Source organism: Brassica napus, chromosome C1 (assembly GCF_020379485.1).
Source record: "Brassica napus cultivar Da-Ae chromosome C1, Da-Ae, whole genome shotgun sequence".
Lineage (NCBI taxonomy): Eukaryota > Viridiplantae > Streptophyta > Magnoliopsida > Brassicales > Brassicaceae > Brassica > Brassica napus.
Genome location: NC_063444.1, coordinates 47,907,765 through 47,959,408, shown reverse-complemented (window position 1 = coordinate 47,959,408; position 51,644 = coordinate 47,907,765). Strand labels below are relative to the sequence as shown.

The window sequence follows — 51,644 nt, the reverse complement described above, 5'->3', positions numbered from 1 at the left end:
CTGTAAGTAATATGAAAGACTAAGTATTTACTTAGTGCAGTCAGTCCATACAGAAATATTATAATTCCTTGTGATCATAATAAAGACCAACTGAGAGAAAAATGTTTAATGGTTCAAAGGTTCAATGATACAAGTTATCGATTGATTAAACAGGCTATGTTTTACATATGGAAAGTCTGTAGAAAAATCATAGCCGTGTGTGTGTGTGTATGATTAAGTCAGCACGCCTAAGTGAGAACCATAAACCAGGATAGTGACCAGAAGGATGTCTGGTCGTGGCTTAATGATTATAAGCATTGCTAAAGCAAGAAAAGATCGATAACCATGTACAAAGGACATGAGTGTATGACTGCGAATTCATTGTGTGATGAGTTTCATTGCAGCAAATAATTATTGATGGTATGACCTTAGACACTCATGATTATGAACGAATATAGACAAGGTCTATAGCTCAACATGGATCGACAAAAGAAAATAAAGAATGATTGGTTACAATGGATAAAGCCATTGGCACATATGAAGAGATATAAGTCCGAATGAACGAAAGATATGAAGTAAAGTTGTTCGTATGTGTTCTGGGTCTATGACTCAATATATATTGAATGTCCACGTTTTGGGAAAGCCATATAACCAAAGAGAATCCTTGGGACATGAAAAGGATCTGCAAGTAAAGTTTTATTGCAGATTATAAAGTCCATCCGAGCACCGTTTGAAGCACCATCAGTTCAACCAAGAATGGAGTGATCAGCAGCAAAGATGTACATCCTAACCACATCTTAATGGAGTTCCAAAAGACATACCAACGTCCAAGACTTACAAGTTCATTCAAGGAAAATCCAGCTGATCATCTTCACCAAGTCATAGGCAACTTCAACGTTCAAGAAGACTCGGATACCAGATGGGAATGCGTTTACTACAGTGATGCATTCATCTGGGGGAGTTCATGTGTTGTACTCTTTTTCCTGTCCTTGGTTTCCCATTTTGCCACATTGGTTTTGGGGTTTTTCAGGAGAGGTTTTAATGAGGCAACATTAAGCATGCAACGAACCTGTACCGGATGTGTCGATCAAGGGGGAGTGTTATAAACCAAATGATGATCGACCATGGACCAGCCCGTACTGCATGCCCAATCCGGGACATGATAAAGACAACCAGAGACTATGTGTTTATCTAGTATATATTCCATGTATATCTGTAACATAGTGTTTATCCTTATCCTTATCTTGTTAGGATAAGCATGACCTTATGACGGTCTAATACCTTGTATATATATGGACCTTCTGGTCCACAATAATAATAACACAAGTTCTTCTCTTCATTCACAACAATAATCCTTTTTTTTTTCCTTTTTCTTTTGCACTTCGCAGAATAATCAAACAAAGGTTTTTGAAAAAGGTTTGGTGATTGCAGCCAGTACACAAGAGCAAACTAACCGGAGAACGGACCAATTGCGTATGAGTCTGTCTATATGCTGCAACCATTTTAAGCAAAAAACATGCATAGAAACAAAATTAAATTAAAATGTCATGTAAATAAAACATTTCTCGGTATACGTCGATGAGTGGAAATATCTTAAGCAGTCTTGGAATATCTTGAAGTATTACGTACCGCTTGTTAGTAGAATCAGTTTATATATAGATGGACTAGGATAAATGATCTAAAGAGATACGCGAAAACGCCAATGCTCTGCCTGTGGGTTTGGTGCAATGGACCATATAACCTTAAACATTTTTATAATATTTCTTGTTGTAAACGGACTAGATGTATTCCTAACCAAATGTTCTACTAGAGCCGGACCAAATGCTCAACTAAATCTAGATATACAACTTTTCGTTTAATATGCTATTACTCGATTTGGGTTTAAACCCTCACATAATTGTTCTCGAGTCAGATACTTCCTAAAAAGTCTCATACCAAGTGAAACTGGACCATATATATTAGACTTTCGTTGGTCTAATATCTGATGTTGGTCTTGTATTGTTTATTTACTCTAACAACTCACCCCTCAAAAAACTTTATACTAAATAGAGTTGAATCAGATATATATTAGTCTTTTTGATGTAATAATAGATGTGAGATTTAAATTGCTTATTTACTCAGAACATTTCTCTTCATCTTTTTTGTTGTTGTTGTCAAGCTTCCGTCAGAACTGTAGCTAAACATACATGAGTTGAATCATCCGAGTATTTCTTTTAGATTCGCCTATAAATAGCATTCAAATGGTTTGAAATTAGATCCGCAATTATCTTCTTTTTGTATAAAACATCATTCTTCTGTGAGTTACTTAAATTTAGTGAAAAAGCTGAAGTAACAACAGGCTATATAAGTAGAAAATGCATGAAAAAGGTTAGAGCCGTCGGTCGCATGATTGATCGCCATTTGGCTTCCTGACAGTACTTAATGTCGATTAGTCAGTCTGATTAGAGAGTCATACACTATCTATTTGTTGTCAGATAGAATCATTGGATGCCATTCATATGAGTGCGGACCATAGTAATCTCAACGTCAGTAAACTCAAAATCACATCATTAAATGGAGTACACATTGGAATTTTTTGTTTGGTGTATTCCTATTTTTATCAAGACGTATAGTAGACGATTGTACCAACAAACAGTATTACTTCTATTATGATGATGATCTATTGTAATAGATTTTTTCAAAAAACTTTTTAATCCACAAAGATAAAATTTATATATTTTTGAAATACTTTGTATACATTTACAAATATTTAAAATTAATTAAACATTTCTAATTGCTAATTATTAAAAAAAATATAGTAAAAATAAATAAGAAATTTAATTTTAAATATTTATTCTATTTTTAATATGCGTGAATACTACTCCATCTGTTCCTGAAAGAAGGATTTTATAGAGTATTCACGCATAATAAGAATATAATAAATGTTTACAGTTAAATTTATTGTTTATTTCACTATACATTTTTCAATAACCATCATCCAATAATATTTAATTAATTCAAATATTTTCAATTAATTTTTCTTAAAAACATACAATTTATCAACATTAACTACTAAAAATACCTTAAAATTCTAGAAAATCTATTATTTTGGAACAAAAAATAATTCCAGAAAATCCTCATTTTAGGAACAGAATGAGTATATAATTTTTTTTATATTTGGACATGTAAGGAGTATTTTGTTAAAAAACTTAATTACAACACAATATTGGCATTATCTATTAGTTTTCAGACTTATTTGTATATACTATTTTTGCCAAAAAAAAAAACTATCCTTGTTCTTTTTAATATAGACATAATTTCATACTATAAAATTAGAAATTCCTCTATAATTTATCCAGGAAAGAAAAACAAATAAATTAAAAAAAAAATAATTATTTTTGCAGTAATGAAAAAAAAAGAGAGAGTGTTTTAATTAATATTTTACTTTTAGTTTGCTTCTGTTCCCACTTGATCTGGTAAGAGCAAAAATCAAGTATCCGATTTGGGACTATATTAATATTAATATACAAATAGATGATTAACAAAATATAAATTAAATTAAATTTTGGGATTTGGTACCAGATCAAGATTGCTTTTGGTACTCTGATCTCTGAATTTTATTAATTTAATAAAAATGTAAGAATATAAAAAATTCATAAATTTAGGAATATAATTTTATTCATAATATTCTTTGGATTGTTTTACGACTGATATAATTTTGTGGTTATTTTGCTTTGAAAAAGGTTTTGAAAATGATGAACTTGTGAAGAAAATAATATTTTGCGATTGATATTTTACTAACCAGTTAACCTTCATAAACATTTTCTAAGCTTTTATAAATGATGAGAAATTATTCCTTATAAATGGTTTTATAAATCTTTATAACATTTTTATAGATCTATATATATATATATATTTGTAAACTTTTATTAATGATATAATAATAATTATTGATGATTTTTTTTTGTCAACAATTATTGATGATTTGACACCTTGAAAATGATTAACAAATATTTATATAATTAGAAACTATTATATATCTTTTATAAACCATTAGAAATGAATCAATATAAATGACTTTAATATTTCTTACAAAATGTATATTAACCATCACAAATGATTTTAAACTAATGCAAATAATTTATAAACTCGTTGTATGATGCATTAATAGTTATTATAATATTTTTTTTCTCAGAATTATATGTTTTATATATGTATATTATGACTTATATAGAAGAATAAAGTTTTTACAACTGTTTATAATAGAAATAAAGCTAGTATATTATTTTTATTTACTACTTTTTAACAACATATTTCATATAATTTATAAATAGACTATTAGTGCAAAAAATAAATGATGAAGTATTAAATAGAATATCCATAATTGCTATTATTAAATATTATAAATGATTATGCATAATAATATATACTAGGTTAAGATCCGCGCCTTGCGCTGAGTAAATATTATATATAAATTAATTCTACGTATTATATGTTCTTTTACATATTATTAAATAATATATATATATATATATATATATTGATAATTAAAAATTCGGTAACCACTACGTATATGATTAAATTTGTGCAAACACATAAATAAATTTTATTAATTCAAACAAAAAAATTTCTATTTTATATGATATAAAATTAAGCTTTAATGATAACATAGATATATAGGACATTTTTAATATTTAAATAATATTTTATACTTATATTGTTTTTTGATAATTTGTATTTTTTATAACAAAAATTTTGAATCAATGATAACAATTTTTTTTGTGGGATGTTTAATAGTTTTAGTCATTTATAATTTTAAAAACATTATGAAAAGTTTTAAAACCAAATATTGAGTTGTCAATATTTGTTCAAAATTTTTATAAAAAAAAAAATCAAAATAAATTTCAAAATTAAAATACATATGTATTTTTATATGCTACATAATTTATTTTAAACAATATTAATATATTAATAAATGAGGCATTTTATTATATAATTTTCTAATCATTTATATCTTGTTATAAAAAAAAAATTAAACCATAGATAAAAAAAATTCAATGTGATATTTTTAACAACTTTAGTCATTTATAGTCTTTTTAAAAAATTCAAAATATAACATATACAAAAAATCTAAAATTTTACTATATAGTTAATGTGGTTGTTTAATTTATTTTAATAGGTTAAAATTTAAAAAATGATAGAGAAAATTATACTAATCTTGATCAAATCTTTATTATTCAAAATCATTAATTACCATATATATAATTTAACCACATTTGGTAATTCCGTTATTTTTATTTAAGGAAACAATGAATAACATTAATAATTAATTTATGATTAATTTAATAAAAAGCTTATTATATATTTTGAAAGAACAACATATTTTTCTAAGGATTCTAAAAATGATTATGGTGATGACACGTGACTATAAAAATATGTTGTAATGATTTTCTTTTAATATATAGGAGATAAATAGTTTGGAAACTAACATTAATTGGTTTTATGATTGTTTTTTGGGCAATTCTCCTAAATAGACCATTTTCAAGCTTTGGTCACAAAAATATATTACAAGTAGGAAAATGACCAAAATATTTTATTTAATAGGTAAAATGACATTAATATCCTAGATACAAAAAAAATAAAAATAAAAATAAAAAAAATAAACTAAATTTTTTGGTCATTTTTTTTTGTGGTGTATTTTTGTGACCAAATCTTTTTTTAGCTCTATCTTAATGTATTTCTCTTGATATATAGTAGGATTTTACTTTAGTTTGCTTCTGTTCTCACTTGATCCGGTAAGAGCATCTCTCTCTCTCTCTCCCCGGAGCTATGAATGATTTATGATTGCTTTTGGTACTCTGATCTCTTTCCATCTTCAACCTCTGGATTGATTGATTCCCCACCGAGATTAACACTTTGTCTCTTCTTGTGATAACAAGTTTTAACGCAGATCTCGTTGTTTGCTGATTATCTTCAGCTCTAGCTAGGGTTCGTGTATATATATATACCTTTCGAATCATGTTTTCTGAATAATAGAATTTGATTTTTGGGAATTGGAGTTTTATATAATCTTAGAGATTGAGAGGGATTAGGTTTTTTCTATTACTGGAATCTACATGAGTCGGTTTCAAGTGTTTAGAAACCAAGTATAGCTCCAAGATTTGATTTTTTAGCTGCAACTTGCTAATTTAGTGTTTGTAAGATGAGTAACTACTCCTAAAGTGATGTGCTTTACTCGTTTTTGGTTTCTATGTATGGTTGATTCTCATTCAAGCCGATATGCATATCTAATGATTCCTCAAAATTGTTTTTTTTTTTTTTATATAGTCTTCTTTCAAATTTTTTGGCCAGAGATCTTTGCTTGATGAATAGATGATACTGAAATAATAAAGGGTCTGTCTTGTTTCTCTATACTGGTTCAGGTTGGAGGCTTGATGTCTAAATGGTTATTCAGGTGAATGGTTCTGCCTTGATTTAAGTAGAGATGAGTTACACGATGGTGACGGATGAGAGTGATGATGCTATGTACTCAAGCATCTACAACGAGTCACCATCTGCTGCTGATAATATTGGCAGTGGCTGCACAAGCAGAGGGAAAGGAAGTGTCCTGAAGAAAGGGCCGTGGACCTCAACCGAAGACGGGATTTTGATTGATTATGTCAAGAGGCACGGCGAGGGTAACTGGAACACTGTGCAGAAACACACGAGCCTTGCACGTTGTGGTAAAAGCTGTCGTCTCAGGTGGGCTAATCATCTGAGGCCGAATTTGAAGAAAGGAGCGTTTAGCAAAGAAGAAGAACAGCTCATCGTTGAAATGCACGCTAGGATGGGGAATAAATGGGCACAGATGGCTGAACATGTAAGACTTGAATAGCATTTCGTTAACTGATCTTATCTGTGAGCCTAAAGGCTGAATCTTTGGTATTGTTTTTCTTTGTCAGTTGCCTGGTCGAACAGATAATGAGATAAAGAATTATTGGAACACGCGTATCAAGAGGCGGCAACGAGCAGGCTTACCACTTTACCCTCCTGGAACCCATGTTGAAGACCTGCACTGGAGTCAAGAGTATCATCCATCAACGAGTAATGTCACCGGAGTAGATAGAAGAAGACATCAAGACATCTTGCAGTTGGCAAACTCCAAAGCTAATGTTCTGTTTGACGATCTAAACTTTGCTAACGTCCTCTTTGAGGATCTAAATTTTGCTACTAGCTTGTTACCTGTAGCTTCTCACATATCAGATATGTTCTCATGCAACATGCTAGGCACTGGTGCAAGTAGTAGCTCTCGGTACGAAAGCTACACGCCACCAATCTTGCCTTCCCCGAAGCAACTCGGAGGATCTGGATCTCTGTTTAACATAAGGCAAGAGTTCCAATCTCCACAAAAGAATCCAAGATCTTGCAGTATCTCTGATCATCCTATGTATGGAAATCATCATCAGTCCGATGTGATGATTCAAGATAGCCATCATACCTTTACGGATGGCATGGTTCCTACTTCTAAGCCCTTGTTTGGGGCAGTGAAGCTGGAGCTCCCTTCATTCCAATATTCAGAAGCTAGTGGATTTGATCAGTGGAAGACGACGACACCGTCACCTCCACAATCAGATCTACTGGACTCTGTTGATACTTATATTCAGTCTCCACCACCGTTGGAGATAGATGAGCCAGATTGTTTCTCTTCATGCGACACCGGCCTACTAGATATGCTACTCCATGAAGCCAAGATCAAAGCTAGTGCGAAGCACAGTTTCAGTTCAACTGCTTGTATAACCGATGGTACTCAGGATGTACCACGTGGAGGTGAAACCCATAATATCACATCAGGTGCAGGTGGAAATTCATCAGGTGAGATCAAAGTTTACTCGTTGATTGGTTGTAAAGGTACTGTGTTTGGTGTATTGTATCTGAGAGTCCCTCTTTGATATTTGAAGCTTTTGCAGTTGTGAAGACGGAAGAGTTGGATCAGGTATGGGAACCAAAGAGAGCTGATGTAGTACGGCCTGATGTTTTACTGGCGTCGAGCTGGCAAGACCAACAAGGCCGTTTTGGGATTGTTAGAGACTCAAGCAGCTTGAGTGACGCCCTTGCGCTTCTTCTTGGTGGGTGAAGAGTCAGTGGAAACAGTTACTTGACTGTTGGATCATCATCAGGTGAAGCACCTGTTTGGTCCTTGTAACAAAATGAACCACATCTATTTTCATGCTACTTTGCTTCCGTTGAAGACTTTTCGGTTTCTTATAGTTGAGACAAACTCTGTTTGATTTCTCTTATAATTGATAAAAACAAATGATTACTCAAACAATACATAGGATTAATGTATTTTATCTTGCAAAGTAACGGTGCACCAAGAGGATTAAAACCCAAAAATCTCATGGAGCTCCGACAAGATTTTCACTTTTAGACTCTGGTTTTATTGCTTCTGATGAGTCAAAGCTTGAACCAAAGCTCTTTCTTGCACAGCCGACCAACCATCTGTGTCTGAACTTCCACTTGCTTCTTCACCATTGTTCTCTGAGGTTTTTTAACTCACTACACTCTCTTTAGAGGCTGGTTCCGCCTTTGGTAGAGATTCTCCGAGCTCCTCTCTTGTGGAGAGAGGGGAGGCGATTGAAACAGTGGCTTTCCTCATCTCCAGGAACGAATCAAATGCTATGGCAGAATCTGGTTTTTGTTTCTTCTGACTGCTCTGAGAAACTCCGTTACTAACCTCTGTGCCGCCGTTTGGTAAACTATCTATTTTTCCTCCAAAAACTATCATATAACACCAAATACAATTCAAACTACATTTCATCTTCGAAATAGAGATTGAAACCTTATATCTTCTTAATTTAAAAGTTGAAGACTTTAGAACAAACATGTGTGTTATATGATACTTCTCGTAGGGGAATTTATATTCTATCAAATGTAGAATTGTAAAACAAAAAACTTTGACATTATATGCAGAAATGTAGCGTTTCTTGATACACAAGCAACCGTCATCATCAAAAGCATTCCATTCATCCTCACAATATCAAAATCAATCAATAAAAAACTCAAAAGTTGGATTAAAAACCATCAATAAATGTAAATCTTTTATTCACCGCCAAGCTTCGAACAGCTCAACTCTGTAATTCCCACGTCCCATAATACTACTCGCATTCGACATTGTCCTCTTCATCTTCCTCTCCTCCTCCCAACCATTCTGTTTCTCTCCAAACCCTCCTTTGTTATACTGACAGCTCTTAATCAGAGAAGACTTCAAGCCAACAAGTTCTTGAAGTTCTGAAGACTCTTCTTTATCTTTCATTTCCACCTCAAAGGTATCTACTACAGCTTCCTCCTCGTTAGCTTTCATGAGATGCAACAACTGCCTGCTGCTCTGATCACCATTATGGTCCCGAGGACCCGGGTTCGATTCCGGAACCAGCCTACCTCGAGATTCTTTACGTTCTTTAAGTGTTTTCACTATTAGTGTCTTCAGAAAGTTCATGACTTTCACAGCATACATCAGAGCCGTCAACGGATCCAGCATCTGAGTCATGTTGGGTGCGAAAACCATAGCGATGTTTCGAGCATTCATCTTGTTTATATGTTCCATTTCCACAACATCTGCCATCAGGTTGATTGACCAATCTAACAGAGAAGCTTCTGTTGGAGGAAGAAGCTTTACAAGCTCCGCACACTCATCTTCAGTTTCAGACTCCATGACTTGCTCTGGGGAGAGTGAGTCCAGCACACCAGTTGGAAGTTCCCTAAACCAAGCCTAAGTGTAAAAAAAAAAAAACAAATCCAAGAAGTTAGAAAGAAACAATAAAGAGAGAGTAAGATCCAAGTATAGGTCATATATATACCTTAATGAGACTTGCCAAGCAATGAACATCAATGTTATCTGGTATAACACCTTTGTTCAACTCTTCTCTTATGTACTCCTCTTGAGCATTCTCACCATTAATTCTGAATATTCCTTCTACCTATATGGCACAAAGGGTTATTATACTAGCAGTGTTCTAAAATCCGGTCTAGGAGCTGCCTAGACCGGATTATCAGGTCGAAACAAAACAATTTTTCCAAAATTAGACGTCCGAAAAATCAGCGTAGATACTGCCTAAGCACTAAACCTCTATAAAATGCTTAACCACTGCCTAGCGATTTCTTGAACATTAGTTTTAAGCAAAAGACATACAATTACACGAACCTGCAAGCCGCCTCTACTGTACAAGTGACTCTGCATCATCAAGAGTATTGTAGGCACAATGTTTCCTCTAGTATCATAAGATAGCTGCATTGACTCAGTTGAGACTCCAAACACCGTTGCACTGCATTCGCATCAACTTCATTAGACATTTCACTCAAAATCAGAGATAAAAACAGCTATGCACACAAGATGTCATCAATCAAATCTATTTACCAACACTCAAGATCCTTAATAAGCCATCTACTTAATAACTATAAACCTCCAATCACTAATCATTTAGAGAAACATCTACTCCATATCCGGAAGAAAAAAGAAAAAAAAAGATTTTCTAAACTATTTATGCATATTAAAAATATAATGAAAATTTACAATTAAATTTATTATGTATTTTACTATACAATTTTCAATAACTTCAACCACTAATATTTAACTATTTCAAATATTTTTGATTCATATTTAAAAAAGATACATATAACTTATTAACTTTAATTAATTAGCAAAAGTACTTCAAAAAATCTAGAAAATCACTCTAAAAAAATATCATTTTTGTAAAAACTAAACGAACCTTGCACTAGGAGCTCGTCTAGGGACTTCAGGTTCAAACTCAACAGGCAAGCCAAGGAAGCCATGGAAACGATCAAAGGTAACATGAGCAACATGTCTAACATCTGAGGGGACACCAATCTCCATTGAACAAAGATCCTCTTCTCCAACACACCCACCAATCACAGACCTTCTGATTGCAGAGACGAGAATCTCCAATGCAGACGAAAGCTCGAATCTTTCTTCCTCTTTCTCGCTTCTCTCTTCTTCCTCTTCCTCTTCCGCGCGAGAAATGTTAAAAAGAGAATGTGGGTCTCTGTTACCATCATTGGCTCCGCATGATGTAGAAGAGGAGGAGCTTGAAGGTGAAGGGAAACGACATGATTGGCTCGAGTTTAGTACTTTCGCCATCTTTAGTCAAGGATAATCCTATAAAAATCAAATCTTGGAGTGATGGGTACTCTCTCAAGGGGAAGAACAGTGATGGATGTCAAAATCAAAGGCTGATAAAGAAACAATCTTTAAAGGGAAATTTTCAGACAAAAACTAAATGGGGATTAGTAATGGGTAATTAATGATGCTGTTGGGAAATAATGGGAAACTCGAAATATTAATAAATACTTTTGGGTACTAAGCGACGCGTAGAGTTGAATTGAAGAAAGGGTTTTTAGTTGGTGGTTTGTAATTATCACTTCAATTTTTGTTTCTTGCTCAAAGAGGAGAGAGAGAGAGATAGAAAGTGGTGACGTTAGGTGAGAGAAGTTGAAGAAGGGCTAACGACTAACGAGGAAGATGAAGGTGGAGCTGTCTTTTTAGGTGTCTCTTTATTAATAGTATATTATGCTGTGACCTTTATCAAATTTACTACGAGCTATCTTCCATTTGAATCAGTTGGGAATGTGAAGTGATTAAAAAAAGGAATCAGTTGGGGGAGAAAGAGTAAAAGATTGTATACAACTAGGACCAGTCACATGTATTTGGTAACCTGTGCAACAACCAATGGTCCTATTATATTCAAATCAACACTAAACTTGATTTTTGTTGTTGTTCATTGGTAAATTTGTAATTAGATTTCGAAGAAGTGAGATAGCATGGTGAAGTTACTTGCAAAAATAAAAGTTACTTGATAATCTATAAACACTATGTTACCGTTATAAGGAGGCCATCTCTAGGACATTTATTTACCTCTTGCCATAACTTAAAGAGAAAAGGAAAAGGAAAAGACTAGTGAAGTTGGTGAAAGTTCTTTTTGGATCAGTTGTAGATCCAAAGTGTGTTTTAAAATGATGTTTTGTTATGTGATGAGTTGGAGATCCCCCAACCAAGGATATGCATCAATTTCTCTTTTGGATTACCTGCTAATAAAACACGTTAACTTGCAAGTGACTTCCACACAAAAAAATTAAGAATTTATAGACAATACACAAATACAACCTACGTTCCACCAGTAAAGCACATTGACTCCTAGAAGACCCTTTTGTAGTAGAACTGTAGAAGATGTGTATAACTTTAAAAAAGCTTTAAAACACCTCCCACATGCCGAACATTCCGTTGTATGTTACGTGTGGTGGTATCATTTTATTCTCATTTGCCTTACAAGTTACAACAAGGCTTCGTGTGGGCACATGCCTTCCTTCCACTTTCACGGTGTGTTATTGGAGATGTATCATTTCATTCTCATTTGTCTTGCAACAAAATGCTTTGTGTCGTGTTCCACATGCCTTTCTTCCACTTTCGCGGCTCCTTATTTCTTTTATGGCCTTTCCTCTTTTTCTTTTTTCAGTTCTTATTCATAAAAACCATCTTTTGATAAAAACAGAGGGGCCAAAGGGCATAATTATTACTATCTCACTACAGAAGAATTAGGAAGAAGAAAATATTTAAGATAGTAATAAAGCAAAATCCAATGACCGTTGGGAGCTCATTTTCCCAAAATTCAAATCCCCACAACAAAAGGCTTTTGCTTTATGTGTGGTCTGGCCCAATCACAATTAGCTTTTTTACTATGACTGCTTTGTTAGTTCTTTGTAGAAAGTTGTAGCAATGCTCAAAAATATCTACTTGTCCGACCTAGAGAGAGCCCTTTAATCTGACACAAGAGGAATAATAATTCATAATATCAAACTTCTTTAAGATCATCAATTCATGCTGATAAGATGGTCTACTAATTAAGTTCCAATACAGAGAGTAAACTCAAGTCAAAATACAGAAACTGGTCGTGCAAAAGTAATAAAAAAGCTAAGATCTTCCAACTGGTTCAAGAGCTTCAACAGTGACAATGCTGTTTCCTCTTATCACCTGGATCCACAAAATATGGAAATACAAAATTATAAAATAACTAAGAGATTATGAGTGGGTTAGGAGAAGAGAGAGATAAAACGTACCACCATGCCAATGTCAGTTTTGTCATCACCATTAACTTCAACGGTGTTATCGACGACAAGATTCATGAACTGGTCAAACCCACGGAGAGTTCCAACTACCGTTCTGTTTGCATTAAGCTTAACTACATTCCGACAAGGGAAAAAAATATGAGACAAGAACTTACTTCTCTTAAATCAAAATCCAGCTAAAATTCTTCTAAATAACAAAAGTCGAAACAACACCATTAAACGTGGGAGAAGAAATCGAACTTACTTTGGAGTTTCTTGTCCATGTACCTGAATCATCACATCAACGACGATTAAAATCAGAAACACGAAGAAGAAGTTGGAAGCTGGATCAAAACCAAAACATACAGTGGTTGGAATCGAAAAATTAAAAGTGGCGAAGAGGACTTACTTCTTGAGATCCGGAGGCTGGCCTGATCGACTCATACTTGCAAAATCGGAGAAGACGGAGACGGAGAGAGATTAGGGTTTCTCACTCAATTCGATTGGGGGGAGACAAAATAGATGGAAAAAAAAATCGGAAGGAGGTATCTACAGCGTCGTTTCAAAGCCCAATGTTATTGATTCCAGGCCCAATAGTCTTTCAGATGATTAAAAATTAAAAAAAATTGGGCGTGTTCCGAGAATCGAACTCGGGACCTCTCGCACCCGAAGGGGGAATTATACCACTAAACCAAACACCCTTTTTGCGGAAAAGGAGGCATTAAGTAATAATTATTTAATTACATTCTCATAAACTTATAGACTTTTACCTTTTTATCAACATCCATCTTTTTTTTTTTGAATTTTTTTGATCAAAATCGGAAGCATAGATTTACACTTCTTACTAATAGAAAGACTATGGTATAAATTATCAAACTTGAACTAGATGAAACGAGAGAATGAGAAAATGCAAAATAGCGATAAAGATAACACAACGTCATTTTTTTCTCATTCCCAAATGCAAAAGTTTACAATGATGAAGAAAAACGCAAAAAGCTTATAAAGTTTTCGAAGCAACTTGAAAGATAAATCGGAGAGAGAGACAAGACTAACTTGTACCCAAGAAACTACTCGAGTCAAGGGCACAACAACTGAACGATGACGAGGCTCATTGAGCAATCAGAGTCTTCTTCCTCTTCGTCCACCCTTTCTACGTGTACTGTCTGTGGGAACCGGAGTCACATCCTCTGCATTATACATTCAATAACACGATTATTCTTAGCCAAACCGCACAATTGTCTGAAATAATCACAAGTAAAGGACTAGAGAGAGATTATTTACCAATACGACCAATCTTCATGCCAGAACGAGCAAGGGCTCTGAGAGCAGACTGAGCACCAGGGCCTGGAGTCTTTGTTTTGTTTCCTCCAGTGGCACGGAGCTTCACGTGCATGGCTGTTATGCCAAGCTCCTGTGTCACGTACAGCATTACAGATTATTAGGATGATCATATTATCCAGAAGCTGAATATCATTAAAAAGAAGCATGAATCGTAAAGAGTTCTCTGACCTTGCATCTTTGAGCAACATCTTGAGCGGCAAGCATAGCAGCATAAGGAGATGACTCATCACGGTCAGCTTTCACCTTCATCCCACCTACGCAAATAAAATAATTATCTTAGGATACAACTCGCTTAATCATACTAATGAAATTTGGTTTTGTGGTTACAATATAGACTTTATTCAAAAACATAAACAGGAACAAGAGAACATACCGGTGATACGGACGAGAGTTTCTCTTCCCGACAGATCAGTAACATGCTGCAATAAAAATTAACATCAACGCCATAAATCAACACGCATAGAATAATTCTACACGACAGGGAAGGCGAAAGCTTACAATGAAAGTGTCATTGAAAGAAGCAAAGATGTGAACAACACCGAACACTTGCTCTCCGTCGCGAACAGCAGGTCCTAGAGTCACCGTTTCCTCCTTGGGCTCTCTGGTCTTTCTCCTCGACTATATACCGAGAGACCAAAACAAAAAAGATAACAAAACCAAACATACTTCACTATGGTTCAGAAAAAACATAGTTAGCACACAACTCGGACGGTGAGAACAATTAGAGCTCTATAAAGATCAGAATCTAGCAGGGAAACAAACCTATCTGAAATCTAAGGAATGAAGAGTTCGATTCCCTAACAGACTAACGAAAACAAACTACTCCGGAACAGATATGAGCTGGAGAGAAAGGAGCTTACCATGTTCACCAATGGATGAGACAAGAGACGAAATGCTAGGGTTTTTGGGTGCGGAAGGAAGGGACACACTCAGAGCTACACTTTATATATTAGGGTTACATTGGAACACTTCTAGCAATTGACGTAATTACCCTCAACGCTTTGACTCGTGAATACGTCGTCGTTCCCAATATGATGGATTAATTGCAATACTTTCTTAGAACTTTTTTTTTTTTTTTGGCATGAACACTTTCTCAAACTTTACAAGTTATAAACGAACAACGTTGATATAAATTTAGTGAGAAGAAATAATTTGTTTTCTACATATAATAATATCATCAAGAATTCCAAATTCAAATATAATAGAAGACCAAAACGATTCTAGTACAAGAATTCATTAATACTTCTCAACAGGAGAAAGCATTTTTACACATCAAAAGATCAGAGAGAGAGATCTAAAACAAATTGGATAGTTTTGCTGTTATTCTTTCAAGACTTCTCCAAGGAGCAAGAGGCAGAAGAAGACAGAAGAGGAGACTTGGCCGGTGATGAAACCAAAGCAACAGCGCATCTTTCAGCTTTCGAATACTTCTTGAACACAGCGCGCAGCTTGCTCTCCCCAACTCTCGAGTGAATGAACGCTAAAAGCTTCGAGCAGTCCCTGAAAGTTACACACACACATACAAACAAATCAACATATGATGATGATGATGGACTAAAGCATGACGGAGAGAAGAAGTAGAACAAGATCACTAACATGAGCTCATGTTCAGAGTAACCAGTGTGGAATGTCAGAGTCTCGGTCCAAGCCGGGGTCTTGCTCAAGAAGCATCTCGCGGTGTAAACTGCCGTAGCAGCCAGCATAGAAGGGCAGAACTTTAAAGCGTCGTAATGCATCAGACCCAACTCAGCTAAGAAGTGAACCATGTTCTCCATCTCCGGGTCAGGAACCGCAGCTTTGATGAACCTCGCGAGGAACACATACTGCGTTGGAACAGTCAAGTACCACTCCAAATTACCCAAAATGGTTTTCTCCATCACTAGAATCTGCTTGCTCTGGTAGGAGTTGTCTGTGACATACACCAAATCATTGACCTGTTCACACCACAAAACCCATGATCAGCTCTAGTTCACAATAATAATCTTGTAAACATTATTGTTAACATACCTGAGGAGGCCAGATCTCTTCGTATTTGGAGGCTATGAGCAAAGCACTAACGCCTACAAGCTGTAGCTCTCTTCTCGGAACAGGTTTCAGAGACAGGAAACGATCAATGATGTTGATGGTGAGGTAAAGCGTCTCAGGGGAGAGATCAAACTTGACATGAACGTCTACAAGCCAGTCTACAAGAATCGATCTCATCTTCTCGTTGATCTCAGTCTGTGTCTGCATATACATCTGAGGCTTGCTCTCGTTCTGCAACAGGAAACAAAACAGAAACATTCACAAAACTTAATCCATAAAGCATATTAAGGCGCTGACCAAACCATACATACCTCAACTTCTTTGTAGAAAGAGTACATGTCCTCAACATACTCCACAGCAGCAAGGTCATTGTCTTTGTCCGCAGAATCAATATCAAGAGTCTTGGAAGCAGCCTAACGATTCAACCCAATAACAATAAGGACACAATCTAAGAAGTTGTAATTTTCAATTATAGAAGTAGTAATAAATAATAACTTACCTTGCTTCGAGCAGTGAGAACGGAAGAGTAAGTAACATTCTTCTTGGAGGCAGCAGCATCGTGTCTCTGATCCTGTTTAGCTTTAGCAACCTCGTTTGTATCGGGACTGATCACAATCACTTCATGAGGCTGCGGCGGCTTAACAACAACAGCTCTTGCTTTCCTTTGAACCGCCCTCACACCTTCTTGGTTCTTGAGTACAGCCTGAGCACACACACACACACACACAACAGAGTCAGATTCAAGAATCATATGTACTCACAAAAACAAGATTTGCAAAAATAAATAAAATAAAATAAAAATTGAACCTTTTTGTTAGCGTTTTCAAGCAACTGGGCGCGGAAGTTACGGGTCAAGGGCCGATTAAGTTTTCCTGCTTCTTCGACTCCACCGGGAAGAGAAGCGATGTTTCCGATGTCGCCGAGAGCGCGACGGTTCTCGACGGGATCGCCTGTTTTATATCAAAAAGATAAATTACCGATTTGAATCAATCAATCTCCGATCTAAATCGTCAATTACTATGATGATGATCCTAGGGTTTAAGGGAAAAGGGGGAATCAGATTGATGAGTGGAACAAACCTCTAACTCGTCTCGCCGCCATGATCGTCGTTAGTTTTTTTTTCAAGTTGTGTTTTTTTCGTTAACCCTAGTTTCTTTCTTTCTTTTTTGTTTGTTTTGATTATTCGATGTAAGAGGAAGGAGAAGGGAGACTGAGAATGCTTCTTATGGGAGATGGGAGGAGAGGAGACGCTCTAAAGTGAAAATTCTCCAACGGTCAAATTTTTGATGGGTATGGATTTTTAGCCGTTAGATGAGGAAACTTCGAATCTGACGGTGGATGAGGGCAAGTGTTAGAGATTCTTAGAATTGTGTTCCTGTGGTTTAATTACGTGGTTCAATTTCGGTATTAAATTATTTTATTCTAATGATGACAATCTATTCTATAATTGGATATATTCTTATAATCTCGGTCAGGAATTTATTTTTTTCCTTGTTTTTAGTAGCATTCTTCAAAATACCATCACAGTAGTAGATGTGGTTAATTGGTAAAGTGTTGGAGATTCTTAGAATGTGTTTCTGTGGTTAAAAATGTAAAGTCTTATAATTACGAGGTTCAAGTCTTAATTCGTATTAAATTATTTTATTCTATGCAAATCTTTTTTTTTGTCAACTATTCTATACAAATCTATTCTATAACTGGATATAATTTCGGTCAGCAAGTTTTTTTCCTTGTTATTTTTAGTAGTATTCTTTATCTATACTATTAAACTAGGATCCTACTGTACTTTTTACCTTAGTCTGCTTTTTTCTTTACTAACATTGCATATTTTATTAATGGCAATCAAGTAATATTAATAGCACATCTATATTGGGTCATTTTTTTCGGATCCAAACCACTGTCCACTTCAAATTTCTCTTGGGCCATTTGGGCCGATTAAAAAATCAGATCCAATTCTCACATTTTTTTTTGCGCCATTGAGTCCAAGTTCAAATAATTTTTTTTCAACCTTTTTTAATTATTATTTTTCCTTTTCTAAATATTATTTAATCATTCATAAAAAAAAATTGAATTTTTTTCATTGAAAAATATAAATCTGTATTAAAAGGATATAATTTTTTTATTAAAAATATTAACCACATAATAAAATTAATTTATGAGAGTTATACCAACTTAATTCATTAAAGAAATAAAGTTTTATTTTTTTAAACATAAATAGTTATTTAAAATAAAATACGATTAAAAAAAATTAAAAATTTAAATATTTTATAAAATAAAACACAAATATATGAAATATGATATTTACTAAATATTTGTCAATCCAAAAAAAAAAAAAGCGAAAGCGCGAGTAGATGTAGTTAATTGGTAAAAGTCTTATCCGCTCTCTCCCTCTCGAAAAATTACTGTGCAGAATATAAAAATGAGAAAATTTCAAGACTTTTACATTTTTTGATGACCATGTCGGAATTTTGTTTTCCGCTAATTACGAGGTTATGTCTTAATTGATATTAAATGAAATTTTATTCTATTTTATTGTTGGGTTTTATAGTTACCGTCGGCATTTTATTTTTCCTGTTTCTTAGTAGCAACAAACAACCCTTAATAATGCTAACTGAATGCTTCAGATTTATGTTACACATCATTATGTCTATTGTTCTTGCTTAATTGTATTCCCTTATAACTTTCTTTCTCTTGTAATTTATTGTGGATAGTTTGTAATTTAGAGCCATTTAGCGTATTGGGCCAAGTTAGTCAACAGATTGTTTTAGGCCTATATTCTCATTCAATTCTATCTCTTATGTTATGGGCCAATTATATATCTCATCGGTAAATGTGTTTTTTTGTACCAAGTCTCTATATTATTCGTTTAAATGTGTTTTATTGATGTGAGGCAAACACATTCTTCTTCATTCATTCAATTATCCAATCAACATTTGGTTATTATTTATATCCACAAAAATTACAGTTGCTTCTACAAAGAAGAAACAAAATCACATTAACCGTACTGCAACTTTAAACAATAGCAAAAACTGACTCTTTTTTTAACAATTACCCTCATAATCAGTCATTTGAAAAAAACAAAACAATAAGACAACCGGATTAAAAGAACAATATTAGGTTTGTGTTCTGGCAAGAAGCTTTGGAGGAACGGCAATGTCAGAAAATTGCCAAATAGAGTTTTTGAGCTCATAATGAAACCATTCACACATCTAATTGAATCATCATTCACAAACCATTCCTCCAGTTTCCAGTAGATTCTAAAATACGAAAATCAAAATAAAGATGACGGCGAAGTCAGATTAATAATTGCCAAATTAAGTTTTTAAGCTCAACATGGAGAAACTCCATTCGCACATCTAATTGAATCATCACCCTCGCCTTATTGAGAATCAAACAGAAAAAAAAAAAAACACCAAACGAATAGGAAAACCATAAATTACATAGATGAAACCTAGATGACGGCTAGACTCTAATTGTGAGCTAATAGAAGAGTTTCACGTGGTCATATATATATATGTAGGGAGAGAGTCCTACTCAAATTATGCTTCTACCCTTATCGAGCTTAATGTTAGGCCCATGGGCCGTTTTTGGATCGAGTAAAAAGTGTTATCGTTCTCAAAAGTAAACAGGCCTTTTTGACTTTGGTTAACTGAACCGGTTTGTCCGGGACATGAGCCATGTCTGGGACTGAAAGGTTCTGATTAACGGAGATAGATAGACTCGCCGGTGCCTGTAAAGTGACGAAGGTGATAGAAAAGATAAGGTGGGTACTGTGAAAGATCATTTTCTTTACCTTCCTAGGAGCTTCAGTATTTTCTCTGATTCTCTATTTTACAATCTTAATTTTATGTGGTTTGCCTTGGTACTATTTAATTGTTAACTCTAATTCACAATGTTCATTGTACAACTTAGGTGTTGTGTACTCCGAAATGATGCAATATGACAGTGCCTTGTGCTGCTACGTGAAAGCTGCACTTGAGACGCCCATGTATACCGAAGCATATTGTAACATGGGTGTCATATATAAGAACAGTACTTGGAGATGGCAATCACTTGTTACGAGCGGTAACATAAATGTTACTTCATTGCTAGATTACGTGTGGACAACACGTTTTGCTATGTTTAAGTTATTTTAACTGTTGATATCATTAGGACCGATTTTGACCCAACTAAAATTGAAGACTCGTGTTCAAAATTCTTAATACTTAATTATATCGCAATAATAAAATATTAGTCAACATTAGCAAACACACATTTTTATTACTTTGTATACATTATCTAAGATATTTAATATAAATTAAAATTAACCAATATTTACAATTTTATTTGAAATATGAATATTATATTATGATATACATATTTAAAAGGTTCTAGAAGTTTATATGCATTGAACACGGTACATAATATTTACAAAGTACAATTTATATTTTTAAAACCATATAAATTTATTCATAAATACATTTTTTTACATTTATAGCAGCATAAATAGACAATGGTAGTTAAATTAAAAGTACAACTTTATAGACAAATCAGCTGTATTAGGTAATTTAAAAATTATTATAAAATAAAACATATTTTTAAAAATAGATATGCACGCAAGAATTAGTAAAAAGTAGAGGATATATCTTTTCTCATATAGATCAGACCCGGACATACGGATATGCTCGTCGAAGAATCGGCTCGTCTGCCACCACTTGATCTAATAATTTTATAACGGTTTTTGTGCATGACACATAAAACCACCTATTAAGGAGCAAAATTCCACTGACGTTCAAATTCTGATGGTTTATCATAAGCCCTTCTAAAATAAATTCCATCTTTCTTGGCAGTCCAATATCTATTTATGATGTTAGGTAAATTTAATATTAGACATTAACTATTTACCACTGCTCAAAGAAATTTTGTGCGAAAAATATTAGTAACCAGTAATAAAATATAATGTTGTGAAACAAGAGAATAAAATCTGTATGTTTCTGTTATTATTCATAAACATAAGGAGCCATTTATGTATATGCAATTACACCGTCATAGAATAATAGAAAAACTAGAGAAAGAAAATACAAATATGGAAACAGTACAAATCATAAGGAAAATGAAACTAGGTTTGGCCGACTCTCTCTCTAGGCGCCGGCTCTCTCTCTCTCCTCTAGGGCGCGGCCGACTCTCTCTCTCTCTAGCATTGGGCCGGTTATGGACCGGACCGGTTATGGACATCCACAATATATAACACTCCCTCTTGGATGCCATAACCATACAGAGTTTGTAATACGCTTTAGATGTTGCCTCATTAAAACCTTACCAGAAAAACCCAGTGGGACAAAACCATGGTGAAGGAAAAAGAGTACAACACGAATTACTCCCCCTGTTCTGAACATCACTAAAGGTCTTTCAGTTAACGCATCCCAATCTGATGCATGAGTTTTCTGAACGTGCAGGTAGGAAGTGATTTGGTGAACAGGTCGACTGAGTTCTCACTGGAACGCACTTGGACGACTTGGACCTCGCCGGCTTTCTGAAGCTCGTGCGTGAAGAAGAACTTAGGCAGTATGTGCTTCGTCCGGTCTCCTTTGATGTAGCCATCCTTAAGCTGAGCAATGCAAGCTGCATTGTCCTCATACATCACGGTTGGTGCGTCCTTGCCTTCGGTCATCCCACAATCAACTCGTATATGGTTGGTCATGGACCGTAACCACACACACTCGCGGCTAGCCTCATGTATTGCCAATATCTCTGAGTGGTTAGATGATGTAGACGCGATCGTCTGCTTCATGGAACGCCATGATATGGCTGTTCCACCATGTGTAAACACATAGTCTGTCTGTGATCGAGCCTTGTGTGGATCCGAATGATAACCTGCATCAGCAAAGTCAACTAAACCATCTTTGTTATGGTTAGTATAAAATAGACCCAAGTCTTTTGTTCCTTGCAGGTAACGAAGAACATGTTTAATCTCGTTCCAGTGCCTTTGGGTCGGACATGAGCTAAATCTTGATAATAGATTCACGGCAAAACATATATCTGGTCGTGTATGACTAGCCAGATACATCAAAGCTCCTATGGCACTGAGATATGACACTTCGGGACCTAGGACATCTTCATCGTCCATCTTAGGACGGAACGGATCAGTGTCCAGGCCGAGAGACCTCACGACCATGGGGCTAGACAATGGGTGAGACTCGGCCATGTTAAATCTCTTGAGTACTTTCTCTGTTTATGCCATTTGATGCACAAGGATTCCATCTTTAATGTACTCAAGTTGTAATCCCAAACAAAACTTTGTTTTTCCTAGATCTTTCACCTCGAATTATTTCTTAAGATATTCAACTGTTTGGGAGATCTCTCCAGAGGTTCCTAGGATATTCAAATCATCAACATACACTGCTATAATCACAAAGCCTTGGCCGAATTTCTTTATAAAAATACAAGGGGTGATCGGATCATTCTTGTATCCTTCTCTCTAGGTACTCACTTAACCTATTGTACCACATTCGACCTGGTTGTTTCAATCCATAAAGTGACTTATTCAACTTTATACAGTGTTGTTAACGAGTACTCGATTTGTTTTTCAACTCTATACCCTCTGGTACTTTCATATATATCTCATTATCCAGTGGTCCATATAAGTATGCAGTTACAACATCCATTAACCGCAAGTCTAAGTTTTCTCTTATAGCCAGACTTATCAGGAATCTAAAAGTAGTAGCATCTACCACAGGGGAGTATGTCTCCTCATAATCTATTCATGGTCTCTGTGAGAATCCTTGTGCAACAAGCCGTGCTTTATATCTAACGACATTACCATGTTCGTTTCTCTTCCTCACAAAGACCCACTTATGGCCGACTGGTTTAACATCATATGGTGTCCGGACTATTGGTCCAAAGACATCTCTCTTCTTTAAAGAGTTTAACTCCACGTTTATAGCTTCTTTCCATTTGATCCAATCTGATCGTTGAGTGCACTCTAAGATAGACGTGGGTTTATGATCCTCATTATCATCCATGATTTCAAGTGCTACATTGCATGCAAATATATCATCAATGTCGACATTCTTTCTATTCCATTGTATCCCAGACAAGACATAATTTATTAAGATCTCATTATTATCAGGACCATCAGTACCTTGAATCTTGGCGTCCCAAGAATCATGTTTAGATACATCAGGGCTGGCCGCATCTAAGCATTCATGATCGGCCGCGATCGCTATTAGGGTTTTGGGATCGGCTGCGGCTAAGTCTCGGGATTTAGAGACTGTCGCGGTCGTGTCTAGGGTTTCAACAACCTTGGTTTCATTATCTGCACCTTTCTTTGTTTTCCGAGGTTCTTGTCTTTGGAACCTATTAGTCTACCACGTTTCAAACGTTGTCTAGACTCTGTAGCAACTTTATTGTGTCCCTCTTGAACATCAATTCTTATTAGTGTATTAGCAGCTGGTATATATGACTTAGTCACTCTTTTCGGGTCAGCAAATTGGCACATAGACGGCACAACAAAATGCCTTAAGATGGGATATGCCTGGCTCATGACCCGTAAGCAATTGTAATTGAGAATATTTATGTTCACTAGACGGTCTTTTCCGAATCAATTCGGCCGCGTGTAAGACCGCGTGTCCCCAAGCTGTAGCCGGAAGCTTAGACCTCATAAGAAATGGTCTAGCTATGATTTGTATGCGTTTTATGAATGATTCGGCCAAGCTGTTCTGTGTATGTACATGTGCCACGAAGTGTTCCACACTTACCCCCATGGACATACAGTAATCATTAAACGCTTGGGACGTGAACTCACCAGCATTATCAAGACAGAGAGTAAAATTCTCGGTGGCCACTTTGTTCAATACGGCATTGGCTTCTATCATACCAACCTTGGCGTAATAAAGGCCAGTAGAGAGCGCATGTATAGACTCTAGGACTTTCTTATGTCCTTGGACGATCTCTATGATCTAAAGGAACTCTTTATTTCCTTCGCCCGTAGTCTCAATATGAAAACCATTCATTCGAATGTCTTTAAAGCTCAATAGGCTTCTCTTAGAGCTGGGTGAATATAATGCATCATATATCTCTAGATGCGTACTCTTAGGCAACATGATGTTAGCTTGGCTGTACCCCTCTATGAGACTGGCTATACCCCCAATGGTATTGATATTGGCGTTTTTCATTGTTAGATTTAAGAAATATCTTTTGTCTCTTAAGATCGTGTGGCTTGACCCACTGTCCACAACGAATACATCCATATCATATTTCATTCTTCAAAACAAACTATGAAATGATACTTTAGAGACTTCTTATAAAAACTTTCATTAATTAATAAAATAAGTTCAAAGCAATCAAAACATAGAAAACACAAAGCAAAGAACACAAAAACATAGATGTCGAATTCAACTTCATTCTTTTAGACAATCTGAAGTTTCATAATCCATAAGATCGTCTTGTTAATGATTGAAATCATTTTCACCATCTTGATAAGTCATGTGAGCTTTAGGATTCTTCCCTTTCAAACTCTCTTGGTAGAGATCAACGAGATGTTTGGGAGTCCTACATGTCTTAGCCCAATGATTGTCCATACCACATCTATGACACACGGATTTGGTCGAGTTTTGTGGCTTGAATTATGTACCACGGCCTCGGCCATGTACACGGCCTCCATAGGAGCCACGACCATATGAGTTACCTCGGCCTCGACCACCACGTCCATGCCATTTTCCATGACCACGGTCGTGTTGGCTATTACCCTGGAAATGGTTCGACTCTTTCTTATCATCTACGGTCGCATGTGCCTCAGGTAATAGATTTGTTCCAGGAGGTCTCAATTCACTGTTTCTCATCAACAGTTCATTGTTCTGCTCAGCGAGCAAGAGACAAGAGATCAGATTAGCATAAGTAGAGAAGCCCTTCTCACGATACTGTTGTTGTAACAACACATTGCTTGTGTGGAAGGTGGAAAAGGTTTTCTCAAGCATATCCTTATCTGTTATATCCTCACCACATAGTTTCAATTTCGAAACTATTTTAAATAGGGCCGAGTTATATTCGTCCACAGACTTAAAGTCATGGATTCTGAGATTCCTCCAATCATATGTAGCCTTTGGTAATAACATTGTTCTCTGGTGATCATATCTCGTTTTCAACTCTGTCCAAAGGTCTAGAGGATTCTCAATAGTCAAATATTGATCTTTGAGACTCTCAATAAGATGATGGCGTATAATCAATATCGCATTGTATCTATCTTTCTCACTTGCATTATTATCTTCGGTGATACATTCACAGAGTCCATTGGATTTCATGATGGTCTTAGTATCAAGTGCCCATTGCAAGTAATTATCTCCAGAGATTTAGGGCAACAAAATCCAAGTTGTTGATTTTCGACATCTGAAATCATATGTTTTATCTTTAAGATTATAGTGTTCAATGTTCTCTATATGATGCAATCAAAACAAGCTTAAACGGATATGCAATGTTTAAACAAGCCGCACGTCCAAACGAGGTGATCAGTTCATTCGGATATGATGCAAGTCGCACGGCCGAGACAAGTATGAACAATCTTATCAAACGGTTTCTATATGATCTTAATGCAATCGGTTATTCATCATAGCAAGAACGATTCTAAGTGATCATGAAACCTCAATAAAACAATCAAGCAATGTATCGAGGGGTTTAGTTACTATCAACCTAACGATCATATTCAATGAGATAATGCAATTAGGGTTTCAATATAAGCAAGTCTGGTTAGGGATTAATCAAGACTATCAAGCGATTCCAAATTCATTCAATCGGTTTTATTAATTCAAACAACTGAATTCAAGAATGAGATTGATCAATCCTAGCAATCGGTTCTATGTGATGATAATCAGACTCAAAACATTCAATCACATAAACAATCAAATCAAATTTCGATTTCAGATTAGGGTTTGCATGGTATGCATGCGGCTAGGCTTTAGGGAATTAGGGTTTCGATTTTAATCAAGCAATAAGATTCAATTTAGGTTATTAGGGATTGGATCTATTGCCCTAGGGTTTGGTTCTTAGGTTTTAGTTTTACCTAAACCTCAATGTCGGGTTGAATGTATCACCGAATAGAGAAGAACGCGAGCTGATCGTTGTTGTCGGGTCGTAAACAGGTTGCTGTCTGTCGCGAACGGATTGAAGCTGAGACGAGTCGCGAACGGGAGCAAGCAGCTATCGGGTCGTGAACGTGCTGGCTGTCGAGCTGCGAACGGTATCGGGTCGCGTCGAGCAGGCTGAGATCGTGTCTCACGAACAGGCTGAAGTCGCGAGCTGAGGAACGGACTGAGGTCGCGTGTTGAGATCGGGAACGCCTTGAGTATGGGGTTTTAGGTTCTCGATCAGATTAGGGTTCGTCGGGTTTAGGGTTTATCGCCGGGATGAGATTAGGGTTTTAGGGTTCGGACTTTAGCTTAGGGTTTAGAGCGTAATCGTGCTGATAACGTGTTGTGAAACAAGAGAATAAAATTTGTATGTTTCTGTTATTATTCATAAACATAAGGAGCCCTTTATATATATGCAATTACACCGTCATAGAATAATAGAAAAACTAGAGAAAAAAAATACAAATATGGAAAGAGTACAAAACATAAGGAAAAGGAAACTAGGTTTGGCCGACTCTCTCTCTACGCGCCGGCTCTCTCTCTCCTTTAGGGTGCGGCCGACTCTCTCTCTCTCTAGCATTAGGCCGGTTATGGACCGGGCGGGTCATGGACATCCAGATTTATAACATATAACAAATTTTGTGGCTAATTAATAATACTTCCAAACCTTTGTAGATGGGCTCTGTCAAATCAAACCAAATTTCGCCCAGTCGCTTAATAACCTTTGGTGTTGTCTACACGTGCAGTCCAGGTTTGATATTAGAACAAGGGTGTCTCAATGATTCCTTAAAAATAATAAATAGAGTCAATAGAATGGTAATATTACAGGGGGAAATGGATGCTGCTGCCAGCATGATCGAGAAACAATCCAGGTAAAATCCACCTAAGCAGAAACTTTTAACAACTTGGGTTTGATTTTTCTCTCTCCTGTTATTTACGAGGTATCCTGACATGAGACCACTGCTCGGGAATTATAGTCCTCAATGAGTTTTAGATTGTTTTTCTACTTTCCTGGTGCTAAGTGCCGTTTATATTCTGTTATAACCACTACCACCATCGGATATATATATCTTCCCAGATTTCTCCACTCATTCAGTATCTTATTTCATTGAAGCGCTTCTCAGGCATCATGATTACACAAAGTACAAAGTCGTGGTTTATTCAGTGGTCGTTAAGGTATTTTTTTCTTTTCTTAATTTTTTTTATATATGTATTATACGTTTTCCGTTAAAGCGATTCATTTCCTCCCTTTTGAGCAACTAATCTCTCATGGTTTTGCAGGCATATGCAAAAACATTTAGGTTTAGGGATAAAGTGTTGAAGAAAGATGGAGTTTGACACATTGTATTACTGAAAAATGCCGACGCTAATATATTGACATTATGAAAATTTTGAGTATGATTTACATTTCATGCAGTTTGGACACATTCCCTTATGATGGAACAACCACTACCTGTGAATCTCCCTATACATGTGAGTTCCATGTGTTATTATGGCTGGTTCAGTACATGCTCATAATGTTGATGTCAGTCTTCTCAGTAAACGTTGGTAAGCTCTCGGTTATGTTTTTGTTTCTTGGCAAAATTGCTTCTTACTCGGGACATCCCGTCTTCTTTTTTATTCAGGTTTAGGACACCTGGTTGCTTAAAATGAGGATGAGTATGTGCAGTTATCTGTTGATCCAGCTTCTGATGTGACCGCTCTTTCAAAACTGAGATAAGTCTTGGTCCGTCCTTTGCTGTTGCTCTTGAATCCGCATACCGGAATATGTGGAAAAAGTACTGCAAAGGTGAAAAGTACCGTCCTTAAAGAAAATTCAATGCCTTTGCAGATTGTGGACTCATATGGGTGAAGATCTGAAAGAGAGTCAGTCCATGAGATCTTCCTCTCTTTTTCACTTCCAAGACTATATAGGAACTAGACTTGTAGATTACTTGTCTAGTAAAAGGAATTTTGTAAAATCACTCTTTTTCTTTCTTTTTCTTTTTGGTTCTCTCATCCAGCTTAATTTAGCTTTATAGTGATTCTTGGTAAGTTTAGGGGGAAGTGGATTTAATTGGAGTTTTTCGTCTCGTTTGAGAGATAAAGTTGTTGCATCAGATAGGGACATAGGGTTTAAGTAATGAGCCATATGATAGTAAATGGAGTATACTTTTATAGCCAAAGCTTTTCAGCGCCTAGGTTATCTGTTAAGTTTGAAAATCATGCGTAGTAGTTGCCACATTGACATAACTGAAGATAATAAATTATTAAACCACCAGTATATATGTATATTTAGTTAAAAAAAGTCTACAGACTGTTGACTTGTATTATTATATATAATTATGCTTTGCTAACTCCATATATACTAATAAGTGCACTAGCAACTACTCTTCATTCCCCACTTCGTCTGCTCCATTGATTCTACCAAAACCATATAAAGTACTATAAAAATCACTAATCTTGTTACTTTTCTTCACCACCAAAGCATCAAACTGTCTACTGATTCTCCTCTTCAAAGTAACTCAAAACATTTAATTAATCTCAAGAAAGATGAAGAACGAATCTACCGTCATTGATGTCCCTGCGGAATCTAGCTCAGCCATGAAAGGATCAGCTCCTTTAATCGGTGTGGCTAGAGACCACACTACTAATGGCTCAGGTGGATACAAGAGAGGTCTCTCAATCTTCGACTTCCTCCTTCGTTTAGCTGCCATTATTGCAGCATCAGTAGCCGCTGGAACGATGTTTACAAGCGACGAGACTCTTCCCTTCTTTACACAGTTCTTACAGTTCGAAGCTGGCTACGACGATCTACCAACTTTCCAGTTACGTGTTTATTACATGTCTGATGTCAATTATACTGTTTTTCTTGTGACGCAAGTCACCTAATGATGTCATGTGTTGTTTTTCAGGTTCTTTGTGATTGCCATGTCCATGATCTCAGGATATCTCCTCCTATCTCTCCCTTTCTCCGTAGTCACCATCGTTCGCCCTCTCGCCACAGCCCCAAGACTCCTCTTGCTCGTTCTAGACACTGTACATACTCCAACCTCTTCAATACTATTATTATGTAACCAATATTGCTAAAACTCTAATGATTTACTGATAGATAAATAATTTATATATGATTAAATCAGGCGGCAATGGCGTTTAACATGGCAGCTGCGTCATCGGCTGCGGCGATAGGGTATCTAGCACACAATGGAAACCAGAACACGAACTGGCTCCCCATTTGCCAACAGTTTGGAGACTTCTGTCAGAAAACCAGTGGAGCTGTGGTCTCCTCCTTTGTCTCGGTCGTCTTCTTCATCATTCTCGTCGTCCTCTCCGGTGTCGCTCTCAAAAGGCACTAATCACTTACAAATATGTGTTCATTAAAAAAAAAAAAAAAAAAAAAAAAAAAAAAAAAAAAAAAAATGTGTTCATTATTGTTAAAACTATTAATTATAGTCCTGTCCTGCCTTGTTTCTGTTGTGTTGATCTTTTTGTAAAAGGAAAATGAAAATGTGATGCTTTTGTGAAAGAAAAACGAAATGATTTTCTCAAGTTGCATCTTCTCTAGTTAAGTATTTTACTCGTTTCCTTACTGTTGATTAAAACAGATAATGAATGTCACGTTTACCACTAAGTGAGTTTCTTATATTTTTTATATTGATATTTTAATAACATTTTGTTATAATTTTGTAAAAAGTAAACCATTAATAAATGGCATGTGTATAACTGAAGCATTTAGCAATTTCACAAATGGAAAAAAGATTTATTTATCTTCAATTATTTATTTATCTTGCTATTTTGCTGAGCATGTACTCACTAGCAACTTATTATCTTTTCATTTTGTTTGGTAATTCATTGCCAATAGCTGCGGATAGAGAATCTCATTCTCATGCAAGCACCAGTGACTACAATCTTGAGGAGCATTTTCAGGAACATCGGGACCACGATGCCTTGAAGGATGACCATCTTTCCTGAACTCAGCCAGATATGTAATGTTCATAAACTTAACCCTACAATATTCATATCTCATTTCTTGCAATACTTTAGAGATATAACTGTTGTGGACAGGATCAGATTCCATCTTCTTCATATCAATCTCTGGCTCTGTCTCTGCATCACACAAACCACCCAAGTTCCATGTCCCATTCAGGGCCGGATCTGAGAATATGGGGGTTTTAAACATTTCTTAAGAACATTTATAAAAAAAAAAAAAAATTGTGATGATTTGGGGGTTTTTACCCATATAAAAATTGTCTAAAATTTTGGGGGGCATAAGACCAATGTTTCAATGGGCTTGCCCATATCCGACCCTGGTCCCATTCCTACAACAACCAAAAGAAAACACTTAATTAATAAAACCAATTTTAAAGACTCTTGTCTGATTCTCCTTCTTAGATTGTTGTGAAAACATACCTATAATGCACAGGAGAAAGGCTTCTGAAGAAGATATAACTATTCTTGGGGTCTAATCTCTCTAAAACCCATGACTTCCATGTCTTTAAAGACTTCTCAAACCCCTCCATTACACTCATTGTCTTGTTTAACTTACCCCCCTCCTGAAAAAAGACACCTCTGAAACAACAACAACAACAAAGACGGTAAGAGTACTTATCGATCACCTTTGTCTTGTTTGAGTTCACATGAAGATTTTTACGCGTTAAAGGTTTTGTCCTCGTTCCACCAATGTCCTGTGTTAAAGATCAAAACATCAGACCCGACCCATCTTTTTGACTGCCAGTTAAACTCATCGACTCTAACCGTCATTCTGACATCTTCCGGTGAGTTCTCAGGTGGCCGACCAATCACGACAAGAAACGAGGTTCTATGATACTCAACGGTTAGGTTATGTTCTGGAAACCGCATCGAAAGGAAACCCTTGTGCTTGGTTATAGGGTTCCCATTAACTTCATATATCTCAGATTCGTTAGAAGCAGCTTGTGAAAGCATACACAAAAGAGACTCCCATTGGTTTCTTCCGATGGAATCTCCGACAGACACTATCCTCCTATTCCGACTCCTCTCCAGAAAATCACTTACGTTGAATCTATAATCGTTTCACACCAAAACAATGTCGTAACCCTAGATGTTTGTCTTAACCTAGACCATTGCCTTGAGTCTCAAGCAACAACAAAAAAAACATAAACCGACACTCTTCTCCGTAAGATCGCAGCAGCCGTGTGGTTGCCATCGCCATTGTCGAAAACCAGACTCTTTTCTACCGTTATTCAGACAACGAAAACCAGAATCCAGAAACCGACACTCTTCTCCGTAATAGGTTTCGTCTAAGAACCCATTTACCGTATGAATAGTCGACTACATACCTCGTTGTTTCTTGGTTCCTTCCTTTTCCCTGAGAGCATGATTATCCTATGATTAGGCCTGGGCGTTCGGGTACCCGTTGGCGTTCGAATCAAGTTTTTCGGGTTTACGCTCCTAAGTTCCTTACTAAAATTTTATTAATACGGGTCGGGTTCGGATAATAACACTTCGGGTTCAGTTCAAAATTGTATTGCGTCACAAAACCCATAAAGTAATCATATATCGTACGGATTCGGGTTATATCGGTTCGGTTCAAAAATAACTGAAGTAAAAAATAAAATTTTTGAAGCAAAACATAAAGAAAAACATCTAAATTAAATAAAAATTAATCTATCACACATAAAATTGATAAAATAACAATAAAATATTAAATCAAGCATGAAAACAAACATCATTTATAAACAATATGTATTGCCTTATAGAGAGTAGAATTTTATTTCAATGAGCAAATTATAAAATATTATTTATAACTAATTGTGTACTTAAATAATTTATTATTATTTTAATATTTATTATTATATATCATATTACCACAAATATTGAATTTAATAATGGGAATACTTATATATATTTTAAAATATTTATATTGACTATTAATTTCGGATTTTTCGGGTTATCCATTCGGGTTCGGTTAATAACACTTCGGATTCAGATATTTTTTGTACCACCCTACAAGACCCGTTCGGGTATTTTTACATTCGGGTCGGATAACGGGTCGGATTTTTCGGTTCGGGTTCGGTTCGGATTTCGGGTTCCGGATTTTATGCCCAGGCCTACCTTTAAGTGGGTTTCTTAATGATTATTTAATACTTTAAATGTATTTAAGTGGGGTTAAGAACTCTAGTTAAGAAACTCCCATTTTAAGCGGTCCAATGAGAGTTTCTTAATTAGGGGTTCTTAAAAAAAAAAAAATTTAGATAAAATTCATTTATTAAATAAAACATATTAAAAGATAACATTTAAAACATTGATATAAAACAAAACATAAAAATAAAGATTAGTACAATAATCGAGAATAATTTGAAAGAAACATTTCGAACTCAGTTGTTGTCTTCATCACGTCCAAACTTACTCCATAAATGTTCAACCAAATCAGCTTTGAGCTGTTGATGCATTTGTCTATCACGAATTCTAGTTCGAACACCCATCATATTGGCGATATTTGAAGGGATATCTGTAGAATACGTGAGATCGACATGTGAAGTTCCGGTGTCTTCTCCTTGTTGGAACTCTAAAACATCAAAATGAGTGTATCCATCTTGTTCGTCTTCTACTATCATATTATGGAGTATGATACATGCTCTCATAATCCTCCCAGTTTTGGCTTTATCCCAAAAAAGTGCTGAATTTTTAACAATGGCAAAGCGAGCTTGCAAGACTCCAAAAACCCGCTCGACATCTTTTCGGACAGCTTCTTGATGTTGAGCAAATAAAACTGCTTTTGGCCCTTATGGTATTGAAATAGATTGGATAAAAGTTGCATATTTTGGGTAAATACCGTCTGTGAGATAGTAAGTCAAATGATACTCTCTTCCATTGACGGAGAAAGTGACTTTTGGAGCTTGACCTTTTATTATGTCATCAAAAACAGGTGAGTGATCAAGAACATTGATATCATTTAAGGAACCTGGAGGTCCAAAAAATGCATGTCATATCCATAGATCATGCGAAGCAACCGCTTCTAAAACGATTGTGGGTTTTGCCGAACCACGTGAATATTGACTTTTCCAAGCGGTGGGACAATTCTTCCACTCCCAATGCATACAATCGATGTTTCATATCATCCCGGGAAATCCACGATGCTCACCAATATCAAGTAAACGTTGAAGATCAGCTGGTGTTGGTCTTCTGAGATACTCATCTCCTAATAAATATATTATTCCTTCCACAAAATATTCCACACATGACCGAGTAGTGGTTTCACCGAGTCGGAGGTATTCATCAACAACATCAGCCGCGGAACCATATGCCAAGACACGAATGACTGCTGTACACTTTTGAAGTGGAGAGAGACTAAGCCTTCCGAGAGCATCTTTCTTTTGTCGAAAAAATTCAATTTCATTGGAGAGTTGATCAACAATAGGCATGAACAATGGCTTGTTCATTCTAAATCGTCGTCGGAATAGATTTTCAGGATATGTTGGAGTTTCACTGAAATAATCATTCCATAAATGTACATCTCCTTCTTCACGATTCCGTTCGATATGAACTCGTTTTTTTCTTTTTTTCCTTCCTTCTTGATCATCATAACTAATGGCTAAATTTTCAAATGTTTGATCAAAATGTTGATCAAAATATTGATCAAAATATTGATCAAAATTTTTATTATCTACTCCCTCAAAAGTGTTATGAAAAGAAGAAGCCATAGAATTGATATTTTTGATTCTTTTGTCGAATAAGAAAAAGGGTGTGTTTATTCTTTTTGACTGGAAAGAGAGAATGAAGATTGTGATCAATCGAAAGAGAGAATGAAGCTTGTGATCAAGAGAGAATAACGCTTGTGATCTTCTGATCAAGAGAGAATAATACTAGTGATCAAGGAGAAAGAAAGAATGAGGCTTTGTGATCAAGGAGAAAGAGAGAAGAACACTAGTGAATCAATTTTTTTTTTTCCTGAGATCTCGGTTTTGTTGAGATCAAGGAGAAAGAGAGAATCAATTTTTCTTTAGAGACGTGAGAAGTAAAGAAGAAGCATTTGTGATTATATAGACAAGCATAGACTTTATAAAATCAATGTTTCACTCGACCACTCTTGTGACACATACATACAACCGAAGTGACATATACATCTTGTGACACATACGGACCACTCAAATGACATACATCTTATGACACATACGGACAACTCTTGTGACTTCCATCTCTTGTGACACATACAGACAACGCTTGTGACTTCCTTCTCGTAACATCCTCTCTGGTCACATACGGCCTCTCGCGACATCCTCTCTGGTCACATACGGCCTCGTGACATCCTCTCTGCAAGTACACACACGCAAACAAGTAAACTCCTTGTGTTTTAATAATACATGAAGCATTGAAATAAAATAAACTGAGCATTTAAATAAAACAAATCGAGCGTTGAACATTTCACATTGAAATAAAACACAGAGCATTTAACATAGAGTTCAAACAACTTAAGACACATAACCGAGCATGGAACAAAATCTGAAACAGAACATGAAACACATAGACTAAAGACACTGAAACAATAACATGACACAAGTACAAACATTTAACCCAACATCTCTGAAATTAGCTTCTCCTTCAGAGCTTCTTCAAACTGAGATCTGGCTCGTTTTTATCAATGAGACTCTGGAGCAGACCCATCTTAAGTCTTTCTTTAGCCGCCAAGTCTTGCTCTTTGATAGACCACATGCGCTGATACTCCGAGACACCCAGTTGATCAACTACGTTTCTCTTACCACCTGCTCCTTTAGCTGCCTTAACACCAACATGACGTTTGGTGGGGTGATCATCATTCGTAGTTGCCTGAGAGATAGCCTCTTCCCCTCCATCCTCACACCTTCTCTTCTTAGCGCTTGATGTTTGTGGTCCATCAAGCTTAGCACTTGCAAGGGCACTCCATTTCTGATCGTTTTTCAGCTCCTCCCAAGCATGGTGAAGATTAAACTTAATCTTATGACCGTTGAAGAATATTTGGTGCTCTGACCACTAGTTTTCTGTCTTGTTGCAGCCTCATAGGAGCCATAGAACTTACAAACAAGATCGTTCATCTTCTGCCACCTTTGCTTACACTGAATGGCCTCTCGTTTTTGACCTCTTTCCACCTTTGGACTAGCTGCATAGTAAGCTGCTATGCGTTTCCAGAAGGTACCGGCTTTCTGCTCATTGCTTACAATAGGGTCTTTGCTTGTGTTTAGCCATGCGCTAATGAGCACAAGATCATCTGTGGGAGTTCATTTCTTCCTTTCTTTGCGCTCTCGAGGTGAGTCTTCACAGAAGCTGGAAGTTTCAGTACATTGAGTACTGAAACCAGGGACTTGTGATGAAAAACTCGCATAATGAAAGGGTTCAGGATGGACAATATCTTGTTGACTGTTCAACAGGTCAACAAAATTCGCTGTCTGAGTAAATAGTTTCGTTGAATCCATTTCCTAATATGCGAGAGAAGATAGGAAGAAGAAGAAAGGTGTTTGAAGAAGAATAAAATGGGAGATCGTGTTAGAAGATGAAAAGAAAAGAGAGAAAGCCCTGGTTTTAATACATGAAAAGAAAAGAAGGTTGTGTTAGTTGGCTTTTAATTGCCTTAACTCTTTGAGTTAAGTTGAGATGAGTAGACTTCTATCTAACATATTTATTACCAAGCTTTTAATTGCCTTTACTCTTTGAGTTAAGCACACAGTCCTAACACGCATTCATCTCTAATACAAGCATTCATCACAACTGAGAGTTATCAGAAGCATTCATCACAACCACAACCACAACCTAACAACCATATTCACTAAGCATAACCTAACTCTAAAAAGCATTTAGTAACCTAACCGAGAGTCGCAAGTAGAGAGATCAAGTTTGCACACTTACCTAACCGACATGGGGTGATTCGCCTCCAAGAAATAAGCTGTCTTTGGCTCCTCAAGTTCTCACTCCCGATGCATTCTGATCTTTGCCTCCTCGCATGATTCATCAATGCAAACCAAATTAGCAATGCACTCAGTGTAATCACGAACCATATAATCAAAAAACAAGTGTCTTCATATTCATAACACCTAATTTAATCAGTGATTTCAATTACCTACAAAACTCTAATTAAAATCTCATTCAACAGAGTGAAAAGAAGGAAAAAGACCCAATCTTGATGATAATGGTATCACATCGGAAGAGCTTGAGCTTCTCCATGGTGGCAGGGTGGAGAGATGCAACGAAGTTATCATCATTGATGGCTTCATCGACGACAAGTCTCTTGGGAGACTTCTTCCTCTCCACAATAGCCGATAGAGAAATCTTTCTTCGATTTCCTGATAACAAGATAAAAAAGAATTCACCTTTGAACATTAGACACTAGATCAATCAAAACCCTCATCGAACAAAATACAAAGAAGGATGAGGTGAGAAAGTTAATTACTTGGGTAGTTGATCTCGAAGTTGAAGAGATCGTGAGAGACATCTGAAAGAGCGATGGAAGAGACCGTGCGGAGACGAGAGAAGATGGAAAAGACGCCATTCGGAGCAAGAGAGTCGTTGATCGTGGTGGGTTTCCATTGTTACGAAGACGGCGAAGATGAGAGAAGACGGAGGAGACACCGTCAGAAGCGAGAGAGTCGTCGAGCGTGGTGGGTTTTCATCGTTCTTCGGACGGCGAAGAGGAGAGAAGACGGAGGAGACGGCGAAGAGGAGAGAAGACGGAGGAAACGGCGACAGCAGCGAGAGAGTCGCCGATCGTTTCTCTTCCCTTCGGAGAAAACGAGAAAACCAAAAGACAAGAAAGAAGAAAGAGAGAAAGGAGAGAAGAAAAAAAAATAAATGATGTCTTTTCTGTTTGACACGTGGAACAAAACCCACGTTATAATCGGTCCCCAAATTACCAAAATAAGGATCGATTATCTCCTTCTAATATCATTTACATTTAATTTAATGAGTTTATTTCTTTAAGAACCCTCTTTAACACCAGCGTTAAAGATGGTCTAAAAATCCAAAAGAGAGATGAGGCTCGAAGCCGACAAGATCAACGACGACGAAGGAGAAGATTAGGAAAGTAATGAGAAGAGAGATTCCGAGTAATGTATCTTTCTTGATCTTGAAGGTTGAGAAGAAATGAGATGAAGATAGAGAGAAGAGTTGCATCAGAGAACTCGATTGTTGATGATCATCTATGTCGGCATAAGAATAAGATTTGATCTCTCTCCCTTCTTGACGTGAAATTTGTGAATATGTGATCTTGTTTACCAAAGTATTAGTAATAAATATATATGTTCCGGGAACGCAATAAATACGTAATTAATAATCAATAGATCCACTATTAATTCACCCATGTGAGAAAACACAAATTTCAATAGATGCATATTACAAAAGCAATTAACTTATAATAAAAAAATGTTTCCTCACATGCTCGCTTCTACATGTGTTATCTAAATGACATTCAGTTTCCCAATATATTTAAAACTATTATGTTTTCATTAAAACTATTTATATATTATTCATCAATTTGATGAGTTTCTTCTGATTTTCAAAGCGGGTAGCTTTACAGTTTCTGCCCTTGTAAAATACGAAAGCATTGTTACATAATGTTGAAGTTATCCATTATCCATACATGATACATGATAGCGCATGCTGCTTTTTGCTTTAAATTCTAAAAAAAATTCATAATAAAAATCAATAGCAAATCACTACTTTTATAGTATTACTAGAAATAAAGAAACAATTTGAGATTGAAGAATCAAGCGATTTATTACCATACTAAAAAGAGAATCGTGCATACAAGGCAAGTCTATGAAGACTTACCTTTACAACATGTGCAAAGGATTTGAGCTTTTGACTAATTTATGGATATATGATTATACATAGGGAAATATCCTTAAAAAAATTTATATCACAAATATAGATTGTAAAGATCAAAATGACCAAAATGTTTCATTAAAAAGGTAAATATACACTTATATCCCTATGGTTAACTAATTCCTTATTGTTTAGAGTTAAGGTGTGAGATTTGGAATTGAGATTTAAAATTTTATAAAATAAAATATAAATATTAAAAATTTGAAAATAAAAATTCTAAAAATAGTTTCAAAAAGTATTTTCAAATTACAAAAAGAAATTTTGAAAAAAAAAAGTAATTAAAAAAATAAAATTTTTTTAAAAAAAATCGAAATTGAAAACATATAATCTAAAACTATAAAAAAAAATTATTATTTTTAATTATTATTTTAATTTTTTTTTTTTTAATTTTTTTTTAATTTTTTTATATATCTAAAGTATTATGATCATTATTAAATGAAACATTTTGGTCATTTTCCTTCTTATGGTCTATTTTTATGATTAAAACTTAAAAATTGTCTATTTAAGAGAATTGCCCTTATACATATGTTTCTTTTTAATTTACTATGTTCCTACGTGTAGTTATATTACTTATATACATAAACAAACATAATAAAAAGATAAATACTATCAAGTAGTTATATATATAATCTTTCTCTTTTTTTAACAACATATAATCTTTTAAATGGCCAAGACTACTAGTTAATTTCCCAAAACTCTAGTATTTGGACCCAGGGCGAAAACTCAAATGGCTTTAAAGCCCAGCCCAGAGAAAGAAAGAGAACAGACTTCTTTGTTATGGTGTGGATGAGAGAACTCTTGAAGAGCAACTTCAGGAACCAAAGAGAGGAGACGAGAATATCTGAATTATAAATACGAACTAGAAAACATAGAATAGCAAAGTCCTTATCGTTTCGTTTGCATTTACATTTGCAATTGCGTTCCATGTTATATTATAATCATAAAAATGGCAAACGTAAACGCAAAGAAACAATTGGGACCGTAACTCGTTTGTTTTGTCAGAATGAATATCTTGTATAAATGATTCAGATATTCCTTCCACACTTTCTCTGCAGTTCAAAAGAAAAAAACAAAGAGAATCAAAAGAAGAGTAATATAGAATAAAATGGTCCTTAGGTTTTGCTTTGGACCAGATAGAGAAGGCGTTGTAAGTTGTAACATAACATACATTTTTACACACATGCTATGCCCTCTTCTTTAATTATGTGTTAGGGCCACAGTTTTTTCTTCATGTAATCTCATCACATGAATCACAACATTTCCCAAATCATCTTTCATCGTCATTGATTCATATACATGCACGTATACATGATACAAGCTCTCAAATGACCTTTTTGCGAGTTTCATTGAAGTTATCTCAGATTCTCAGGCATCAAATAATACACATTTTTAACTCTCTGGCTCAAATGTTGAAAAAGAAAATTCTACTCTTTTTTTATTTTTGTTTTCAAATTGGTTAAATAGTAAATAACTAAGTACATAATAATAAAGTTATACTGATATTAATTGTCCTCCTTTTTGGTGTTTGTCTATGACAACTGGGCCAAGTATGGACTCATAATCTAAAGTCAAAATCTAAAAGATTGTTCATTCGTTTCGGATATCGTCAACCTCGTCTATCTCCTACCTGTTCCATTGCTTCCCCAGCAAATGAGATATTCTGTTCACAAAACCATCACGCAACTATTGTTATTATTATCACTTTATCTTCTGCATAAAAAATCATGCTACGGTACAGAAGAAAAAGAAAATTAAAATCATGTTAGGCTACAAAGTTATCATCAACAAATTGGCCATGTGCTTTACATTCAAGTGCAGTATTAGTCATCCTGATTCCTTCTATACAATATTTATTAAACAAAAGCTCTTTCAGGTCTATTTTAAAAAATTACTACTAAGTTTCTATGTCTCATCTCGAGAAACAGCCACGACATCTGTTTAATACTTAATTATTGGCATAGTAGCATAGACATACTTGACGTAAGCAAATTGAATATGACAGAATGAGAAAAACAAAATATTACCATTGGATGAGGAGTTGAGTAATAGTAAAAGTGTTGGCCATTGTAGCCGTCGGGACACGGTGGTGGCTCGACAACGTCGCCGTGACATTCCAGGTTAACTCCAAATAGCCTCACCGTCCTCGAGCTCCCTGTAACCACCGTCGGTGTCTCAGCGACGGCGCCTACAATTTTCCACCGTCGCGACACGCGCGCGTCTTTTAGTTACATATTTTTTTTTATTAGTTAGAGGAAGAAATAACGAGCACGTTAGTCTAAGTTGATTGGACGGTTCTCCTTAGTTTACAACTTGACGAAGATTATTGAAATTGCACGCGGCTTTATTTTCTTGTCCAGAATAAAAATGACATGACGAAAGAAAAACAAAGAGATATATCTATTACAAAATGTTATTTCAGGTTGTTATTTTACATATATATACACATGCAACTAATCTAATTGTCACATATTTTAGGATAAAATAAAATAACTCCTGGGCGATTTTAATTCCGACAATTTTGTGTAAGAAAATAAAATATCCACCAGCTAAAATGGTTAAGCTCAGTCTAAATTATGTTTAAGGTAATCTAAAACACCAAGCATAAAATAATAACCTATATAATAAAAATGTACGAACGTATATATTTTGGTGAAAAGAAAAGACATGATCTATGACACATATCTTTAAAAACAGAAAGTGTATATATATCTGACACACAGATAAGAGAAAAATAACAAAAAAAAAATTGAGATAAGAGATAAAAAGTTTTACCATAGTGTGAATACTCTTGGTGAATGTTAGGGTAAGAACTAGTTGACGCGTGTACTTGACGGTATGGTGTAGTCAAGCCGTTGCTCCAGTACGCCGTCGTGTTAACTCGAGCATCTTGAGAGACGACGGAGATGGCGGAAGGGGAAGAAACCTCGCCACGTTTTCGCCAACCAATGAAGACTCTATGTAGATCAAAACGGTGGCGCTGAAAGAAAACAACGTCCCCTGCGTGGAGCTGCTTGTCTTTCACGTACCTGCTCCATCCTTTGGTCAACACGTAGCTTTGGCTACTGTTCCAATACGAGTATCTGAATTTCCAACACTTGCTTGACTCGTCCTCGAAGGTCAGAAGCATCCCTTTCTCCGTCGTCTCAGCCGCCGCCACGTCATCGGCGGCATTATTGAGAGGGAAGTGTTTCTCGGCGTGTTGTTTCGGTATGACTAAACGATTTAGCTTTCCGACGTCGCTTGGTGTTAGTGATTTCTCGAACAAATACTCTCCATCAACAACGGCGTCGTTTTGGTGATGGTGCAACGAGGGAGTGTTGTGGTGGATGTCCCTCGAGTAATGGTTGCCTGACATTTTTTTTGCTTGTGAGTGAGAGAGAGTAGAGAGGATATGCAGAGGTTTGGTGGTGAAAGGGAGATGGGTAATGGTACTAATATAGTATTATACGAAGGAGAGAGGAAAAGAGAGTGTGTAGAAAAAAAAAAAATTGGGAAAATGGTTAACTATTGATGTGAAAACTGTGGGAACTATATGATGTAGATGAAGAGGAGGATGACACGACGTCGATAGTACTTTTAAGGTTTTGCGTGATGATATTTCTTTTCAATCATTATTTTTATTTTCCCTTTTGTTGTTGTTTTTGCAGACTTGCAGTCCATGTATATGGACTAAAACATTTTAAAAATATAATGGTATCGGAATGCTCGTTTGATAAACCTTGTTGGCATTGGATCCAAAGAGGTTCTATAGTTATTTATAGTACAAGAAAATCGTTTTAAGTTAGTGTAGTTTTTTGTCTTAGTGTAAATATTCTTCATATTTTATTATGTTTGGCAAATTATATAAGGGATACCACCAAGATTATTGTTATCAGATTATTTTATGTTACAAGGACTTCCGTGGCCACGTAACTACGAGCACATAAATACGGGAAAAAAAATTAAAAACCCCTGTCTGAGATCTACCATGAGTGAACAGATCGAAAGTTATCTGTTTGTTAAACAAAAATCTATGACGTCATTAATTAACAAGATCCTTAATAATGGACTCTCGAAGCAGATAAAACTCACTTATCACATAAATGTGTGGCTTGCATGAGTCATAATCCTTTTCTCATGTGGAAATAGAACACATATCTGATAATCGAGTCAGCATCGGTTCTAAACGATTAAAGTCCTCATAAATAGGAAAATAATCTCTATATGTTTGTATGTAACGTCGTGCATGAGAGAGACTGTAGATAAGAGAAAATCATTAAACTTTGATAACTTTATAAATAAGAACTCTCTTTATAATGTAAAAAGCAAATGATATTTGGGTGTAGTCACTTTTTGATTATGTGTTCATAAGTTTACGGATACAAAGTAGCCTCATCTTGTCCATTCTACTAGAAATTCTATAATTAAGTATAACTCATTATATCACAAATAAGCCCAACATTACCAATTATGGAAAATATATATTTTGACGGACAGTGTTTCTTACGGCTGTCTATAAACGTAAAAGATAATGGTGATGATTGGTTCAACTATGGCTCTAAAAATTTAGCTATAAAAATTTAGCTGTAGGTAAATTTGTTATAGCTGTAAAGTTGTTACTGTAAATTTTTTTTCAGATTTTTGATGTAGTTAAATTTGTTGTAGATGTAAATTATAGGCTGTAGATATTTTAAAATAAAATATGTGATGTATATATAAAATAATTATTTTTTTATCAATTAAATAATTTACATTAATATTTTTTTTTATAAATTCTCAAAGTTTATTGTTATTTAAAATGTGATATGTAAATAATATATATTTTATTTAAAATATTTCAATAATTTTTACAACACCCAGAATTGAATTAAATATTTAAAGATGTTTTTAATTATGATTATCTAATTTATTTGATATTATAGATAGTTTTTTTTTCACAGAATCTACAGCCTATAAAAGAAAGCTTTAGGTTTTTTACCTAAAATACATTAAAAAAAAATTTGTTTTACTTTTTTTGCTGTAGGTTTAAAAATAAAGTTAAAGCATGATTGGTAAAAGTTTATAGAAACTTGATTTAGGTTTTAACTATTAAAAATAAAGCTACAACATGATTGGTAAAATTTAGTGATTTAAAAGTAAATAAAACTAAAGTAAGGAGATAAATCTCAACCAATCACCCCCAATATTTTGACAATTAAGTTTAGTTCTAAGCAATAAAATTACTTTCATATTATAATTGAATAGTATAAATATTATGTAATGAATAGGGATCCAGCGGCTGAGACCACCATTATCCATGGTTGCTTAAGGAGCGGTTAACAATTTTTTAATTAAAAAAAATGAAAGAGAAGAAGAAGAAGAAGCAGCAGTGCTTTTGATGCTTCTTTAAGCGTCGTTGTTTTGTTCTGTTTGCGGGTTCCACCGACATGTGGCGGTCCGCGATTGGTCTTTTTAATTTTTTTTTTTTTTTAGTCAGAAAAGAGAAAAATTAAAAAAAAAATTAAAAAAATTAAGCACCCCTAATAAATTGCTAGGGTTAATGATGCTCTGAGAAGTGAGGTGGTACATAATAATGAAAAGTAAGAAGGTACAGAGGATACTTACCCCTGACGCAAGTGAGAAGCTCAAGTTGTGGAGCATGTGCTTTGCCTTTCCGACACACCATCGCATGCATCTTCACCTCTACTTCATACCTTCCCTTATGTTCCTTTCTCACTCTGTCTCTTTATTTTTACAGTTTATTCTCTCTTTTTCTTTATTATAATCATTTTATAATCGAGAGGGATATAGACTTAACAAATGATATGTGAAATCGACTTGACTTTGTGGCCATGTTTTCTCTTTTTGCTTGTTTACAATACTGAACAACTACCCTCCTATAGTTTGATGCTAACTAACACTCAACATGCCGTGGTATATGATAAACTAACATATAATTCACCAAGATGGGAAATTGAGAATAGTGAAAACATTTTGATAATTGTTGAAATAGTAGTAATGTAAGGGATGAAGCAAGTAAAAGTAAAAACACAACAAAGTCTCGACCTCATATCTGCTTGGTGGCTCCGGCGGCTCGCCGCCGTCGGAGGCCTTCCCTCTCCCCCTCTGTTTTTTCTTTGCTTCTTCGCCAGCTCTCCTCCTCCCCCGATATGTTGGTGGCTCTGTGACTGAGTCAATCCGGACTTAGCCTCTTCGTAGTCTGGTTTGGATCTCTCGTTGGAGCTATGGAGTCACGATGAGGGGTGCTGCGGTGGTGGGAGTTGTCTGGAAGTCGGCTTTTTGGGTCCGGCAAAGGCTCGGGTTGAGGTTTTCGTTTCTAGATCTGGTTCCTTTGCCGGTGGTGGGAGCGCGTGGCCGGGTGTTTAGGACTCCTTCGCCCAGATCTGGGGTTCTCGGTGTTTAGGGTTTCAGATCTGCGGTGGAGTGGACCGGTTCGAGGCGGCTTTCTTTCTCGCTCGGCGTCGAGTGGTTGGTTTTCCGTCTCTTCCTCCGGTCAAGTTGGACCTCGGGCCAGTTGGTCTCCGAAGGCGTGCTCGTCGTGGTGAACGCTACTGCGTGGTAGCGGTAGCTTTGGCGCTTGCTCGTGCGGCTGCTAGTGTCTGTCTCTCTGTCTGGCCGTCTATGACGAGCCAGGGGCTGTTCCGGCGTCGCTCCGGCTTTGTTATCCCGGGTTCGCCGCTTTTGGTGCTGCTGTGCCCATCTGCATATGGGTTCTCTCCCCCTTTCCGTCTCTTCGGTTAACTCGTCGGTTCTTCTCCGTTGTTGTTTTGCTGAAGAGGCAATATGGAGCTATCATCGGTTCTCGATGCTAGCACGAGTCGGGGTTCTTGGATCTTCGGATTCCCGGTTCCTCGTAGGAGCCTCGTGTTCCGATTGGTCATCCCAGCCCCATTGCTTCTCCATTTGGTAAGTAGTGGGGGGGGGGGGCAATTGTTTGTCCATGTTGCAGATTTGGTTGGACAACATTGAGATGTGGCTCTCACCAGACCCGTCTTTTTGCTTGGGTTCGCGTTTACTTCCGAAGTCGAACCAAATAAGTGTAGTTCTTAGTGTTCTTTGGACTAGCCAGATGGCACTCCTAGGGTTCTCAAGAGTGTGTAGCTGCTGAAAGCTCTTGGCGTTCGGGTTCTTCGTCCATCGGTGGTGGTTCGTGAGACTTGAGTTTCCTTGACTAGGACCGACAAAGCTGTGCGAGATGGATTCCAATCAGTTGGAGTAGCGCTGCGGGCAAGCCAATATCTACCAAGGCGTGGTCTCATGGTATATCAAAGGTTTTCTTCCCATGCGGCAATGTCATCACTTGGTCAAGCTTTTTCTCTATGTCCTTTTGATTGCTCTATATGTTCATGTTTAAATATGTATGTGGTCACTGGGAAGTGCTTTTTCTTTCTTTCTATGTTGTTGCTTTAGTTTATTTTCATCTGCTACTAGTTTGCTTTGTAACTTTTGGCACAAAAGAAAATGGTATAAAATTTAACATTTTTACCAAAAAAAAAAAAGAAGTAAAAACACAAAGATAGTGATGGACTAGAATCGTTGGTAATACAATATCAATTGTTGTTCATATATAATTGTTAGTTCGCGTTATGAAATATAAAATTTAAACAGTATACAAGTACAATAGTTTCACGTTACTAAAGGTCGATATAAACATTTCAGTAAAAAAAAACTTAATGTATGAATTCAGGGAATTGAAAAATAACCCAAAATTTGAAATAGAAAGTACAGTTATAAAGATTTACTAGATATTGATCTGCGCACCCGTGCAAATGTATTTTTTAAAAAATATGATGCTATTTGTTTTTTTATGTCACTATTTAAGGTTGGGCACAAAATTCGAATTCAAAATTCGAAGAACCGAACTGATCCCAATCCGAATAAATAGTACCAAATCCAAACCGAAATTGATTAAATATTCAAATTATTCAAAATTTTGGTATTTGAAGAACTGAAACCTAATCCGATCTGAATTAAAGTATTTTGGATATCCAAAATAGATTTATATACATATATATTAATTATTTTTAGATTTAATATATATAAAAACATACAGAATATATATGATACTTTTAAGTTCGTTTAAATACTTGAAAATATATACAAATAATCAAACGTAAATATCTAAAATAGTTAAAATATACTCAAAACTACAAAAATACTTAAATAATTATTAATTTTCTATCCAAATATTTAAACAAAACTAATTTATATGTTAAGTTAAGTACTCTGACATATGTTATTCAAATTTATATGTAATATATTCTATTGTTTATAGATTTTTTAAAAAATTGAAGCATATAATAAATTTTTTAAAATTTAAAATAATTTAAATTGGTTATCCAAATCCGAACCGAATCTTCAAAGATCTGAACCGAACACGAAGTCCCAAACATACCCGAAAACGAACCCGAACGCCCACCCCTAATCACTATTATATCCTATATGTGTCATCATAGGTTACAAAAATATGTGTTATCATATAATTAATCGAATTTTATACGTACCATCAAATAAGTAATCTTATAATTAATAATATTTCATACATACAATCATATAAATAATAACATATATTATATTTTTAAATTTCAATGTGAAATATAAAAATCATAATTTAAGTTGGTGTTTGAAATTGGGCTTTGTATTGTATTTTTCTTATATATATTGAAAATATTTTTATAATGGTTATTGGAAAATATGTTAGTAAAAATCAAATTTTGAATCTATGTATATTTTTGAATGAATTTTTGATATAAATCAATTTTAAATTATTATTTTGATCTTAATATGTATATCAAGTAACATAAACTCATTTTTTTTAATATAATGTAATGAACTTCTAATATTTTTAATAGCATAAACCCATTAGTTTTTTTTTTCTAACTTACTGTTATCCATGTTTTCAAACAACGCTATTTTTTTAACTGCTATGTAAGTTACCAAACAAAAGTTTAAAATGCTTCTACTTTAATAAGATAAATTCCTTAATTATTTACACTTTAATAAATCATGGAAGTTTTGATAATAGTCTGGTGTTTGGATCGAAATGTAAATAATATTATATTTGGATGTAAACTGTAGTTTATAAGTGGAGTCGAATTATACTTTGACTATTCATTTCCGCAATTAATTGACCATCAACTAGTATTTCATATAACATTAATATTAATATCTAATCTGTACGACATTATTGTATCATCAATGTTGTAAATAATTTGGTCTAAACGTCTGAGTATAATTTCTATATTGTTTGACGGTTGGGTAAATTCCTGTTATTACCATCTTAAGTCGTGAGTAAAAAAATAGTTTACTGAAAGTAAATATATATGCTACTTATCAAGCGTACTGCAAAAATCAGGACGTGCAAATGAATTACATCCGTGGTCCACTTCTATTTTTTTGGTGAACTTTTACAAGTGTCAATTATTTAATATATCGTTTGTAGATTATATGATCGTGATATAATTCTCACGTGCTTTCAGGCCTCTATCATTGCTAATATCTGTTCAACAATAATTTCCTAAAAAAACAAGGGAAATATGTCTGTATAACCAAGAAAAAAAAACATAATTCATGAAATAGCCAATTTTCCTAATATAACGATACACAGTATGTTTTTCTATAATATTGTCATCCTACTCTTTCATTCAACCGGTAAAACCTGCAAAAAAATTATAATCTAAATTAATAATTAGTGATTCTAAAAAAAAGATGTGGCATTTACTTACTCTTACATAGCTAACAAAGCAAATGATAAAATATGGAAAGGTCAATAGATTCATCTTCATATTTGAGCGATTAAGACGGCACCGATTACATTCTTGGTGAGTTTGTGGAGAAGAAGACCATTATCGAAGGCTCGGTAGGTGACAAAAGGCGTGAGGAAGACGGCACCGTAACGGCGGTAAAGCAAAATCACATTGTAATCGCCTGAGATACTCCGCTTCGGAAATCAGACGCCCCTCGCCAGCGATAAAGCTGCAGCAACGCCTATCAACACCTCGTGTCTATTCCACTTCCCACACTCGATTCCACTCGGATCTAATCAACTACAGTAAATTTTGTGTGTTTTCCGCCCGATTCTCTTCATCTGCTGTTATTTTCTTTTCCATTTTGGTTATACTCAGAACTAGGGATCTGCTTTATGGGACTAAGTTCCACACTGTATACTCGGTTGTGGTTTTGTGGTTGTTTGTAGTCTTTCTTAAATTTTATTTGTGTTTTTATCTGATATTCATAGTAAATGATGTAGTAATGTTGTTTCGATATGGAATAGCATATGCGTTACATACGAGTTTCACTATCTGGTAATGACATGATCTCTGCTAGGTATATTCCATTTGACCTGGAATAAAATAAAATGTAGACGTTTATATTCCATTTGACTTGGAATGAAATAAATTCAAACGTTTAATATCACCTTTTTTAGCTTCTAAATTTATACTTGTATCTAATATTTATGTATTTTAATACTTGTATTAGGGTTTATATTCTCGTGTAGGGTTTAGTGCTGATTGGAGAGGGGTTAGTTTCTGGAATATTGAGTTCGTGATTGTAAGAATGAGATTGACCTTAGATTAAGTGTCATATTTCCGTGTAGGGTTTCGTGATTAGTTGATAGGGTTTTGTATATATTCTCATGTGTGGTTTAAGATAGTGAGCTATGCATATCGCTACGTCTTACATGGTTTCCATTCCACATTATTGTTATACTATACAATTTATTTTATATATAATTTGTTATATGGATCCTAACACCTTTATCTTTCGCTTTTGTTTTTAGGTTACAAATGGTAGATTTAAGTTGCCAAGTAGATTATTCGAAACTGGATTTGAGCCATCCGGTGAATATATTCTCATTTATATGTAATGATGCAATGTGTATATAAGTGGAATAGATCGTGTGTACGTAAAATAGAAAGACCATTCATGTGAAATGGAATATATAATCTTTACTATTTGTTGTATTCTATTCTATTTGCAAAACAAAGAATATATATATATATGATTGTACAATGCATAAGCATAAGTTATGTTTTGTTGTTGTATCATTGCTATGAATGAATCTTAGTTTATGCTATTGATCAAAACTAAGAATTTAATATTCATTTTTATCATTTCGTTAACCAGATCCACATAAGTGTAAACTTCATACACATTTTGTTAACCACATCTACATTTGTTGTTTGGCTTTAGGGTTTATATTTGAGTTTAAGGTTTAGTAAATAAAGTTTAAGGTTTAAAACTCATATTTGGTTAGGGTTTAATGACTAGAGTTTAGGGTTTAGTATTACAAGGTGAAGGTGAAGGTGTATGGTTGGGGGTGACATTGGGTCAAGCATGCCAAGTTCCATGAACGCATAGCCATATCAACACTTGAGATACATTTTGTACATGTCTTTATATTGCAATTACATTTTCACCTTGTCTATTTTATATGACACATATGGAATAAAATGAATATTTGCTGTCAGCTCAAAACTTGTGTTTAGTTTATGTAAGATTCGGTTGACACTGGATAAGGGTTTATATTCCGTGTAGTGTTTACTAATTAGTTTATGATCACTCATTAGAAGTTTAGGGTTACATTGGATTAGGGTTTACATTTCCGAGTAGGGTTTAGTGCTTAGTTGATAGAGGTTAGTTTATGTACGTTTGGGGTTGCCATTTGGGGACCTTGTTGTATGTCCTTATTATTTGCCTTTATTTCGTGAGCTATACTATTGAGTCAGATGGAATAGCAATGCATGTATCTTCTATTCTCTGTTACAGTAACAATATATTGGTAACTCCACCTTCTTACGTGGCTTCTTCCTACTCTTTCATGTCGAATAGCTGTAACCAACAATTGGTCATTTTTCCGCAGAATACGTCAGCGCCTTTCTCACCCGACACGTCAGCATCTTGATATCATGTTTATTATGTGAAATTACATAGGCATTTTTTTCATTTCATGTGCTCTACATGGAATGGACATGCATCTTATTTGTAATTGTGTTCTATTTTCGACTTTCTCATTTCACCTTATGTACATTCCAAATTCATACTTGTGTTATCTGTTCCCTAAATTTTTTTTATTTCGATTAGGGTTCATAGTTTCCGTTTAGGGTTTAATGATTAATGTATAAGATTTAGATGCTTCACTACTGGATATCACAAACAGGAGACTTACTGTATAAGCAGGAGACTTTGAAATGTAATCTATACTATTTACATATAGAATAGCATTGTATGTATTTATTAGTCTCTGTTACGGTTCCATCCTTGTGTTAAGCGAACAACTATTATCCCCACCTTTCGCATAATACTCTTCCTAATATTTGTTGCTTACAACTGTCATATGTGGTTTGTTTATTTATGTGCCACTGAAACACCCACGTCTCTTACTTTTAGAAATGTAACTGGCAACCTGTCACGTTAAGGGATAGAACCAGCTTGAAGGAGACCAAAAAGTTTGATACTAAATTATGTCAAAATCAGTGTTAGTTTCTTAATTTATCACTCAGTAATGACTATTTCGCTAATAAGTCCAAAAAACAAAGATGTTTCTGTTAGAAAGAAAAAAAATGCTTCTCTCGAAATAATTACATTTACTAGACAGGGCCTCACTGGTTTTTCCGGTACGATCCGCAAGCGCAACTTTTACGGTTATTAGCGGTTGACAGCATTTTGAAACAATCATACAAACCGCTACAAATCGCTCCAAACCGCTCCAAACCTCTTAAAATCAAAAGCTGGTTCCAGCTAGCGTTTGTGGTTGCGGGTTGAAAAATAAATATAAAATTATTTTCAAAAATATTTTAAACTTTTTTAATTAAAATTTTAAAATGGAAATATTATAAATAAAAATATATACATATTTTATATATTAATTAAAATTCACAAACAATATCATAATTTGCTTTATAAAAACTTTAAACTAACTATTTATTAGGATTTTTAAACATTTCTATACACATATATATAAAGATATACACATATATAAAATGAAATAAAATATTTTTTTAAATTTGTAAATATAAACCTTCAAATTTTTTTTTATTAAAATTATAACTTTCAACTAATTTGAATTTTTTATAAATAAACCTAATATTTTTATTAATCATATTATATTGATAATTATTATATTTTATTACAATAGTATATTTTTAATGTTATAATATGTTGATATGGGTGATTTATTATTAAACCGCTGTAATATTTTTTTTTTTGACAGCAAGACATTCACAGACTCATATTGACTCTGTAAACCAAATCGGTAACTCTGCATCTATGTGAACGACGAAAGACGGTTGTTTCCTAGAACTGCGTGCTAAGCTATCCGCCCGTAGGTTCTCCGTC

The 51,644-nt window shown here is 35.1% G+C and overlaps 9 protein-coding genes, 1 long non-coding RNA gene and 2 other non-coding genes across 16 annotated transcripts; 2 read left to right on the top strand and 10 right to left on the bottom strand.

Annotated features, from left to right (window-relative positions):
* Positions 1–5,733: 5,733 nt before the first annotated feature.
* LOC106422808 (transcription factor MYB65-like) lies at positions 5,734–8,297 on the top strand. Of its 4 annotated transcripts, none has more exons than XM_048744701.1 (4): positions 5,737–5,946; positions 6,381–6,817; positions 6,900–7,809; positions 7,896–8,297. In XM_048744701.1, exons 2-4 carry the CDS (start codon positions 6,443–6,445, stop codon positions 8,069–8,071), a joined length of 1,461 nt encoding a protein of 486 aa, XP_048600658.1. In that variant the 5' UTR covers positions 5,737–5,946; positions 6,381–6,442; the 3' UTR covers positions 8,072–8,297. The 4 variants fall into 4 exon arrangements, with proteins under 4 accessions (XP_013719063.1, XP_022567792.1, XP_048600658.1 ...); XM_013863607.3 differs by having other exon boundaries at positions 5,748–5,811; XM_013863609.3 differs by having other exon boundaries at positions 5,734–6,817; positions 7,905–8,297.
* A 577-nt stretch (positions 8,298–8,874) lies between these two features.
* On the bottom strand, positions 8,875–12,073 carry LOC106422813 (rho GTPase-activating protein 4-like). The gene is made up of 4 exons (XM_013863613.3): positions 10,704–12,073; positions 10,139–10,259; positions 9,795–9,914; positions 8,875–9,706 (listed from the first exon to the last, which is right to left on the bottom strand). The coding sequence occupies exons 1-4, from the start codon at positions 11,090–11,092 to the stop codon at positions 9,041–9,043; spliced, it is 1,296 nt and encodes a 431-aa protein (XP_013719067.1). The 5' UTR covers positions 11,093–12,073; the 3' UTR covers positions 8,875–9,040.
* Positions 12,074–12,788: 715 nt separating this feature from the next.
* On the bottom strand, positions 12,789–13,601 carry LOC106422863 (probable small nuclear ribonucleoprotein G). Its single transcript, XM_013863652.3, has 4 exons — positions 13,463–13,601; positions 13,319–13,341; positions 13,066–13,187; positions 12,789–12,979 (listed from the first exon to the last, which is right to left on the bottom strand). The coding sequence occupies exons 1-4, from the start codon at positions 13,495–13,497 to the stop codon at positions 12,920–12,922; spliced, it is 240 nt and encodes a 79-aa protein (XP_013719106.1). The 5' UTR covers positions 13,498–13,601; the 3' UTR covers positions 12,789–12,919.
* Positions 13,602–13,980: 379 nt separating this feature from the next.
* Positions 13,981–15,371, bottom strand: LOC106422805 (40S ribosomal protein S14-2-like). Its single transcript, XM_013863602.3, has 6 exons — positions 15,255–15,371; positions 14,893–15,012; positions 14,768–14,813; positions 14,563–14,648; positions 14,335–14,464; positions 13,981–14,240 (listed from the first exon to the last, which is right to left on the bottom strand). The coding sequence occupies exons 1-6, from the start codon at positions 15,255–15,257 to the stop codon at positions 14,173–14,175; spliced, it is 453 nt and encodes a 150-aa protein (XP_013719056.1). The 5' UTR covers positions 15,258–15,371; the 3' UTR covers positions 13,981–14,172.
* Positions 15,372–15,576: 205 nt separating this feature from the next.
* Positions 15,577–17,665, bottom strand: LOC106422810 (cyclin-B1-3-like). The gene is made up of 7 exons (XM_013863610.3): positions 17,499–17,665; positions 17,227–17,369; positions 16,919–17,122; positions 16,731–16,832; positions 16,402–16,650; positions 15,991–16,328; positions 15,577–15,894 (listed from the first exon to the last, which is right to left on the bottom strand). Exons 1-7 carry the CDS (start codon positions 17,518–17,520, stop codon positions 15,723–15,725), a joined length of 1,230 nt encoding a protein of 409 aa, XP_013719064.1. The 5' UTR covers positions 17,521–17,665; the 3' UTR covers positions 15,577–15,722.
* A 1,900-nt stretch (positions 17,666–19,565) lies between these two features.
* LOC125581176 lies at positions 19,566–19,656 on the bottom strand. The gene has a single exon (XR_007318884.1). It is a non-coding gene; the product is annotated as a small nucleolar RNA Z266 (small nucleolar RNA).
* Positions 19,657–19,703: 47 nt separating this feature from the next.
* On the bottom strand, positions 19,704–19,801 carry LOC125581175. The gene has a single exon (XR_007318883.1). It is a non-coding gene; the product is annotated as a small nucleolar RNA Z266 (small nucleolar RNA).
* A 2,010-nt stretch (positions 19,802–21,811) lies between these two features.
* LOC125580094 lies at positions 21,812–22,189 on the bottom strand. Its single transcript, XM_048744067.1, has one exon. It carries the CDS (start codon positions 22,187–22,189, stop codon positions 21,812–21,814), a length of 378 nt encoding a protein of 125 aa, XP_048600024.1.
* Positions 22,190–27,080: 4,891 nt separating this feature from the next.
* LOC106422883 (casparian strip membrane protein 2-like) lies at positions 27,081–29,877 on the top strand. Its single transcript, XM_013863670.3, has 3 exons — positions 27,081–29,326; positions 29,414–29,537; positions 29,639–29,877. Exons 1-3 carry the CDS (start codon positions 29,052–29,054, stop codon positions 29,852–29,854), a joined length of 615 nt encoding a protein of 204 aa, XP_013719124.1. The 5' UTR covers positions 27,081–29,051; the 3' UTR covers positions 29,855–29,877.
* A 453-nt stretch (positions 29,878–30,330) lies between these two features.
* LOC106422859 (protein trichome birefringence-like 8) lies at positions 30,331–31,689 on the bottom strand. Its single transcript, XM_048744066.1, has 5 exons — positions 31,640–31,689; positions 31,150–31,539; positions 31,045–31,067; positions 30,794–30,817; positions 30,331–30,653 (listed from the first exon to the last, which is right to left on the bottom strand). Exons 1-5 carry the CDS (start codon positions 31,687–31,689, stop codon positions 30,331–30,333), a joined length of 810 nt encoding a protein of 269 aa, XP_048600023.1.
* A 2,803-nt stretch (positions 31,690–34,492) lies between these two features.
* LOC125580347 lies at positions 34,493–38,498 on the bottom strand. The gene is made up of 3 exons (XR_007318093.1): positions 36,898–38,498; positions 36,357–36,790; positions 34,493–34,790 (listed from the first exon to the last, which is right to left on the bottom strand). It is a non-coding gene; the product is annotated as an uncharacterized LOC125580347 (long non-coding RNA).
* Positions 38,499–39,736: 1,238 nt separating this feature from the next.
* Positions 39,737–42,215, bottom strand: LOC106450467 (B3 domain-containing protein At3g11580-like). Of its 2 annotated transcripts, none has more exons than XM_013892131.3 (3): positions 41,100–42,215; positions 40,352–40,545; positions 39,737–39,987 (listed from the first exon to the last, which is right to left on the bottom strand). In XM_013892131.3, the coding sequence occupies exons 1-3, from the start codon at positions 41,680–41,682 to the stop codon at positions 39,934–39,936; spliced, it is 831 nt and encodes a 276-aa protein (XP_013747585.1). In that variant the 5' UTR covers positions 41,683–42,215; the 3' UTR covers positions 39,737–39,933. The 2 variants fall into 2 exon arrangements, with proteins under 2 accessions (XP_013747585.1, XP_013747593.1); XM_013892139.3 differs by having other exon boundaries at positions 40,352–40,512; positions 41,100–42,183.
* Positions 42,216–51,644: the final 9,429 nt, after the last annotated feature.

Excerpts from the sequence above, each read along its gene's own strand:
- LOC106422808 (XM_022712071.2), top strand. The coding sequence starts at position 6,443 with ATGAGTTACACGATGGTGACGGATGAGAGTGATGATGCTATGTACTCA. Across the intron at positions 6,818-6,899 it reads GGGCACAGATGGCTGAACAT|TTGCCTGGTCGAACAGATAA; the intron begins GTAAGACTTGAA and ends TTTCTTTGTCAG. Across the intron at positions 7,810-7,895 it reads TGCAGGTGGAAATTCATCAG|CTTTTGCAGTTGTGAAGACG; the intron begins GTGAGATCAAAG and ends TGATATTTGAAG.
- LOC106422813 (XM_013863613.3), bottom strand. The coding sequence starts at position 11,092 with ATGGCGAAAGTACTAAACTCGAGCCAATCATGTCGTTTCCCTTCACCT. Across the intron at positions 9,915-10,138 it reads ACAGTAGAGGCGGCTTGCAG|GTAGAAGGAATATTCAGAAT; the intron begins GTTCGTGTAATT and ends TGTGCCATATAG. Across the intron at positions 9,707-9,794 it reads GCTTGGCAAGTCTCATTAAG|GCTTGGTTTAGGGAACTTCC; the intron begins GTATATATATGA and ends TTTTACACTTAG.
- LOC106422863 (XM_013863652.3), bottom strand. The coding sequence starts at position 13,497 with ATGAGTCGATCAGGCCAGCCTCCGGATCTCAAGAA. Across the intron at positions 13,342-13,462 it reads CAGCCTCCGGATCTCAAGAA|GTACATGGACAAGAAACTCC; the intron begins GTAAGTCCTCTT and ends GTGATGATTCAG. Across the intron at positions 13,188-13,318 it reads CATGGACAAGAAACTCCAAA|TTAAGCTTAATGCAAACAGA; the intron begins GTAAGTTCGATT and ends GTCGGAATGTAG.
- LOC106422805 (XM_013863602.3), bottom strand. Across the intron at positions 14,649-14,767 it reads AACTCTCGTCCGTATCACCG|GTGGGATGAAGGTGAAAGCT; the intron begins GTATGTTCTCTT and ends TTATTTGCGTAG. Across the intron at positions 14,465-14,562 it reads ATGTTGCTCAAAGATGCAAG|GAGCTTGGCATAACAGCCAT; the intron begins GTCAGAGAACTC and ends TACGTGACACAG.
- LOC106422810 (XM_013863610.3), bottom strand. The coding sequence starts at position 17,520 with ATGGCGGCGAGACGAGTTAGAG. Across the intron at positions 16,651-16,730 it reads CTTTCTACAAAGAAGTTGAG|AACGAGAGCAAGCCTCAGAT; the intron begins GTATGTATGGTT and ends TTCCTGTTGCAG. Across the intron at positions 16,329-16,401 it reads AAGAGATCTGGCCTCCTCAG|GTCAATGATTTGGTGTATGT; the intron begins GTATGTTAACAA and ends TGGTGTGAACAG.
- LOC125580094 (XM_048744067.1), bottom strand. The coding sequence starts at position 22,189 with ATGAAGCAGACGATCGCGTCTACATCATCTAACCACTCAGAGATATTG.
- LOC106422883 (XM_013863670.3), top strand. The coding sequence starts at position 29,052 with ATGAAGAACGAATCTACCGTCATTGATGTCCCTGCGGAATCTAGCTCA. Across the intron at positions 29,327-29,413 it reads GACGATCTACCAACTTTCCA|GTTCTTTGTGATTGCCATGT; the intron begins GTTACGTGTTTA and ends GTTGTTTTTCAG. Across the intron at positions 29,538-29,638 it reads TCTTGCTCGTTCTAGACACT|GCGGCAATGGCGTTTAACAT; the intron begins GTACATACTCCA and ends TGATTAAATCAG.
- LOC106422859 (XM_048744066.1), bottom strand. The coding sequence starts at position 31,689 with ATGGCGATGGCAACCACACGGCTGCTGCGATCTTACGGAGAAGAGTGT. Across the intron at positions 30,818-31,044 it reads TGTCTTTTTTCAGGAGGGGG|GAATGGGACCAGGGTCGGAT; the intron begins GTAAGTTAAACA and ends TGGTTGTTGTAG. Across the intron at positions 30,654-30,793 it reads GGGACCAGGGTCGGATATGG|ATCCGGCCCTGAATGGGACA; the intron begins GCAAGCCCATTG and ends CCATATTCTCAG.
- LOC106450467 (XM_013892131.3), bottom strand. The coding sequence starts at position 41,682 with ATGTCAGGCAACCATTACTCGAGGGACATCCACCACAACACTCCCTCG. Across the intron at positions 40,546-41,099 it reads CCAAGAGTATTCACACTATG|ACGCGCGCGTGTCGCGACGG; the intron begins GTAAAACTTTTT and ends TGTAACTAAAAG. Across the intron at positions 39,988-40,351 it reads ACTCAACTCCTCATCCAATG|AATATCTCATTTGCTGGGGA; the intron begins GTAATATTTTGT and ends TTTTGTGAACAG.